The sequence below is a fragment of the Cornus florida genome, unplaced genomic scaffold (genome assembly GCF_030987335.1).
Source record: "Cornus florida cultivar Cherokee Brave unplaced genomic scaffold, ASM3098733v1 CherokeeBrave_3.0.0_Hap2_Chr10, whole genome shotgun sequence".
Taxonomy (NCBI): Eukaryota; Viridiplantae; Streptophyta; class Magnoliopsida; order Cornales; family Cornaceae; genus Cornus; species Cornus florida.
The window spans coordinates 69,612,306-69,684,394 of NW_026775580.1; the positions used below are offsets into that span (position 1 = coordinate 69,612,306).

Here is a 72,089-nt window from a genome sequence, read left to right on the forward strand (position 1 = left end):
TCACCACTTTGATGCATCTAAGTCATCTTGTAATCCCCTCTATTTATATGAACTGATATTTCACTAGTTCGAAATAAACAAGATCTGAGCTGATTTAATTTAGAAATCATATTATCCGCCAGAATGAAGAAAGAACTAAGTGTTGTGAATCTCAGTCCCGTCATCCTCCTCCCAATATGTCTACCAAAAGTACCATTAGTCTGGTACCATTAAATTCCATCTGCACCCAGTACTTAATTTGGAGCATCGTCAATAGCTAACCATGCAGTATAACTTTTTCACGCACACCGTACACCGCTTCCTTATGATAGCTAACCGGTCTCACCATCCTATCTTTGACACACCTTACCTTTGTAATATAAATAGTGTTAATTTGACTCCTTGTCCTGCTTCAAAAGCTTACGAAACTTTTCCCATCCTCCATATAGTCATCAATGTCAAAGCAACAACTAATTGTTGCAAATTAGGACATTAAAACAATTTCCATATTTTATATAGTGCAGAAACTTTGGTTCCTCCTCCAAATACATACTAGCAACTACTCCAAATGATACACTCGAAAAAAAAAAATCATGTCTAAATTTCGAATAGACTGATAAAACTTTAATCAGTCCATTATCCTTTCTCGGCGTCATTCTAACAAATACCTACCAGCCCGAAATCCTCCGTCCAAACCATATTGGCATTACAATGATCTTTACCTTCCACAACCCTACGAATCCCCTGAAACATTCACAACCACCATTTTTATAGTGTTGTAAAAAAACAAATCCCTACCTAGCGTAGAATATATCCAACTAATCATTGTAGATTATTTAACTCTTATTGGTAGTTAAACTATCCCATCCCAAATAACGTACCCTATTGATGCACATCCAAGTCCAATAGATTGGCTAGGAGTTTGTGTTTCTACCCAATCATATGACCATTTATTTATAAATCCTAGCGTACATAGCGCTATTATCCACGTCATTAAAATAATAATTGGTTGATCACATACTTGTGTCCCCAACCACTCCATACTCCCAATCCGGACAAATTAACAAAAATAAAACACGTAACAACAAAATGAAACACATAGTAGTAAAATGCAACACAAAATAACAAAATCAAACACATAGATACACACAATGCAACAAAACAACCAAAATATAATTTCTAATTAAAACATCCTCCATTCCAGAGAAGAAAACCTCATTTGAACTCAAGTTCACAAATTATGTCGCAAAAGTTCATTTCGTAGTTTCGTTAGTAATCATCCAACCTTGAAACCTGTCTGTAACCATAGCTTAAAAGTAACATTCTTTTGCCTAAGCAAATACCAAAGGCTTACCCCTTATCCTCCTTATACGCGGAATGTAAACCGTCTATCGTGGTTTTACAACGTACCATAGAACGTCACAACCTAATCCCTATTCGCTCCAGAATGTGATATAAAATCATGTCTTTGTTATGTAAAGAACTCCATCCGATCCCTAAACTCCTGAAGAGTACTTTTCAATTGACTCTCTGAGAGACGACACGAAAATTCATCCATATGTAGAGTGGTTCACACCAATGCTACCAGTATCATTCACTATACTGCTGGTGAATGAGAGCACCCTCGTGATATCCTTCATCCTCAAGCTTCAATATCCCCTTTCTTGGAGACGTTGTATCTCCTCCCTTAGGATACTCTTCAGAATCCTACTCTTCACTTGTCTCCTTTTTAAGAACATCTGAAGTTATGTTGGCCCCGACATGCGGGGACCTACCACCTACACCCTGATCCATTTTTGGCATTTACCTTCTAAGTAATGCCAACCTTAGGACTAAATCTTCGATCCCCAAGTTCTATTTCTGACCAAGAATTTGACAACATCCTCCTTTACTCTATTGGGTCCGTATCACTTTTGCCCTGAACCCGATCCTCCTCCTAGTATCAACCATTCCATAACTATGGAATATAATTGACATCGGCTCCTCCTACCGAACCGTAACAAAAGTACAACAATTCCTAATATGGCTTTAAGTTTTTAAGAGACGCAACACGGAAGTCCTATAACAAAAACACTCCTAAGGACACTAGAACCTAGAGTGCTCTGATACCAACTGTGATACCCCCGAATTTCCGGATGCGGGTTGGCCAGGCCCATGCCCGATAACCCGAGGATATCAAATCAATTAGCAATAATCGAACACAGAATACAAATAAGAAAAATAATTAACCAAATAAGGAAATACAAATACATAAGTAACAATTTACAAATAATTAAATAAAACAAACAAAATACAAAAAAAAATTACAAAATAAATAGACAAAAATGTACATAGAATGAAACTTAAATCCCAATTTTATCCTTTTTAATTTTAGGGGTATTACACTACTCGAGACTGGAAAGAGAGAGTGGGACTGTCGAAGGATTGCAGAGTTCAGATACCCAGAAATCACCTTAAAAATCGCAGACAAACTTTGTTTGCAACGAATGGAATGATATGGAGATTAATACAGTTAGGGTTTTCGAGATTGATAGAGATATAAGATAAAGGGAGATAAGATGGAGTCTTGGCCTTCGGTTCCTGAGATGAAAAGTGTAAGTTGCAGAGATTACAAAGGAAAGGGTGAGATAGAGATGGAGGTAGAGAGAGGTAGTGACGACAAAAGAAAGATGGGTTTTAGGGTTTGTTTAATCAAATCAATTATAAGGGTAGTTTTGTGATTTCATATTTTATCCATACATGTCAGTAGTGACATCAGCTTGAGTGTTAAATTAAACATAGGTATAACAGTAAATTCAAAATTTTTGTGAAAAAATTGACTGTCGTTAAATCTTGTTGGGGGTGTCATAGCAAAAATGGTTAAGGTTTAATATAGGAGCAATAAATGGAAACCTCGGAGGGTGTCAGAGAATTTAGCCCTAATTTAAAATAGTATTAAAATTTAAAGCTTCTATAATAGTCTTACTATTAATCTCTCTCCTTTCTTCTGCCCATATTTGGAGGGATTAAAATTTGTAAAGGATGAAGGATAATTCATCCCTCATCCTCTCTCCTTGACTACTCTCTATTGAAGAAAGAGATTTGTTCTTTCCTTCTTATCTTCCATTCCTTCTTACCAAATAAAGCATTAATATAAATATAAACTCCAAAATTAAATAAATGTCATGAACCATTTAACTACTAAAGATAATAAAAAAAAAACTAAATTACATTGAACCAAATAACTTATGCATGTTTGGTTCATAGTTCTCAGAAATTTTAAAAATAAAAATAAAAAATGTTTAGAAACTGCATTTTTCGGTTATGAGAATACCGAACCAAAAACACACTCATTCATTTTATGGGAATTTAAACAACGATCTTTTACTTTGAAAAATGAAAAGGTACCGTTATGGTACCACGGTTGGTGAGAACAATAACAAAGCTTTAAGGGAAAATTACACGAGTAGAGCTAGAAAATATTAAATAACAAAATAGTAAATGGTGAGACACATCAATATATGTGTGTGCGCGCGCGCGCATCACCAATTTGTATATTGAGACAAGGGAAGGTCGGCACCATTGGATAAGGAGGCTCGAGTCATTATCTATACTCCCAAGAATCAGCTTCTTATTCATTAGCAGCCCTGTGTTCTTGTTCGTGTGAAAATTACAACTTGGATGCCTCTATATTTAAGATCATTTCTTCTCTCTTTAAGCAAATGTGCTAATATATATTAACGATTCAAATTGCCGCCCAAATCACAAAAAGTGATTCACAAATCTGAAAAAAGGGAACTAAAATTTTCCATTTCGGCGTATAAGGTGAGGTGAGCATATGGTGGCCAACATTGAGGTTGGAATAATTGAAAGAGACTCTCAATTGAGGTCACATATTCCTCCATATATATGTATATAAGAGTTGACATTGCTCAGCAAATTTGGGAATTAAAGCAAGAAATTCTAAGAATCAGGACAGCAATATATATATATATATATATATATATATATATATAGATGGTTTTAAAGAATGATACGTTGTTTTGTCAATTGTCAACTAGTAGCTTAATGATGTGCCAACATTAGATTTAAGGATTTTTTGTGGTACCCATATGTAGGAGTTCCTTATTTTGGGAGAATAAATTGGAAATCTATATATATATTCTGATTTTATTCTTTTTTTTTTTTGTGGTACCCATATGTAGGAGTTCCTTACTTTGGGAGAATAAATTGGAAATATATATATATAGATTCTAGTAGTAACTGTTTCATGAACAAATTGATTAGATGCTTTGGGATCAAACACTCTATTTGCATTTGCCATTACTTAGGAGGCAAGTGTAACAAAGGGTCTTCTGTCACATTCCATGAGGATGAAAATGATCCTTAAAACATATATAAGGAGATGGACAGTAGCACTTAATAATTTAAGTTTTTTCACGTTATAATTAGATTCAGAACTAATCTAATCTCTTAATTAATGTCACGACCTAACTCTCCCCTAAAAAGTGAGGGAGAATGTAACAACGTTCCAACCTCTTTTACTATATATACATATATAGACACACCCTGACTTTCCAAACTAATTGAACATGCTTTTGAAAAGCATTTCCATTAAGAATTAAACAAACTGTTAATTTCTTATTCTTTTCATGTTATTTTCTCCTCTCTTTTTTTTTTTTTTTTCTTGTCCCCATTGGTGGAATTTAAATATGATTAAAAATAACAACAACAAAAAAAGGTATAATAAGAAATAATAGCATTTAGAGAACTACAATAAAGAAAGCAATAGATTCATTGTATCTCACAGAGCCATTTCAATTTGGGTAAATTAAATTGAGATTTGAAAAAATTACACATGAATAGAGTGTTTGACATTTATTACTTTAACATCCATCAAAAGTATAGAATGTTTTTCATACCCTTCTCTAATTTAATAATAGTTTAATAAAAAAATCTATCAAACAAAAAAAACGCTATTACCCTTTTATTTTTTCCTCCATCTTGTAAACACTATATTACCTTAGCTTTTTTTTTTTTTTTTTTTTTTTGAGAAAAAAATGAAACATAATCAAATGTCATTAATGAAAAAAAAAAAATCTATTTTTGTAAAATTTAATAATATAAAATTAGTATGAAAATTGACTTAACATTTCGATGGCATTTCATGTTAAAATATAAAGTTATTGAGATCTTAAAAAAAAAAAAAAAAAAATTAGAAAAAGTAATTTAGTCATTTTTTGAATTTTTATTAACGGCAAGGGGAAGCCCGTGTAATTTACCTTCACCTTTTCAATTTTGCCAAATCTTTATAATTTTTTATTGAGCACATTTATCAAATCTCCCTCAAAATAATAAAGACCAAATACTTTATCAATATGTAATTTACCCTTTCAATTTTGCCACCAAATGGAGAGTGGCAATAATTTAACAATGGTCAAAAGTTGCCTGGAATGGCCGAGACAACCAATTCAACGGTGCGCACACAAAGACACACGTATATAATTATATATGTTTTTGTGCGCCTTAAGAGACTGAATAGAGATTAGATGTGAAGATATATGTATTGGGAAAAATTAATATAAATTGATTGAAATGGACAGGCCTCTCATTTCGCTTCCTTGGTCATGCTTCATAGCTCCATAATTTTTTAAAATTTAACTTTAATGCTCTGTTTTTTTATTAGCAAGTGACTCTAATGCCCTTGCTAATGGGAATTGATGAACATTTCAAACTTTTCCAAGACAAAGCAGAGTACTCGTTGTGAGAGACGACTCATCTTTCATTTCCCAAGATTAAAGGAAAAGTTAGCAAAAAAAAGGCGCTAATTGATTAATAGAAAAATTCATGTCATACGACTGCTGTTTTGTTTTTTTATTTACAATTACAACTGTTAATTGATTCGTCACTAAAGCTTATAGAAAAAGAATTGCAGTGACAAACATGATTGGATTGAAATGGGGAATGATGGAAGTCACACAATTCTCTATGTGCTGCTTTTACATATCGGAATCGATCCAGAAGCTCAAGTATGGGGGACAATACTGAATGTTTTAAATAATTTCAGAACGACAAAGATAATATTTCGTAAGTATATATACCGAACGACAAAATAGTAAGATAAAATAATAAAAAAGATGAAATTCAGAATGGGCAATTACCCCCACCGAAGTGTACATGGCTCCCTCCCTATTTATGCACGCACGCTCTTGCTTTCATTTTTACTATGTATAATTTAGATTTTATCACTTTCACATTCTCGTTCTCACACTCACACTTGCTCCCGCACCAAGAAACGGATGTACTGTGGGCTAAATGGCGGCATCTGCAACCTCTGAAAATTTTTGTTATTGCATTTTATAACCCTAAATTTGTACTTTTTTGCATTTATACCCATAAAATTTTGAATTTGCCCCCACTAAAATTATGAAAATCCATTCTATATATATTTGCCCCATCAAATAAATTTCCATCCCTGCCAGCTCCTACACCCATTTGTGCAACTTAGGTAATGATTAAAGGATTTCTTTTCCTTTTAATTAATCTTCTTTCAATGGGATATTTGATGCAATTACAGCTTTCTTGGGGCATGAAAGTGCAAACTTTTGATATTATAATGAGGGACTAATGAGCCATTGGGCAAACCTAGAAGTCCTATGGTTGAATATTAAGAATCACCAAATGTATTATTAATATATATGACATGGTAGTTGATTGTTGACTGCTTATTTTCAATGAAGACTCAAATTGGGGGATCTACAGATGAATCTTTGACTGAAAAGTAGTTGAATCTTTGTTGTGTTATTCTTTATAATGATATCATACATTCAATCATATATAACATAGACTAATAGTAGCAACTCCAGACCTCTCACTTCTATAATTTGAAAACCCTAGATAGTGTGATAGCACAAGTGGCTACTATAATATGAGAGGCAGCAATTATTGTCCATAATGCGCACATCAAGTTTTTTATTTATTTATTTTAACTATCACAATTGTTTTTTTTAAAGAGAGTTGAACCATTCATTGTTCAATTTGAAAGAAAATAAGATACTACTAAACTGTATGTCTATATCGTAACTCACAAAATTAGTTATAAAGAGAAGCTTGAAGTTCAAATTCCCATAAGAATAAAAGTGGGTGTGTGTTTCTTATCATCGAAAAAAAAAAAATGTTTGAGGTTCATCCTCTCAACTATTTAAATTTTTTTTTTTTTTTAACTGAACTATTTTAATTCTATTATTTGAACTGTATCTTGCATTTTGTGAATTTGGCCCAAAAACCCATTGATGACCAACTAGGATACCAATTAAAGTATTTCCTTTCTGGGTCGGCCTGTACACTTTCAACTTGAATTTCACTGAATGATGGCCCGATGGGGCTTAGGCCCAGAGTATGTCAAATCAGCTGGTGCCCGAGTCCGTAGAAATGGTACAATCTATAAGAAAGTTCAGCCCAGAACATTACAAATTTCTCCGTACTAAAGTGTATATACGAAAGACTAAAATGCCTAAAGTTGTCCCTAGAAATGGTTCAATCTATAAGAAAGTTCAGTCCAGAACATTACAAATTACTAAGGGCTGTTTGGCATGCGGCATGATATTGTTTTTCTGATTTTGGTATTCAAATTTGGACCCATAATCCCATATCATATTTGGGACCGCTGATATTGGTTTAAATGTTTCATATCACATCACATTTTTAGGCTCAAACCCACCCATATCACCAAATTAGTGATATGTATGTTTTGGTATTGTAGCGGATGAATTAAAGCAAATTTCTGTATTTCTAAAACAAATTGGTGATATTGTATGTTTTGGTATTGTAGCGGATGAATTAAAGCAAATTTCTAAAACAAATTTTTGTTACCAAACACAGTTCCGATTTCTACCCAAAACACTCCTACATTAAAACGGTTGTTTTGATATTGACAAAAAACATGAAGCCTAAAACACATCGCATGCCAAACGGACCCTAAGTGTATATACGAAAGACTAGACCGTCTAAACTAGTATTTTTTATTTTTTAGGGTGTGTAAGGGGCATGTGAGCTAAAAATTGTATTTTTCAAGCCCCTTTCTCTCTTTACATCCCGAGTAACACACACCTCCGCTCATTCATGCAAACTTCTTTGCTCACACCCAGATTCGAACCCCTTTCCTCCCTTCTTTGAGGATGGAGAGGTTATATCATTGAGCTAGATGTCAGTTGGTCTCTAACATCCTTAAGTTGCTTCAATAATTTGTTATTAACACTTGAAATGCCATCAATTCTACAAGATTCGGTAAAACAAATTCTTTCAATTGAATTGGCAACTATTTCTATTAGTCCCTAAACTTAAACAAAACACATTTCCTTCTTTCTTGAAGCACACGCATGCAACCTATAACGAAGGCCCCAGCATTCAAACTCTTTATAAAATTTGTTAAGCATAAGTTTGGATGTTGAATTAGATTAAATTACCCGTTCTAATCAATACGAGGACAAAAAAGGAAGGATAATTGTTTTTATGACATGCATGAATCATTTTTTCTGCAAACAAGGTCATTCGGAGCATACAGTGCCTTAGTCATGGCGAGAAAGCCATTACTGTGATACTATGAGTTAATATATTGTACCATTCAGCAATCACAAAGTTTCTATTTGTTGGCCAAACAAGGTTTAAAGCATAAAGCTGCTATACATATGTGAGAAGAAAAAAACCCCACTTCCATCAGTCAGTCAGCAATACATTAAATCAAGTTTTAGAAAGCCACAGGGCTTCCCAAGTCTCTCACCAGTCTACAAATATTTACATAACTATGACTACAAAGTTTGTACCTCTATATATTATATAAATTAAACAGTAAATGGCAACCTAACGAGACATTAACGAGCCAAGGATACATATGCTACGTACAGATATCACCGCAGAGGGAAGAGGTTTAGGTAACCAGCGTCTGTTAGTGTCAACAACCAAATGCAAAGATCTTGCTTTTTTTCGAGGTTATTTGCACACAGTCTTCAGCCTCTTTGCAGCTTGCACAAACCCCGTGATGACCTGCAGCTCGTCCAATTGCTTCAACAAGAAGGAAAAGTGTTAAAAACAACCAAATCCCAAATATGCAACCAGTATAGAGATATATATACACAAACATACAAAAAAAATTCTTTATCCAAGTGTTCATTTGTTTCATAATATTTACTGTTACACTCTGAGAAGTTGCATTTCCAAGCAATGGCTTTTTACCATAATCATAGATTTTTCGGAACATATATTTAAGGCCATAATCTTCATTTGTGTTTGGGGAAAATGTAACAGTATAAAATTAATAACTAACTAACAAATAGTCACTGGACTTCAGTTTGGGATTTCAAAGTTATTGTTTCTTTTGCATATATTTTATGTTCATCATATAGAACATCATTTGCTCAAACTGTACCACATAGTTGAGGGAGGGTCCACGAGTACCTGTGACATGAAATGCCTCTGAACGACATCAATTAGTTGCTCTTTAGATGGGTTAGGGATGGCATCCACCTAGAAAAATCATAATGTTAATACACAATTACCAAAATTGCAAGTGCTATAGTCACTCTGGCATATTTTAACATTAAACAACTTACAAGATTGAAATGTTGCAAATATCTCCATAACGCAGCCATCTCTAGTTTGCTGAGGTCGACCTTCTGTATAAGAAATGTTTTGAATAGAAATTTAACCATACAGTTAAACAAACGATTACAAACAGCAGCAAGATTTCCCCAGAGAACTCAGGTAAGAAACAAACAAATAGAATGTAGACAGAGGGCTACAAAAAATGCACAAGGATTTTTACCGTAGCTCCCCGATAAGTAGAAACAGAGCCCTTAGACTGGGAGTCACAAGAGAGAGTCCTGCTCATAGTCTCATGAAATGACCCGGATGATTTATGCATGCGATGCCTTGATCTGTGAGGCTTTTGAGTATCATCTGATGCTGGAGATTTAAAAACAGCATATTCCAATTATATCGGTGGTGGGGCCAAAAAGAATGAGAATAGAAAAATGACATAATGGAGATGGTAGCAGTAGAAAAGGTACAGTTCAGACTTCAGATATAATGTATCCTATGTAACCATCCCAACAAACTTCTCTTTCATGTTCAAAACCCACTATAGCAGTGGTCCACACTAAATTCCAAGTTAACAAATAAAAGGATGAGGATGATAAAAATACTTCAAGTAACAACAACAAAGGTACACACACCATGCAGACTAGTTGATAAAACTTCTTTCCAATCACAGGTTGGCTATGAAATCAATCTATTTCAGATAGTTATTGATAGGGACAAGTGATCCTTCACCAAACAGTTGATAAATTTATGCAGAAGCCAAAACGATTCAAGATTTGTGAAATTCATTACCTCTTAAGCATTTTAAACATTTGAAACAATTCTTCGGAAAATATTAATTATAGTATTTTACAAAATTAAGTAAACAATATCATAATAATGATGCAAAATTCATTAAACAAACTCACTCATATCTGAGCCATTCCACTGCAGATTCTCAAATTCAAGGTCATCGTCTTCCTCATTTCCTGTAGGAGCTTCAATTACACTAAGTGCATTCCTTTGTAGCTTCACTTCTATTCCATTTGTAAGAACCTGCATTTATAATAAAGACAACTAAATACCACTCCAAAAAACAATCACACAACAAGAGGAAGCAAAAAGATAAGGATACTAGATGCAGGATCTCAGCAAAGAAGTGCAAACAAGGTCAGCAGGGGCACCATTTTGGACGCCCAATCATACATAAGATTTCATACAGAGGAGAGAATTCCTATTCTATTTGAACAAATCTATGAAATTCTGGAGCAGGAATTCAATAAAAACCACCATAGTTTCTGAAAATTTTGAGCTAGCATAATGATAATTGATAAAGGATTGTATTTATAAATCATATGTTTTGGAAAAATTATAACTTTCCGGAGAGCACATTAAACTCGACAAATAGACATGCAAAAAGAATCAAAAATCCAATCAAACACCAGACTCAGTCATTGACTAAAATGTTATGAAAAAATATATTGACATCAAAATCCACAACAATTGGTTAGACGATGACAACAACAACAAAAAAAGGAAAAGAAAGAAAAGAAAATTGAACCTCCTGTAGCAAACCCGGCGAAATATGTGAGAAACCATTAAATGTTAATCTGAAACAGATCTCCCAATAAACCCAATCATGCAAAGCAAAACCCTACTTAAAGACTAAAAATCCTTAATTATTTCCCAGTAAATGACCATCTTGAAATAGCTATAAAACAAAATTGAACCCAGATCATATCAAAATTAGAGAAAACTAAATCAAAACCCCTTTAATATCACACATATCCAAAAATAAGATAAAATATAATAAATTACACACACATAATAATAATAATAATAAATAAAAATAAAAGAAGAAGAAGAAGAAGAAAGAAAGAAGAATAATACAATATTCTAAATAAGAAAAAAGAAAAACAGTAAACAATAACAACAATACACAGTCTCCCTCATTACCACAAAACCATTAAACCCCCAAATTGTAAGATTCAATCAAAAACCCATTTCCGAACACATATAATAGAACTTAACAACCATTAAGAACATCAAATTTCATGCAAATTACACAAGAAACCATAAAATATTAATCAGAAAGAGATCTCCCAATAAACCCAATCATGCAAAGCAAAATCCTACTTAAAGACTAAAAATACTTAATTATTTCCCAGTAAATGACCAGCTCGAAATAGCTATAAAACATAATTAAAGCCAGATCATATCAAAATTTAAATAAATAAAAATAAAAATAAAAATAAAAAGGAGGAGGAGGAGGAGGAGAACAATACAATATATTCAAAATAGGATAAAAGAAAAAAACACAGTAAACAATAACAACGATAATAATTTTAGAAATTCACACCAAATATCTAAGATCAATAGACAGTCCCTCATTACCTCAAAACCATTAAACCCCCAATATCCATTTATCAAAGCAATATGTAAGATGCAATCAGAACCCATTTCTGAACACATATATTAGAAGTTAACAACCATTAAGAACATGAAATTTCATGCAAAATTACACAAGAATCAACTAAAACTGGTCAATTAAACAACAACCCCCCCCCCCCCCCCCCCCCCCCCCCAAAAAAAAAAAAATAAATAAATAAAGGTAACTGAAACAGAACAAAATGAACAATCCATAATAGTTATCAACATGTTAAGAAAACAAATGATAAATTCAGGAACAGAAAATGCTATAATTACATAATATAATTAATCTGACTACAAAGTTGCTAAATTGTCCACAATGCACAGAACATGAACAATCAAAATCTCTTCAAAACCCCAAAAGCAAACTACATTATTCCCCAAAACCAATCTCGATCAAAACCCATTCTCAAAATCCAAAAATTCTTCAAAATAAAATGCAATTACGAAACATAATTACCAGCCAATGCCACCCGCCGAGACCAACAGCCTTCTTGACCACCCCTTGGAGGCCAACGAGCACCGACTTGGTCCGGTTGTTACCGGTCACAACCACTTTGGTGTGGCGAGGCAGAACAGAGAGCTCTTCTTCGCTACTGTCTCCATAGCTCTGTAACTGCGAAAATCCTCCATTAACAGAACTCTCCAGTGCTTCAAGCATTTCTGAGTGAGTATTGAGTCAAAAACTCGGTGAAAACTCGGGTTCTAATTCTCGAATTTGGGTGTAATCGAAAGATCATGCATTGCAGAATTGTTATTCAGAAAGATTGAGAGCATTAGAGTGAGAAATGGTGGAGAAATTTGGGAATTACAGAGGAAGAGAAAACACAAAGCTAGAGAGAGAAAGTGGAGAGAGAGTGACAGAGGTTGGACGATGGGAGTGACTAGTGTTTCTTTTCATTATTGCTTGTTTCTCTCAATCCCGACGACCTGTGAAACACCAATAGAATCATGCCACGTTAGCATTGAGCTTCGCTAATCACGCGATTGAGGCTTGCGTTGCGGCCCATCATTTATAAACCATGAAGTTTGTGGGTTATTTGTAATGACATAAATGCCCTCCATCTTTTTTCATTTCCTTGCTGCCAAAGCAAAAGAAGGTAACTGGTACGTTTGTTTTTTTTTATAAAAAAAAAAAGGGTAACTTTTTTCATTTTTAGGTATTATTTGGTTCAGTTTTTTAAAAATAGTTTAATAATTTAAAAAATAAATTTTTTTTTAGAAGCTATATAAGAATTGTTTAGTACAGTTTTTAAAAAGCAGTTTAAGAAAACTATAAAATATAATTATCTTTAAATAACCGAATTTTATTTTTTTTACTTTTTTTAAATTTTTTATTCTCAAAAAATAAACAAAATTTGAAACAATTAAGTTCTCAATTTTTTTAAAATAGATTTTTCTTTTTACTAAAATTCTGAAAAACAAAATTTAAAAAATGACAACCAAATAATTATTTATACAATTTCTTGGTTTTTAGCTTTCAGAAAATAAAATATTGAAACAAACTGATCCTAAAAGATGTGATAAAATTGGAATTGTAATTCCTTTTTGTTTTGGGTGACAGTTTAGTAATTTTGTAACAAAGATGGGCGGGAAGGGAGCAACCTATGGAATAGAAGTACTAGAAAACAACAAGAAACGCAGAGCACCGTAACGGAAACCGTCATAAATCCAATGGGTGGGACCCACACGAGGAAGGCGCTTCATCGTCGGTGTTGTCTTATCCGACATGGGTTACCCACCTGCATTATCTGTATCTCACCACAATCTATATCCATCACAACACTACATATTTTTATTGGTAATATAATATAGTATAATATTAAAAATATATAAAATAATATCTGGATTTTCCCACTAACTTCGTTTTCCCGCCATAAACGTGCAATACGAACCGTCGATTAGAAAAGCCCATATCTCGACCGTCGGATCATTTTGGAGAGAACGTGGCCGTCGGATTCGGGAGAGTCGAGAGGAAAAGTCGTAGGATTAGGGGACATGTTCATCTACATGTGTAATGATCATAAAGTTGAAAGGGCAGCCCTTTTGTAACGTCTTGTCTTAAAGCAAAAATGATGGCGACAAAAACAGAAAAAGAGGAGATATTGTATGTTGGCGAGCTGCATCAAAATGTTCATGTTCCTTCACTCAATCTGGTCCATTGATTTGTAATAACCCTTTACAAAATGATAAGCCACATTCGCAACTACACAATTTCATCCGTTAGATCCCACGAGTCTTATTGTAGAGCCCACATGCATGATTCAACACAAGTCTTGGATAGATGATGGTGGTCTTGGTTTGAACCGTGACAAACCCAGGAATATTTTTGAGGGGCGCGTGTTAAAGAAAAAAAACACAAATTGAAGAAAAATATTTTTAAAATAAAATAATAAATATAAAATTTTAATTTTTTTGTGGCTTTCCCAACACTTGTAGAAACGTGTTCAACATATGTTAGTGTTAGACTCAGATTTTTTGACCTTTTAATCATGTCCATGCTTCCAAGATTTATATGGATGTGGGGTAATAGGGAGTGAAGAAATAAGTGAGCCAATTTTAACTTTTCTTTTGGATTAAAAACATCTACGAAATTTCAAAAAATATATATATGCGGGTGTGTGTGGATGAAAGAATATATAGTGAGGTATTTTCAAAAATTGGGTGGGAATATGAAGTGTGTAAGAGAGAATTGATTATCCTGAATGTGCCGGCGGTAGAGAGTAGGAAGAAAATAGAAAATATTAAATAGTTCGGAGGTATGGTACTTCGGGGTCATCCCAACCCTTGAATGTGGTGAGGATCATGATCCAACGGCTCCCACTACCTCGGGTACCATATCCCCGAGTATTTAATACTTTCTCGAAAAAGAGAGACGATCATCATTTGGATCCAAAGAAATCAGTGAGGGCAAAATTGTGAAGTGAGATACTTTTACAAATTGAGTGGGGCGTTTCTAAAATTTTAACAAAAAATATAGGTAATAATATAAATTAAAAAAAATTACTGGGGGTGGTTGCCCTTGCCAGGTCTTAACCAGTTCGGTATCTGGTCGTGCATCATTGAAACATGGTGGACCAATTAAATCTAAACTCGCGGATTGAAAAAATAGTAAAGATTGTATTAATATATTAAAAAGAAATTTCAATAGTAATTTTTATTACATTAATCCACCAAGTATCAAATGATTTAAGATCATCAAATCATTTTTCTTTCATAGACAAGATATAGGTGAGCCCAAAATCCACCTTTCATTCGCCATATAATACAAGTTAGTACCGCTATCTAATAACGCTGTTATTCACAAATTGAGTGACGACTTGATAAATCGGAAGTGCCTCCGCCCTCACCCCAATTCCTCAGTCTCATGAAGAATTGAAACCCTCGACGAATTCTATCACTCTCGTGTACGATTGTTTACGCAGATTGCGATTATTTACACATGTGAGTGATGAGATCTGTCCGATGTGATACTTACATCTTATGATGTACCCATCCATGTTCCCTTTTAAGAGATGGAGCCCGAATATGACCATGCAGCACCGTACAAATTCCTTGAGTCAACAACTTTACCAAACAGTACTACACATACAACCAATCGACTTTAGCTCACTTTGAGCATGCATTTTGACTATAGTGCTTCACAATTATATCTTTTTTTAGCTAGTTCGTTACTCCCATTAGTGCCTTTGGAATGAGTTTGGTTGTGAAACATTCAATCAGAAAGCTGACTCCTCCACCATCCTTTTGAATTTATCACCAATTATTTGAGGTGGTCCTATTCTCAATATAGTTTTTTTCTCTTCTCCTCCCAAAATTTTCCTTTCCCACAACCAAATTTACAATAATATCCTTTTTAAAGTTTGGTTGGCTTTGAATTGAAAATTTCTCAATTTGTATTTTTGTATTATGCTTAGGTTGTGGTGTTAACATAAATCATTATCAAACTGTAATTTTGAATTGAATATTATCGCCGTGTTGAACTGAATTGAATGTCGACCTAGTTGTTACAATTGCTTCGACGGATATACGCTGAAGGTGTAGGTTTGTGGCTAGGGTTAGTGTCAGCTCTGAAGGTGTGGGTATGTATGCGACTATGTGTTACAAGGGGTACTTGTCTTACATCGGATCCGGATGGAAAATAAAATAGGTATAAATGGATGGGTATGTTACATTACCTAATAGTTTAAATTTTTTGATAAATAGGTAAACGTATATCCGTTATAGTTAGTATTAGAGTCAAATTCAGTCCTTAATCCGATTTCATGTCAAGCGTTCGGTTCGAAAGGCGTCCAGATTAGTCACTTGAGTAGGTAAGATGGTCAGACTTTAACGAGAATGTTGTAAGTTTGAGTGGCGAAAAAAGTAAATAAATATCTAATAATTTATTCTTTTAAATAAATAAATAAGCGCGGACCAGATTCGCCCTAAAAACTAACTGGTGAATACTTTTAACCACCACCGTTTGGCCTTTATGCTCAGAGTCAAGCCCCAGCTTAACTTTCCAATCAAAAACACAGGCATGTTTATTAAGAGGGTGAGCAGGAGAGCCCCACTAATTAAGTGCCGATAACTAAAGTAGACCAGCACATTGGTTCCACCATATAACCACTTTTTCACTTTCCTTTCATCAACTTCAATACTTTCAATATTCACCAATGATGTACATCAATATTTTTGTATATTATCAATATTTTTGTATATATTAATAGATTTACTCTTGTGTGGTGTAAATGACTACACCAAAGGAATGGCTCTCTTTTCAAAGAGTACATGATAGTCCCAACCATGAAATGAGTTCAATGAAACCAACAATATCAAGCTTTCACTTCTGTTTTTTTTCTATCAGTGGAGTTTAAATACATCTGTTGACTTAGAGAACTGTTCTTCCCTTTCGGTCTCTAAATTTGGAAAGTCAAAGAAGTGATGGATCCCACTTCTATGGACCGATGATCTTAATTACTTCTCTCACGTTTCAAATCCGATTCAAAATATATTACTACTTCTTAGATCTCAAACATTTAAAATTCGGAATACGTATCATTATTTTTTGACTTGATATAGTTCATACATGTAGTTTGACCTTTCCCTCTTGAGGTGGAGTGATTGAGACCTGATAAAAAATTTTAGCAATATATTTACATTCAAAATTTGAAATACGTATCATTATTCTTTGACTTGGTATAGTCTATACAGGTGGTTTGACATCTCCCCCTCAGGAGGGAGGCGGTTGAAACCTTTTAAAGAGTTTTAGTAATATAATGGTGTTGAGGTAGGGTTTGATGTCTCAATTTCCATTAATTGTTATGCGTTTCCCATTCTGAAAGTAGCTCAACCAGATGTTCATTGACTTGTGCAAGCTCTTTTCTTGAGATGGACTAAATTCTTTATCCCAAGTATAGCATTTATAGTTTGTACTAAGTTTTAGCTTTTTTTAGATGAGACAGTGATGACCCATTCTTACCATCTCAATAGAGTACGTTCACCAAGCAAAAGGTTCATAAAATAGGGGAGAAACAATTTTGTGTTCACAAAGTTCATAAATGAATTATGTTGGTGATAAATAATGAAACTGCTGAATTCTCTTCTTTTTTTAAATTTTTTTTAATCTTGACAAATAAAGGGGAGGATGACTCGAAAACCATTCGTCATTCAATTATGTAAATCACAATGGACTACTTGCAATATATTGATCACCTATTAGGATAAATCAGGTCTGCACATGGATTATCAAAACTAGTTGCTTAATTCAATAATTAAAAACGCTTTCCAGGAAGGCAAACAAATTTCAAGAACAAAATATGCACACACAAAATCAGTTGTTACATTCCTTTCCTTTCCTTTCCCTTTCAGTAGCAATATATGATATTACATTCATCATTCAAATGAATATGAAACTACTACTTTTAGGTGGTTGGCAATGAATAGGAAACTTTACATGGAAATGGTCAAACCATGTCATCATCCTATTTTACAATTACAAAGAATATGCCAACAGTTACCTACCCTTTCTTTTCTATGAAATCATCTCCTACTATATTTCACCAGAGCTCAGCTAATAAGAACGTTACAATCAAACTTTCACTCCTTTACTTTTCCTTGAATACACCAAGTGTCTTCTTCTTCCTTGCATTGACATCAGTAGTTAATGGTTACCTATGTCTATCTTCCATCCTTCAATCAGTTGAAGAAAAACATGATTCTCCTAGGATAAGCTGAAGTCATCAACTGCATAAAAGTACTTGCCAATATATTTAATTTACATACCTACGAGTGAAACAAAGATGATCTAGAATGGCAGGAAGCACAGATAGTTCCTCTTAGACTTTTTCTTCTTGGCAACAACAGCCTTCTTTTTCCCTTCCGAGACTGGTTTGTGGCCACTGGATGATGTTGCCACATTACAAGATTTTGAGGTGCCTTCACTCCTGTGGTCTGCCTTATGGCTTTTGGTAGCATGCTTGGGAACCCCTTTGTCCGGGATTTGTTCCTTAATAGCTGAACGAGGAAGAGAAGAATCAGATCTTGGTCTGCCTTCACTCCTGTGGTCTGCCTTCTGGCTTTTGGTAGCATGCTTGGGAACCCCTTTGTTCGGGATTTTTTCCTTAATTGCTGAACAAGGAAGAGAAGAATCAGGTCTTGGGGTTCTTTCAGGTCGGGACTTGTTCCCATTGCCACTAACAAGAGATCCTGTGGACAGAAGTTTAATCAACACAAATTCCAGTAATAAGAAATCCTGCCACTAATAAGACAAGATTATCCATGGAAAGTTAATATTAAGTGAAGGAATACTAGAATAAGCACAAAGAAATACTACTATTGTCAACTTGACGAGATTCCATTCGGCTAGGAAAGACAAGGCACTCAGAAAGACGGTGGTAATTTCAATTACCAGTAGATCGAGCCCAAATTGTTCTAGCAGTCTCTAGGGACAACAAGCTAGCTTTACGTTGCAAGCCTACTCTAAACGGGTACGAACTCACTTGACAGCTTGAAGGTAACAACAGCACCAGAGAGCAATAAAAAATTTTAAAGAAAAAAGGTTTCTAAAATGTTCATTGTATCATCTAGGAGCATCAAGTCCGGTCCAAATTCAGCTGGCATCACTTGGCCACCCAAAGATTAGAGCTGCCAAGTCTGCAATGTATCATTTCAGATTCATCAAATTGCAAGGGGATCGAAAAAGATTGTGCCACTTAACTTGTAGTCTATTGAGGAGCATCAATTGACAAATCAGATAAAAATTTGGACCTCCTTACTCAAACAACTGCAATTCAACTGGGACATTGTACTACTCCAAGCATTTATTGTATTTATCCATCTTTTTTCTTTTTCTTTTTTTTGGTTAAACATGTATTTATCCATCTTCTTTAGCTTTAATTTGAGAATTTTATGTTTAGTTTCCTCCTGTTTTCATATAAACCTAATAATTGCTACAACCTCCAGCCCAATTTAATTGTCCCAATTGTTTCCCTTTATGAAATTTCCAAGTTACCCTCTGAAGAAATATATATATTGTGAAGTAGAGAGAGTTTAAAAAAAAAAAAAACGGATATTTTTGGCTTTGACTTTTCAACTGCAACATGAATTTTGGGACAACAAAAAATGAAAAAGGGACAATTAATTTGGGATGGAGGGAGTTTTAACTGAGTATAATTCTTGTAGTTTCAAAAATAAATTCTTGATAATGGGTGGAAAATTCAGATGACAGCAGAAGATCACAGGAGGGGTTGGGATTGCAATGCACAATAATATGGATTCCCTAAATGAAATCTTGTATCAATGTCACTAACAGGAATAAATCTCTTTCAAGATTGACTCCAGAGGACCAAAAATTATCATGCCATAATTCAGGTAAAAAAAAGTATTATCATGCCATATTTAAAAACCATGAAAAATAAATAAATAAACCCTAAGCTAAGCAATTAACAACCCAATTGGACTAATCCAAGGAAAGTGTTTTTTTAAAAAAAAAAATAATAAAAATAAAAAAATAAAATAAAATAAAATTGAAGAAGAAGAAGAAGACAACAACAGTAAGAAGAAATCCTCCACTCTATTTCTCATCAACATAAGATTGACACGGTTAACTTCCCAATGTGAATCCAACCACTTTCAAAGACCATAGTGATACAAAATGTACCTTCGATTTCCTTAGATTTGGAAGGTTATGCATTTAGAGAGGATGGAAATAAAATGACTAAACAGTACTGAATAGAGGGAAAATTGAACATAAAAAGAGAGAGCACTGGAAGAAATATTATCATACCTAAAGTGGCTGTACGCATAACCACCTCATTTGGCTTGACAGATGCAGAGACACTGAAATTTAAATTTGCATCCCTGCCCCGCAGATCCTGGTTAGTATTACCATCTATGAGTTGCACAACAGCCTCTGGATCAAAGCATTCATCTGATGACAAGGACAGACGACCTGAATTGTCTGAATTAAAGCATTCTGAATCAACAAAATCATCCAATGACAAGTAGTCGCCGCTTGAAATATAATCCTTGTCATGCAGGTTTTCTTCAAGAAAATTCTGAATTGTCTCAGCCACATTGAATGGTCCTCTTTCATTGTCCCAGTTCTTCACCTACAAGTTACTAGTATCAAAACAAGATTTTGATACTACTTTAAGCTGACATAACCAACAGACAAATGGATTGTGGGGGAATCCTATGTTTAGGGGATCCTTCCATGTGTCATATCACTACCATGAGAGACCTTATCACACTGCAAATTTTTCTTGTCACTTAGGGAATGAGAAGTGCCATTGCATGATTCATTGTAGAGGCACAGACTGGAAGTGCAAGAAACTATATTTAAGTTAGCGAACAGCAACTTAGTGCAAATAATGCCAAAGCTTTGGTCTGTATCTAATTCGCTCATTCCAGCACCCACATTAGTGGACAAATAGTTACTGGTAATGGCATTTTTCTCCCATAAAGTTCGACGGCCTAGATTTTAGTTACAGTCACTTGGAATATAATTACACAAATCTAATTGATTAGGTCATCTGGCAAAATTTAGCTATAGGGAACCACAATGATCAGTGCATGAAATGAAATCTCCAAAACCAATCGTAGAATTTTCTACCAGAATCCAACCAGTTGGTGCCTTAGATGTTCTAAAGGAAAACCAAAATTCGAATTCCATAGAGAAGCCAATAACTCTTAAGACATAAATTGAAGAAGCATGCAAAATCAGTTGGACTTAGCTGATGACAACATTATATATGCACATCAAAACTTAGTACAACATTATAGAGATGAAAAATCTATACCAAGCAGCCACATCAAGAAGCAATATGAAAAATAAATGGACCAAACAGCTTGTCAAAGATCATGATGCAAAGATGGCATACCTGGGATTCACTTACAGAACCTTTTCCAGAGGTGTTATCAGCCTGTGGGACAGCTGCTGGCACCGATTGTAGGTGGCTTGCACCGGCAGTATCTGTAACACCCTGTTCAAGGTGTGCTTCATGTTTTGGACTTTGTCCGGCACTAGAAAAAACTCTGCAAATTGAACCAGATTCCTGCATATTTGACAAACCAAACAGAGAATTGACTGACAGGTTGGGTTGATGATGAAATTGAAAGAGAACTGTCAGGAAATGAAACACATTATGTTAGCAGGATGCACTGAACACCTTTGGTTTGCTGCTTTTGCACGGGCTCTTCCTAGTTATTTTGTACTCTTGCATCACCCAATCAGTTTTTCGTCCGGCTTGGCCTTCATAGAATTCAAGTGTTGTTCTCCAACCAGAAATATTAGCATTTGTAAATATCTCACAGGCCTCCCCTCTGGCTTTCCAGAATCCATCTTCCATATCTTTTTTTCCCTCAGAGCATCTATAGAACCAAATGCCATCTGCATATACCGCATACGCATATGAGCTTTCTGACCATTTACTCAAGCTGGCCCCAATATCATAGTTTCTATTGGAGTGACAATTAATAGTTACTATAAGCTGTGCAGGTCTTTTTGACAATCACCAAAAACCCCGATAATGGGAAATTTTAAACACAATTGCCATCACCAATAAAGATATCATTGATATATTGGGTCAAAACATCGGCTCAATATTCACACTTGGGTCAAACTATGATGGTGGTATTCAACTATTAGAATAAGTAATTTTTTCAAGTTTTTCATCAATAATATATTAATCAATCAACCTTAATTTCCATTGGAATGCAGGTGCATTTGACACTAAAATCATGCAGAAAACAGATGCTATGAACATTACCATTTTTGAAATTTTGTATTTAAGAATGAAAAATGTTCTTCTCTTGATATGTAAAAGAGCATTCCCAATTGCCAACAAATTCTCTTACCAAGAAGACACAGCTATATCTACCCCTAATATGTTCCATTTTACAACCTTTCGAGCGCGGGGGAAATTGCAAAACAAACTCAGATTTGCTTGATCAATTATATTTTCTATTGCAATCCCATGGTGAATTTAAGTTATCACCCTCTTAAAATCCATATAAAATGTAAACATACAAATGACTGCACTCATTCCAGTGAAATGAAGGGCTTCATGATGCAAAGAGTTATATGTACTTCCGGGAAGTGAGATTAAAAATTCAGGGCATGATTTTAACACCTTACACTCAGCCTATTGATCACAAAATGAAGTATAATCTTATTTAATCAGGACAACAGAAATTCAAATAGGAAGTCTCATTTTAAATTAGACATTGAGAGAGAACGCAATTATATAGAGAGATTGTGGAAAGACAAATAGTATGAAACCAAGAATGTAATATCAAAATTGATACTAACCAGGTAATTTTGAAGGGTTGTACTGGTAAGGATTTACATCTGTAAGAACGTTGTTTGGGAATGGGTATCCACGCTCTAAATTCATAAAGACATCCTGATCACTCCAATACATGCCAATATCAGGAGGAGGGAAATTCACTGGAGGACACATGACAACCCAATTCAAATGGAAAGGAACTAGCCAGTCACCCCAAACGCCACCAGTCTCTGGATAGAACTAAAGAAAAAGGTCAGGCAAATAATCGAAAGCGGTAGTCAAAATCTTGAGTTCCAAGTTGCCAACAAATTAAATAGATTATGATCCAATATGCACATACACAAAATCACATAAATAATAACCCAACATATATATATATATATATATATATATATATATATATATATATATATATATTGAAGAAGGAAACTGATAAACAGCTTAAATTTAAGAAGGCAACTAGAACTCAAGTTCATGATAGTTCTTATGCAGCATCCCATATCATTTCCTTTTTGGTTATCATGGTAATAACTACAATGATAAAGAACAAACCCGTTTTATTTCTTAACAGCATAACAAATTGGCATGGAAAAAAATAATTTAACCCTTTTCTACTTGACTGGAAATAAAAATATAATCCTAAATTCAAACATCCACTTATATAAACAATTGCTATTTTTGGGAGCACCAAATCGGCAGCTTAGATTTGGAATCGGAGGAAATTTAGTACAAAGGTTGAACTAAATTTCTTTCAATTCCAAATCAAAGCACCCATTCAGTGCTCCCAATCGCAACATATGTGTTTTATCAAAACATCAGACAAGCCCAGAAGTCATAAATGAAACAGAAATGTATGAGATCTAAATAAAAACATAATGATATATATGAATATATATATATACACACACACACGCACCCAACAGCAAAAAAAAAAAAAAAAATTTGAGAGAGGACAAATCTCAATTGAAGCATTCAAATCCAATTCGCAATCCTCATGAATACATGGCAAGATGTGTGTGTGTATTTTTGAACTAGGAACCAATAACTAGTATAATACAAGAAACCCAATACCAGAAACCCCTAAAGACAACAAATTAAGTTCCAATAACTGTAAATTATAACCAGTAACATATAAGCCCATTGACTTCGAGTTGAACTGAAAGATCATTCATCAACAACCACCTAATCACTGAGCACAACATTAACTCATCTTTTAGGCAATTACCCAGATGGTAATACAGCTTTCATTGAATAAAAAGAACTCGAGAACAGAAACAGAAATCAACTAAAAGCATGAAAAATGAAGATATTAACAACTTGATCATGAAGACAATACTAAATTCAATAGAATTTTACAAAAGAACCACGAAGAAACTACAAAGAACATAGGATAATATAAAAGATTATTGAATTGGGGAATTAAAGGGTCAAGAGTTCACACCTTGTTGGACGGACACAGTGAGTCGAGACTCAGTCACTGAGAGCTTCAAACCTTTTTCCTTGGTTTACTTGAGTCAAGTTGAAAGAGAAGGCCAGATGGAGTGTATTTATAGGGCTGCTGCTGGGTTTGTTTTTGCTAACCATACCAAGCTTAGTTATTTACCCGCCATCACAGTTAACAAAACTTTTGTAGTGTGAAAGCTGGTTTGCCTATTGAAGGGTGATACGTGGCGGTGAGACGTGCGTTAAAGTCCAACGGTGATCTGAACGAGTGGGCGTCCTTCTCATAGAAGGTTCTAGTCTTCTACACACAGCCTGCGTCATGTGGAGACTACATCATGGTGTTGCAGCTCAAATTTTGTGGGTGAGGACTCACCCTTGTCAAATGAAAGAAATTTTATCCCTTCATTGCAATCTTCTCTCCAGTCCTTTGTTTGCCTTCCTGCCAAACAAATTAATACTAATTATGGAGTACAGTAGAACATGATTTGGGGTCACCTTGTTGCGCAGTGGTAGGTTGGCCCTCAATTTTAGTGAAATTATTATATGATTTTGGGACCAAGTTTTAGACTAATCACAAAGTATCACATGACTAAATAATTTCTGGGTCATCTTTATGTTATTATTTTTTTGTGATCATGTAATAATTTTTCCCTTTTCTTTGTGAGACAAAAAAAAGACACACATGAATTTTACAAAAAATTAAAATTAAAATTAAAATGTTAGCCACAATGGTGTCGACTTTGGACATTGCATCTCTAAATAAATTCCACATAATATCAATTAATTGGAGAGTCACTAGTCATAAACGCCCCTATGATATATATTTTAAAAAGTCTTTAACATTCAATTTTAGAACAAACAAGGACTTAACTGCTGAAAAGACTAAAGTGTCCTTCTGGCTGAATAAAAAAATAAGTAAAATCTAATTAAATGTGAAATGACTGTTTTTTTTTTTGGGGGGGGTTCTTCTTCGTCATCATTATCACAGGTAATGGAACAGTGGCAATGACTTGATATGTTCGGCTTCGGTTCTCTGTGTGTGTGTGTGTGTGAGGGCGTTATTGGAAGAGATAATGATGTTTTTGAAATTTTATATCTTAACAGTGATTTCAAGCCATTTTTTACTCATTTTTTCAAGCTTAACGGATTTATATACACAACATTAAGGATAGGTGTTACAAGGGGGGACTTGTCCCACATCAAATCCAGATGAAAAAGTGAAATGGGTATAAATGAGTTGAATATTAGCTTTACCTAATAACTAAAGTTTTTTGGTAAATGGGTAAGCGCTCACTCGTTACCGTTAGTATCAAAGTCAGACCCAATTCTTGATTCGGTGTCACGCCAAGTGCCCGGCCCAGAGGGCATTCGAGTCTGCATGCCTGATAGGCAAGGTGGCCCAAGCCGCAACGAGGGCGTTGCGAGTTCAGATGGAGGAAAATGTTACAAGGGAAGACTTGTCTCGTATCGAATCCGGATGAGAAATGAAATGTGTATAAATGGTTTGGGTGTTAGCCTCACATAATTACTTAAGCTTTTGGGTTAGATCGCGAAGTGTCTATCCGTTACAATAGGAATGTTATTTGCCCAAAATATAAATATTAAAGGTGTTTATTTCACTTTACCCATTAATTGAATGCCCCTTGCAAAGTTATAATATCAAAATAGGATAACTAATTCTAAAGATTGATAGTGTTTCACATTAGACCATTTTCTTCTTGTTTACAACAACTATATATATATATATATAACACAATTTCCAAAGGGATGGGATAGTAATTTCAAATGAAAAATGGTATCAATCAATATTTTTTTAATTGATTCAAGTAATTAGAACAAAATTATGTTGAGTGGGATGGAGTTAGTCATGATTAGAATGGCTGTGGAAGGGAATCAGTTATAAGCTTCACAAATATCCTAGTTAAATTACAGTACTAATTTATTGAGAAAACACGTTACATTTTCACCACGAATATTTGTCATGCAAGCAATTTAGTACTTGCTTAGTTGCTTACTTGATGTACTAAATGGACAGATTAAAAGTATTTATAATTTGGAAATTCAATTTTAATTCTGTTTAATATATATCCCAATCGGATACTACTTCCATTTTATTGTGAGTTACTACTTCTAGAAATAGAATCTTCTGTTTAAATTAACAACATAATTAAATTTTGACAAAAAATTGTAAGATTCTATTTCTAGAAGTAGTAAGTCACAATAAAATGGAAGTAGAATCCGATTGGGTCTCCTTCGTTTATTATATTACTATTTCTTTGTGTACTGGAATTATCAGAAGACTGGACAATGCTGTAAGTTTTTGGACCAGTCTTATAGAAACTTCTAGAAGGATTTTGTCTTCATGAGATTTTTCACGCAATTTAAATTGATACAGTATTTGTTGATAGTGAATTACGGGTTAAAATTATTTTTTGATAGCTTGATTTTGCAGAGGATTAATTTAATTTTTTTTAGGAAGTGATTGATTGTTATAGTAATGAAACAACGCAATGAAAGGGAAATTCACATTAGATAATTACTTAGGACCACTAGTCGTAGACGTGGCATAGTCAATTGGTCAGTGGGATTGGGGTCCATCAATTATTATTTGGGTAATACCTATAATAACCCAAGTCACCTAAGCCGGGAGTAAAAACGAATTCAACAGCGAGAATGTGAGAATGATAAAATATAAGTTGTACATAATAGATATAAGAGTGAGAGCAAGAGCATGTGCGGGATTGTAAGAATCGAAGTATGTTAGGAGCATAAGAGCAATATGAGAATAATTGTGTGACTTAGATTGATATAGTAATAATTAGATTAAAGTAAAGAGTTTCCTCATCCTTTTTGAGATGATATTATTTCGCGAAAAATGTAGGTGCTATTTCATGTTTCACTTTTCATTTGAAACGTGACAACATTTTTGTTGTAAGTATGTTCAAATATATTTAGTAACGTAAAATGTTACAGGATTTTTTTTAAAACAAAAACATGAAACACAAGTTAGATAAAGAATAAAAAAGTAGAGTTGCAAGATTGAGAAACAAAATAACTGGTTAAAAAAGAAACCTAGAATGTTTTTTTTATTAATTATTATTATTTTTTATTGTTTACCGCTTCAATGTTTTTTTTTTGCTACATTGCAAAAAATTAGAAAACACCAACTCTTCATTTCCTATTTAGGCCTTTTTTATGCACAACTATTCAAATGACAACAAAAATTACGTATTGCTTAGTGCTTTGCTTTGCTACTGGGTTGAATTAAGTCTGAACTTAAGGCTCCGTTTGTTTCGACGTAAAATATTCTTTTTGAAAAACATATTCAGGTAAAATAATATTCTTTTAATTTTATTTTGTTGATATTTGGCAAAGTTCTACGTCGATATTAAGGTCAAGTCCATCAAGGTTAAGGTTGAGTTCATCAGGCAGTGGACATGTAAAATAATTTGCCGAAAATTGGTGGATAAGTTAATTTTGTTAAATTTTAATATTTTTTTTACGACAACCAAACACCATAATTCAATTTTACATCTAAACAAATGGATCCTAAATGTCAATTTTAATTTAAAAGAGGTGAAAAAAAAATAATGGGACCAAAATTCACAATCATGTCTCATGGCGAAAATTTGACAACATCCATGAGGTTCTAACAGTGATTCCCTCCTATTTAAGAGATTCTATGCAGTCATTTTGTGCACGCTTGCAAAACAGCTGTATAGACAATATAACATAATCAAATCGATGCAAGTATCATTACTCTATCAGAATATACAACCACACTTAGATAATAATTAAAAAAATATAAATATATACAATACATTTATATCAAAGTTATACACACCTCTCACATATTTCATTGTGTTATAACTTCATAACACAGTTACATTCTCCTGTATCTAATTTTAGAGAGCACTAAACACTTTTATAAGGGCTCGCTTGCAAACGTGTTTTATTTATTTATTTATTTATTTTTTATCCTGCTTTAAATTGTGTTCAATACTATTTTGAAATTTTTTTTAGTAACGTAAATTTGTTACAAGATTTTTGGAAATAAAAATATGTAAACGTGTTTGATAAAAATTGTGTAAGTTTACAAAATTAAATGGCTAGTTAAAAATGTCACTTTATAATTTTTTTTTTTACTGTAATATTTTTGAACAGTATTTTATTATAGTGTGAAAGCAACCAAAAATATGATTTTTATGCTTTTAATTTTGTCCTCAATTTCAAAAGTTATTCAATAATATTCAAATCACAATAAATATTACAAACTTAGTGTTTTTTATTCCATAATAAACTAACAAAAGCAAAAGCATTAACCGAACTTGCCTAACAAGTTTTCTTATTGTTTTGAACTTTGAAGCTTGAAGAGCTTATCGTAACTATATAAGAAAGCAGCCCCCACATTAGTCCAATTCGCTTCCGAAACCTGAAGTGGTCACCAATCATTGGCCCACCGCAAAGACCCACTGAGCTGATCCAAGTCCAAAATTCACACACACACACACACACACACACACACACACACACACAAATTATGGTAGTAAAAAGGTAGACTTGGTTTCAGCGTCATTTCTAAGATTCTCTCTCATCTCTACCAAAACATATCTATCTGCTGGTCCATCTGCGTTCTGAAACCTATTGCTTCTCTGCGCCTTTTCATCAAACAGGTTCGCTTCAATCATCTCCTCTCTAATATATATATATATATATATATATGCGCACACACCTATAGTTGTATGTATTGCTATATGTATAATTTTTAGATAAACAGATGTACATATGTAGATTTATATGGATGTTGTTGATTCTTGATCAGATCGTGCAATTTAAAGCTTGTTTCTTGTATCTGTGCTTCGGAAACCTTCCTTTTTCGGTTTAAATACTTTGTTTACTCTTTGCAGTTCTTTATTTCTTCTTTGATGTTTCTAATCTTTAATTAAATGGGGTTTTCAATTAAATAGGATGTTCTACAACTAATCTGGTTTCTATGATTGTATCTATGTAATATTGTGATGGTATTTACTGAATTGCTTGTTGATATGTTGTTTTTGAAAGTAATAGCTTGGAATCTGGTTACTGAATTCAGAACCCTTGTTCATGACCTAGGCTATGCTTGTTATTTTGTGATTTTTGTTCTTTTTATCGGTTTCTCCTTTTATGCTGTTGAGGGTAGCTATTGTTTGTCTAATCAATAGAGCTAAAAGTGAGTTGAATCACTGAAATTGATATAACTAGTAGACTAAGGAACACAATCGAAGGATGTTGAAATATTTACGACATATACTAAACTGTCTCTAATTGTGAACTTGCTTCTTTGAAGCTGAAAGCAATCCTCTGATGAAAGAGAATTAATTGTTTCAAAGGAATGCTTGCAAATTTGTGTGTGTTCCTGTGATTAGATTTGAATATATTTTCTTCTTGCTTGGGTTGTGAATCTGAGGATAGTTAATGTTGGCAAAGGTCAGAACTTTTTACTGCAATTTCTCTAGGATCATTCTCAATTTGTCTTGGGGTGTTTTGCCTTGAATAAAGGATAAATTAATTTTTTTGAGCTTGAGATGAGTCAAACAGTTTATATAAAGCAATAGATTCTCTTAAACCTGTTAACGAAGCCTAGTGCTTGCTCAGAAGAGCTGCATGTACAGGTGAAGATAAAGTAGGATTGTTACATGGGTGTGTTGAATGTTCTCTAATACTTATAAAAATAAAAAAAAGTGAAAAATGAATGTTCTCTAATGATGCGATGGACCCAAGATTTTTCCTTGTGTTTGCTTTTTAAACAATTTATTTCACAAATACTTGGGAAAGAAGTTTATTGAATGCTGCTTGATTTGTTTATTTTTTATTTATTGTTCATTTTTGTTATAATTCTTGTAGGAGCAATGATCAAACTATTTAAAGTAAAGGAGAAGCAGAGAGAACTTGGTGAAAATGCAAATGGGAAGCCACCAGTCAAGAAGCAAAGTGCTGGGGAATTACGTCTCCACAAAGGTTCCTCTTATAAATAGTGATAATTTCTCATCAGTTATTTATTTATTGTTCTTGTAATAAACATGTGTTCTTTTATATAGATTTATTAATTCCAAGTTTTTTGAACATTTAGTAGCAGTTAATTTTGTATGGTATTTAAGCAGGTGTAGTGGAAGTGTTGTATTCGATGAGGAGTTCAATTTCTTGATTTGCATTACAATTTAGATAGCATTCAATTAATTTTAAAACTATACTAACCAAATAAGTTTTCTAGTCCATTTTTCAGTGATTCCATGTGAGGTGTCTTTTATCTGTTTAAACAAACGATATCTAAAGAAGTCATATTGCTATTTAAGATTGTGTTTTACTTAGAAAACAGGCAGTGGGAATTAGGCGAATGGATTTTCTTTCCCAAAGAGGAGGGATTGAACTTTGCAATTTTGTTGGATATTGTTGGGAATATTGTGTTTGTTACCTTTAAGATTGGGAATTGTCATTTTAAGTATAAGTGAGAGGTAGGATTAAAGGATTTGGAAATTGTAGATTACATGCTCTCAAAGGGGTCTTTCAAGGACATGTTGGAGCATTAATAAGGTTCACATGTACATGGAAGTGTATTGGGATGGTCTTACTGAACAAATCTTGAAATAACTGGAATATAATTCTATTACCATCTTATTTTCCACTGCATGGCCTGAATAAAACATAAACCTAATCAAAATTTCCTTTTGTTGTCTACTTATCAAAAAAAAAAAAAGTTCCTTTTGTTGTCTTTTGCTGGGAAATTTTCATTTGCTGTCATAATTCCTGGATGAGGATTCATCTTGCTTTCTCATTTTAAATGCTCATATTATCAGATGTAATTGTATTTTTTTTTGGAATTTTTTACCTTGTAGATATAAGTGAACTCAACCTACACAAAACATGTACCATATCATTCCCTAATGGGAAGGATGACTTGATGAACTTTGAGGTTACAATTCGTCCGGATGAAGGATATTATTTGTAAGTAATGCTTTCCAAGTATCTTTATAGTTTGTTATGAATTAGACAACTATGCACCACTGATATATATGTTTCTCTTCACTCTTCTAATAGTGGTTCATTGTGTCTTGTGCAGCAAGATATTAGTTTTGATACAATTTTTCTTTTTGTCTTTTTATTTTATACACACACACATGCACACACACATAAAATATTGTGGAATGCTCTATGGCCCATGGGTTTTCTAATTCATTTAACTGGACACTCATTCTCTAGAGGTGGCATATTTGTATTCTCATTCCAAGTTTCTCCTATCTATCCCCACGAGGCACCAAAAGTCAAGTGCAAGACAAAGGTTTGCAAAAACTTGTATTTCAATTTTTCTTTACTAATTTGTTGAGATTTCAGTAAATCAGTTTATATGGGTAGGCTATCACTAATTTAACATCATATTTACAGGTTTACCATCCTAATATCGATTTGGAAGGAAATGTATGTCTTAACATTCTTCGAGAAGACTGGAAACCTGTCCTAAATATAAATACCATTATTTATGGCCTGTATCATCTATTCACGGTATTTCTTCTTCTGGTGCAAAGCCATTGTAGATCAGTGGATTTATGATATTATCTAATTGTGGCTTTTTGTTTAGGAACCCAATCATGAGGATCCCCTCAATCCAGATGCAGCTGCGGTGTTGAGGGATAACCCCAAGATGTTTGAATCCAACGTGAGGAGAGCAATGGCTGGTGGGTATGTGGGACAGACTTTCTTCGCTCGATGCATATAGCATCTGAAGGCAGCATCAAGTGTTCACTTAGTTAAAACTGGTGATGCTTAAGGTCAGAGTTTGTACATTTGGATGCAAGATCATCTTGTCTATCTGCAGTACAGATGATTGGGTTACAAATATCTTTGAATTTATGTAACTGGCAAGTGCCTGAAAATGTTTGTATGCTGTTATAACCTTATGTTTGTTTGTTTTGATGAAATAATTATGTCAAACTGAATTTTAGGCATCTGCTTTGAGGAAGTCTATGATCTTTGCTGTTGATTCAAGTTGTGTAATTGCATTTGGTTCTTCTGAGTGATAGGTTTTTACTATTCAACAAACACTTCTATTATTTAGTCTAAATTGATTAGATGCCCACCTATGCTTACACTGTCCAGAGTTTGTGTAATTGCATTCAAGTTGTGTAATTGCATTTGGTTCTTCTGTACGGATGTTTTGTTCTTTTGGGACCATAACCTATTTTCATTTTGTGCCGGGGATGGTTATGGAATCCTATTCCTAAGATCAAAAGTCAACTCTAAGCTCTGTTAATGGATTGATTTCCTTGAAGTGCCAGAAAAGTACCTTGTTTGGCGTGGAGAAACACACTTTATGGGTTGGATCTTACCTTTGAAAGTTTCAGAAGCTGAGTGATAGGTAAATCACATTTGGTATACCTTCTCCTAAATTGCCATGGCCATGTGACTCTGTGTACTCACACTTGTACTGATAGAAAGATGTTGTAGGTGAAGGAAGTGCCGCATCAGGTTGTGCTACTGATTGTTCGAGGTTAATCTCCAACTGATTCAGCTGTCATGGTATTAAAGGGTCTTCTTAATGTTGCATATTTGAAGAGCTACATGTACAGGTCCACTTAAAGTATCCAAATCGCTCTCCCCTACCTCCCTTCTATGGTTCTACCCAAGTTTATGTTTGTTCTAATTATTCTGGAAAAAAGAAAAAAGAATTGGATGTTCTCGATAATGCCTTGTGAGCAAAATGACTTTTAGTTGTTTCTTAAGCTGATATTTTGTTTGGTTCCTAGTTTATTCTGCCTGGTGAACCTAGCATTTGCAGTTTCACGGAGATATCATCAACTCCTTTGGTTTCAAAGGTAAAGGAAAAAAATTGCACAAATGCAGGTATGCAATCAAATTTACTTCTTTGGATAGGATTGTATTCTCATGCTCTATTTGCTCTTAGTTTTCAGCATTCTTCATTTAGGTGATTACTACTGTACTTAAGTATAAATTGTTTAGGTGTTTTCACAAGTATTTGAAGGAGCTATATTGCAATAATGGACTCTATGGAATAGACTACATAAAGTCCTGACCTAATTCACAACATTATATCTAGTTATGGATGCATATTCTTCGTGTGACAACTCTTTTCTCTTTCTTTTCAACCGGTCCTTGTACTGAAATCTTCGTGCAACATTCTCTCTCCTATGATAGCCATTGTAGCTCCCAACCGAGCGATTACTGTATCATGTCATTGCTGGATATGTAGCTGATTTAGGCAGGCGAGCGCGAGCAATGCACTGAGTGCCGCTCTCCACAGCTCTGGTTGGTACCTGTCTCCCCCCTATACCGGCCTCCCTTTTGACATAACCATTGCATTCTTGGCATCTGAAGCATGTTACATGGTGCTTTTTAATAATCCTGTTCAATTGTATGAATGAATAAACAACAATGTGCCTTAGGCAGTGCAAGCCTCTCTGCATCAATGATTCAAAACTGATCCATTGCTGCAGCTAAGCAAAGGAGAAGACTTTTGCAAATTAAACGCCCAGCACAAACAAGCAGCTAGACTCGTGCATTCTTTGGGATCTTCTGACATTTCCCATTGCTTAAGTACTATGAAGCACCAACATTTCTACGAAGGAGCCGTACCCGTGTCGTGTCTATGTTGGATACCAACACACATCAAATACTCTTTGGATACGTGTCCGAAACTTCGTATACGTGGTTGTAAATAAAAATAAATTTTTATTTTTTATTTTTTTATTTTGGATAGTGTCCGCCAACATTTAGGCTGACGCTTTCAAATATTTCTAAAACAAGTCCATCTAGTAATCTTGAAAATAATATGAACATATTAAACTTTTTTCTTTAAGAAAAAATTTATATTATACACACATGATCACAAGCAAAACATTGAACGAGTGATATTTGTTCATTTAAAATAAATACACATTATGACAAAGTAGTGGAATAAATACTGTAGATATGATATAAAAATCATTACAACTCTCAGAATAAAATTAATAATGAATTAAAGTTTTATAATATTATTAATCAATATATATATATATATATATATATATATATATAAATATATAAATAAATATTTATATTTATAAATCATACACGTGGGCTTCGTCCTACTTTTTTAAAATTTAGCGTGCCAATGTATCCATACTCCTTAAGTAACATAAGCCATCTGCACTGCCAAGACGTTAGAATAATAGTCATGGACACCCCCTAGACATGAGTTCAATTCATGGTCATGTCCAAAATTTAAAAATAAGTTTTTTAATTTCAAATACTTGTCCCGGCGACCGAAGCCCCGGTGAACGGCGGCCGTAACTATAATGGTCCTAAGGTAGCGAAATTTCTTGTCGGGTAAGTTCCAACCCGCACAAAAGACGTATTTTGAACATTTGGTCAACACATTCAATTACATGGCAGCGTGGAGACTGAAGACAAACATATACCAAAGCGTTAAAACCTTTTTTTTAAAAAAAAAAAAAAAAAATACCCAAAAACAAAAGAGAATGACATTAAACCGATGTCACCTATATAATAAACTAAAGCATGACAACATAGGATGGTAATATGATATACAATATTTTTTATATTCAAATATCTCTATAATGACAACGTAGGAAAGTAATATGATATTTTATATTTTATATTTTTTTAATATTCGAATAGCTTCATCGGGTAGTACTTACATTGCTTACAATTTTTTAAATCACAAATAGTAATAAATGAATTGTGACACTGAAAGTTAACACATTCAGATTATATTTATATAAATAGAAATGACATGTCATCAATTATAATGATAACATTATTTTCCACTCTCATAAAAAAATTCTTTGTATTTGACTCTCAAATTATATATCCGCTCATTTTCCTAAATAAAGACTTCTTATTTGTCTTTTTAATTTTATTTTAGATCTCTCACTTTTGAGACAATTTCACATGGTACGGTCAACTTTTTTTTTTTTTTTTTTTGACTTGGGCCACTTCCATATGCTAGTCAAGTTATGTGATGTTCGTAGAATGGCCCGCCAAAAATGATGGTGTAATGGGCTTCGACTTTAGAAAAATTACAATGTTCATTACTAAGGGCCTGTTTGAGAGGTGTTCTATTGTGTTTTGTAATGTTCCAGATCCGCTACAGTAACTCACTTTGAGAACAAAATATATTTAGGCCGGCCTGTGTTGGTTTCAACAATGCTAGAACATTTTCTAAAAATGAGCCAAAAGTTGGAACATCAATTTGGTGTTCTGGATTGTTCCAAATATCTAGCCGGCCCAAAAATCACTGGGTGCAACAAATGCACCCACTATTTGAGAACATGTATAAAGAGAAATTGGGTACATGTTGCAGGGCTAGGGTTCTCGCGCAGTTGAGGCGATTAGGCGACTCCAGTACGGCTGATGTCTTCTACAAATCGACGACCCTATTTCATGGTGAGCTCATCTGGATCTTCGTATTTCATGTGTAACATACCTAATCCTTCTTCTCTCTCTAAAATTTCGACGGTGTGTGAAGATTGGGCTTGAAATCGACGACTGTGTCTGAAGATCTGAAGAGCTCTCCCTTCATCGCGTCTCTCTCTACTCTCGGATTATCTTCTCTCTTCTCCGGCTGATTTACCCCAACGAGAAACGCTTGCAGCCGTCTGCAACTTCCAGCTAGCTCCAGTCTTCTTCTTCGGCGATGGATTGACAAGAAAATTTCCAGAATCTCCCCAAGCTCTCTACCTCTATTTCCTCATCTCTCTCATCTCGGGTATGTTTTAGTTTTTCTAGGTTTGCTTTATGCTTTCAAATCATACTTAATAACAATAATGTTGAAGCATTTTATCAATCAACGAAGATGATTCCTCATCTTAACAAATAGGCATGAAAATGAGATTCACATTGAAGAAGGTAATAGATTTAGGAAATATAACAGAGAAACAAACTTCAGTTTTCTAAAATTTTTAAGAACTATTACAAATAATATATCTCTGACTGAATAGGATATCCGTAATTTGTTTGTACGCATTACCTTGATTGGCTCTTTGATTTCTATCTGTAGAATACTAGCCTACTCTCTGATCAACTAGAGTTATTTTATAATTTTGTTTTTAATTTTTTTGAGAGAATTTTTAATCAATATATGCATGTTTGAAATCGGTATTTGCAATCAATTCAATAAAAAGAGTTTTGCAAAAATCTGCGTATGTGAAGTTATAGGCTGTGGATATGAAGTTTTTTTTTAATGGACTGAGTAGAATATTGCTCTATTAGTTAATGTCTATGATTTTTTTTCTTTTTCCCTTCCTCCATACTTTACATATGTATGTTAATACTATATATATCATACACACAAATTCAAATTTTTTTTTTTTTTGTTTCTGTGTTTGTCTTCATTTAGTTGATAGAAACCAAGAAGGGATCTTTCCCATGTAGCTAAAATGAATACTTTCAAAGGAAAGGATTAAGGTTCAGTGGGAAGAATCCATATGTTGGTCAATTAGAATGTTATTTGAATTGGTTTCTTTTGATGAACTTACATAGTTACATGGTTATTAGTTGCTTAGAGTTATAATGAAATGATTGCTTTTTGAATCCTTAAAACTTTACCTCTGATTATTGTGAAAAGAAAAGCACCTTAATAAAATAGAATTTACCTTATTGTTTTAAAACATCTTACATAAATCATTGGCTTGCACTCTATTTTTAATGCATGAATTATTGAAACTACTGATCAGAAAATCTTACATATGAATTGGTAAAGTTGTGACTTCCAATAATTTTCTACATTTGTGCTTTTATGATATTATTCAATTCTGATTGAAAATAAGGTTTGGAGAGTATGTTTTAGTTAAGCTTTTGTTCTTATGCAAACAAGTAATTACAAACAAAAATTTAGTCATGGTATGTAGATTTATTAGAAAACTGGTTCAGCTGATGTGTAGTAATCTAGTAGATGGGATAAGTTCCTATTTTCCTTTCTATTTTGGGTCTGCAGTGTGGTTCTTGTGTGACCCTACTTGTTGCTATTAGTACTTGTTGCTCTTAGTATAAATTTTTTTTGTTTTATATCTTAGTTGCGGAATATATTCATGTTTAATTTGAATTAGAAAATGTGGAATCTGAAAAAATCTTTGTATTTTAGTGTTAACATAATGAAAAATATTGCCAGATCGATTAGTAACATAGGACAAAGACAAAATATTTTTATTTTACTTTGTTTTTTAGTGTTAACATAAGACCATGTTGCAATTACCACATATGATAGTTTAAAAAAGAAAGATAGAAGAATGTCACTGAACATGCATAATTTATGGGACAGCTGTTGTTAATGACCCTTTTAAAACTATGTAATTAGATGGATATGAATGGTGAGAATGTGGTTGGAGAAGAAATAGAGGACCTTACAGACAATACCGATGATGGAAAACTAGTATGGGATGATTCTCAGCTCGAAGCTTTCATCATCTGTATGGAGGAAGAAGTGAAAGTTGGTAATCAGAGTAGCGAAACTTTTTGCCCTGCTAGTTGGAAGAATATAGTAAAAGGCATAAGGGTCCGTACAGGGAAGAAGTATGAACTGAAACAACTTAGGAGCAAATTCAACCACGTGAGGGTATAGTACAAAGCCTTTGTGAGTTTGTTAACAGAAACAGGCGTATGATACAATGCTGAGACGAGCATAGTTATAGTTGAAATAGAAAGATGGCCTAGATTGATGAAGGTTAGTTATTCAAATAAATGTATATTTATTTGAGAAATGTATACTTAACCTAATATTAATAGTACTTTAATAATTTGTAGGTGAATGCCTATGATGGTAAGGTTCGAAAGAAGGGATGGAAGCATTTTGACAAGCTCACCACCATATTTGGAGGCACACACGCTTCAGGTGCACATGTCCATGCTTCGACTAATCCACCCATTATCAACTAAGCCCGCGCACACCATGCAGCCATACATAGCTCATTTGAAATTGATGATTTACCTCAGTTAGGAGGTCATGAGATCAGTCCCTCTCCTTAACCTCGTGGTAAGAAACCAAAGAAAGAGAGTTTTGCCTCCACAATGAGCGATGTCATGCGTGAAATGAAAGATATTGAACGAGAGAAATGTGATCGAATTGAAAGGGCCTAAAAGAAGCTTCATCATCTAATATGAAAATAGTCCATGAAGAATGTCAGGTTGAAGTAAATTATCCGGACAAGACAAAATGTGATTTTAAGTTATGTTGTAGTATTTTGAATAAGTTGGAGGGCGTTGATATGAAACAATATGCTAAGGTCACCCAGATGTTACGTAATGATGAAGTTTGGAGGAAGTTCTTTCTAAATGGCTTTCCTGATGATAAGAGGGTTGGTTGGATTATGAATCTTTGATTTGGTGTGTTGCTTTTATTATGACTTTGGATGATTGTACTATTAAGTATACTTTATTTGGTTTGTTACTTTTATTTCTTATTTGGTTTTGTTATGACTTTGGATGATTGTAATATTAAGTACACTAGTATTTATGTTATTGGGATGATTATAATGACAATATCAGTATTTGGCTTGAGATGATTTTATTTGCTATCTTGCTTTTATTTCTTATTTAGTATATGGCTTGGGATGATTGTAATTTATGTCGTTTATTACATTTTGTATTATACAGATGGATATTTGGACAATAATTAAGTTGTATGATGATGATAGCGACAATGAATGTGTCATCATAATGGCATGTATGCTGGATTATTATATGAAACATTATCATAAACAATCTTGTAGGGATTCACTTTTAATTGGGGAAACATATATAATGGAGATCTTGTATGGGCATGGAAGTAGATGTTTTGAAAACTTCAGGATGTCCACCCCTGTATTTTTTAAGTTGTGTGGGGAGCTTAGGGCTAGTTTGGTGTGGTGGAATGAAATACAAAGAAAATGGAATGGAATGGTTTTTATTCCATTATTGTGTTTGGTGCCTAATTTTAAATTTGGAATCGTCATTCTCCACCATTCTTGGAGAATGGTCATTTCATCAAAGTTATTCCACCTTCAAACAAAAGGAATGACCATTCCATTCCCTCTTTCAACTCTCTTTCTCTTTCTCCCAACATTTCTCTCTCTAGACTACCCCCATCAGAAACCATGGCGCCCAATCTAAAACCCCATCTAGGTCTCCTCCTATTCTTTCTCTACATCATCTCCATCCCCGCAATTTCCCCTTCCTCCGATCCCCCAACAGTCTACGAAATTCTCCCCCAATTTGGCCTCCCGAGCGGTCTTTTGTCAGACTCCATCAAATCGTACTCTCTTTCCGATGACGGAAGCTTCGTCGTCAAGCTCGGAAAGCTATGCTATATATAGTTCAAGTACTTGGTCTATTACGAGACGAAAATTACAGGGAAGCTCAAATATGGGTCAATCACGAATTTGGATGGCATTTAGGTCTAACGATTCTTTTTGTCCCCTCTGTCGGTGACGATCTAGCAGAACAAAAGCATGTTTTTTCTCTATTAGTCGATTCCTCTCTCACAGTTGTTTTTGGTATTTTTGGTGGATTTCATCTATTAGTCGATTCCTCTATTTTTGGTAGATTTCATCTGTTTTTTAGAGTTGTTTTTGGGATTTTTGGTGGATTTCAGAATTCATTTATCGAAATGAATAGTGGTGATGGTCGTGGTTATGGCAGTAGGAATATTGATAGCTATGGAGACTTTGCGTTTATCTCTCTATTTTCTCTCTATCATCTCTTCACCTTTTTGCTTTTGTTAATTTTTTTACAATAAAGGGTATTTAAAATAATATAAATCCATTTCATTCCAACTTTACACATTCCATGTTTGCAACCAAACGGTAGAATGTGAATCAACATTCCCATTCCATTCTCTTCTCATTCTATTCCCACCTCCATTCTCATTTCATTCCAATTCGTTCCTGCACACCAAACTAGCCCTTAGGTCATTAGGGTTGAAAGACTCTACATGTGTTAAGTATTTATGAACAAGTTGACATATTCTTGCTTACTTTAGCTCATAATGAAAGGAATCGTGTGGTAGTAGAAAGATTTCAACACTCTACTTATACAATTTCAAAACACTTCCATTCGGTTTTACAAAAAGTGTGTAATTTAGAGAAAAAAATTATTGTCCCACAGATTTAACCAAAGTTCCTAACCATATAAGGAAGTCAAAAAAGTACCATCCTTTTTTTAAGAATTGCATATGGGCAATTGATGAAACTCATATCCATGCGAACGTGCATGTGGACAGCAAATACCATTACGTGGTAGGAAGGGGGATACCACACAAAATGTAATGGTTGTTTGTGATTTTGATATGATGTTCACGTACGTTGTAGCGGGATGGGAGAGGTCTGCTAATTATTCTAAGATATTGAACGAGACCATTAATAATGAGGATATGCATTTCCTAAAGCATCCAGACGGTAAATGTCATACTTCCTACAATTTTGCAATAGTTATTTTAAATATCATGGTATAATTATTTATAGTTTGTAAAATGGAAGGAAAATATTATTTGGTGGACTCCGGGTATGCCAATCAACTGGGTTTCTTGGCTCCCTATAGGGGTTAACGGTACCACTTCCAAGAGTACCGTAAAGCTTCTCGGTAACCCCAAGGTAGAGAGGAAATATATAATCACAGGCACTCGTCTTTGCGAAATATCATTGAGAGCTGTTTTGAGATGTTTAAGATGAGATTCCCCATCTTGAAGCAAATGCCCCCGTAGAAGTTTGAAGCTCAGGTTGCTATTGTTCTAGCCAGCTGTACACTTCACAACTTTATAAGAAAGGAGGCGCATGTAGATACAATATTTGATGATGCAATTATGGAGGTGATGATAGATGAAATATTTGAAGATGATAATGATGATATTCAGGCTAATGTGTCACAATCTCGCTCGCGACCAATGAATATTTTACGTGATCATATTGCTAATAATATATGGAATGCAAATCAGCACCCTTGAAATTGTATTTAGATGTTTATCATGTTTGGATAACTATAATAACTACTTTATTATAATTATTTGTTAGTATTTTGTTAGACCAGGAGGGGGAGGGGGGGTGAATTAGTCAAAACCTTCTTTCAAAAGTAACTTAAAAACAGTCAAAACAGTAATCAATGAACATTGCAATAGAAATTACAAGGAAATCCTCTTAATCAAGGAAAACTTTAGTTCTTGGCCAATGCCAATTCAATCATCCACTAGCTGCAAGTAAGCTGTTACACACTCAGCTGTCTCACTCTCTGCACACACCCTTGTCACAGAAGTAGACACTAGTTTTCACACACTCTACTCACACACTAGCTTAACAAGTGTATACACACACTCCCCCTGTCCTAGGCAACCCTGCCAGGACCAAACAAGCTTTCTAAGCTCACCAAATACATTATAGCAAATGTAAAACAACAAACACAAATTCTTTCTTCAATTGAAATAAGGTTGACAACTCAGAATGCCAAATTACCACTTCATAACATCAGTTTTTAGCATTTAGATCTTGAGGGGTAAAATGAGAATTTCTTCTCGAGATTCATTCAATAGTATCATACTCAGTCTTCATTCACTGTGGTACTCATGTTAATGACTTTTGGTCACTGAAGTGTAGCATGAGTTAAGCATATAGAACCAAGATAACCCTTGTTTCAGCAAAAACACAGTCTATGACTAAGGGTTGAAAACTGAAAATTGCAGCAGACCAATTTTCTATCACAAAACCAACTTCAAAATACAAGATTCATTAAAATACACTTGCTAGAGGATTAAAATCTTATAATATAGCAAGGCACAACCAATCAGTGCTTGAGTCCAAGAATATCTCAGAAAATTAAGTAAAACAAATGAGCTCACTGTCCATTTTTTATTTCAGCATGATTTCAACAATAATTCAGTACTTAGCAAGTGTATAAAGGTGATTAATACTTGTGTCAACTCTCTGAAAAGACCTCAGCACCTTGGAACTAAAATCCAATACTCAGTTTAGCCTTTGCAGCAGTGAAAAACAACAGCAAGAACATCTTCTCTGTTATAACAATCACATAGCTCGAATCAGTGAGTTTTTCTGGCTTGAATCATCACCAAAAACTTCAGAAAAACTAGTTCAATCAAGGCTCTCGAGATAATTCAGGCTGCAGCTCAATGTCACTTCTCACAGACAAGGCTTGAACCCTAAAAATGACTATAACAACATATATATATGAAATCACAAAGTGCACAGAACTTCATACATTCACAGAATACACCTGTCACCTCAAGCCAATCATTGGTAAGGTATAATGCAGATATTTTCAAAAGCAAGAACCAATAACAGAAGGCCACCTCAGCAATTTTGTTTCTATGCACACTGAAATACACACAACACTGCAAAATACCATTCAGCTCCAGACTTGACCTCCAAGAAAAGCAATATTCTTACATATTCATTTACTTTAGGACCATTGAAACGTGTCACACTAATGAGCATAGTAAGAAATGACTAGAATATCCTTGCAACAGATTTTTAGCTTCTTAGCTAAGAAAAATCTTGAAACTATATCAATGACAATGCTGATTCACTCAGGTCAATCCAGTTCAATGCAGCATCCAAAACATACGTGTATATGTTGAATACAACTAAGAAATGACAATGTTACCCCTGGAACCCTTTGTGACAATTTACATGAACTGAATCCACACAATACTTAGCAAATTAAGTAGGAACAGATAGATATACTGTGATAAATACATTAAGACAGTTATGAAGTATAAGTTACTGATTAGAAAATGACCACACTATCCTTGAGACTTATTTCAAGCAACTTTGATAATGAAGAAGCCCTTTGAAGCCACTGCCACACAGATTTTTCACATTAAAGAGGCAAACAATGCTTGAGGGACTTCAGGACCAACACTCTCCCCCTTTTGCCTTTAATGACAAAAACTTCAATCATGAAATAAAACCTTAATAAAGTAGACTCAACCAAAGTAATACGAAGCATAGTAACAATAGCAGCAAGTAAGAGAAGGGATAGCTGAAAAACTACCCTTATTTCAGTCCATTCTTCCCTTTTTTGACATTGAAGGACAAAAGGTGAGAAGGACCAACAATGAGATGCTTAGAAAAGGGGTGGAACAACCCTGAGAAGAGCTCTAAGGGTTGAAAATCAGTGAGGGAGAAGAGGTTTGGTCATGATATCTGCCAGTTGATTTTCAGTTGGTAAATAAGTGATGTCAATGAGGCTTTTCTGGACTTTATCTCTAAGAAAGTGATACTTGATGTCAATATGTTTGCTTTTCCAGTGAAGTATGGGATTCTTGCTTATTGCAATGGCACTTTGATTATCACAGTAGAGTTTAGGAGGACTTGAGAATTGAAGACCAAGATCAGCAAAAGCAGTGTGCATCCAGAGAAGTTGGGAACCAGCCTGAGAAACAGCTATGTATTTAGCTTCTGAAGTGGACAGAGAGACAGTATCCTACTTCTTACTTAACCAAGAAACTAAGTTGGAACCAAGAAGATAGGAACAACCTAATGTACTTTTTCTGTCAGGTAATGATCCACCCCAATCAGCATCTGAAAAGGCTGTGATAGGCAATGTGGATGAGAAGATATAATGTAGACCATAGGAAATAGTACCCTTGACATATCTCAGAATCCTTTTAGCAGCCTGAAGATGAGAGAGTCTAGGATTGCTTTGAAACCTTACTACCAACCCCACATAATACATGATATCAGGTTTTGAAGCTGTGAGATACAATAGACTGCCAATGATAGACCTATAAGAGTATAGGGAACTGATTCTGTGGTACACTCAAGAGACAGCTTGGAATTAGGGCACAAGGGGGTTGAAACAGATTTGCACTCGGTCATATTGAATTTTGTAAGCAACTCAGAGGCATATTTTTGTTGAGAGATGAAAATTCCTTTGGAGGTTTGATGAATTTGAAGACCTAAGAAGTATCCAAGAGTTCCCAAAAGAGACATTTCAAATCTGGTTTTCATTAAATTGGCAAACTCTGAGGCTAAAGATGTATTTGAGCCACAAAACATAATATCATCAACATAAACTTGAAGAATAAGGAACTGATCTTTATGAAGCTTGACATAAAGAGTACTGTCCACTTTTTCTCTATGAAAACCTTGTTCGATCAAGAACTGATGCTGTTTTTCATACCAAGCCTTGGGAGCCTGTTTGAGACCATACAAGGCCTTGTTTAACTTGAAAACATAGGAGGGAGACTTGGGATCTTCAAAACCTTCAAGTTGTTCCAGGTATACTTTTTCATTTAACTCTCCATTAAAAAAGGCAGACTTAACATCCATTTGGTACACTTTGACTTGTTTGTGACAAGCAAAGGACAAGAGCATTCTAATGGATTCCATCCTAGCAACTGGGGCAAAAGTTTCATCATAGTCAATACCAGCTTGTTGAGAGTATCCTTTGCACACCAATCTAGCCTTGTTTCTAAGAACTGTCCCTTTTTCATCAAGTTTGTTTCTGTAAATCCATTTGGAACCAATAACATTCTTAGCTGCAGGTCTAAGAACCAGTGTCCAAGTGTCATTTTTGTGAATTTGATTAAGTTCTTCTTTCATAGCAACCATCCAATCTTCACTTTTCTGTGCTTCAGAATAGGACTTTGGTTCAATAGAGGATAACATTGCAAAATGACTATATTCTTCACCATTATCAGCTTCTAATTCAGTGAGTTTCTTCTTGTTTCTGGTTTGAACACCAGCCTGAGGAGAACCAATGATGTTTTCAGCTTGAACCTGTTTTTGTAATCCTAGATAAGTAACTTCTCTATGATCATCAAGTTCTGAAGTAGTTTTAACAGATTTATCTAACCCTTGAACAGAATGAGATGGACTGGCTTCAGTTGATCCTAGTGTAGAACTAATGTCATCATTGATGCTGAACTGAGGAGTTTCATCAAATTTAACATGAATTGATTTAATAACCTTGGAGGATCTTAGATTGTAGCATTTGTAAGCCTTGCTTTTTGTTGAGTACCCCAAGAATATCCCTTCATCAGCCTTGGAATCAAATTTTCCTAAGTTCTCTATATGATTGAGAATGAAACACCTGCTACCAAACACTTTAAATTAATGAACTGTTGCAGGTCTTTCATACCTTAGTTCAAAAGGAGTTTTACATGAATTAGGTCTAAGAAGTACCCTGTTGATAATATACACAGCTGTATTAACAGCTTTAGCCCAAAATCCCTTTGCAAGACCTTTTTCAACTAGCATAGTTCTTCCCATTTCCTGAACAGTTCTATTCTTCCTTTCCACAACCCCATTTTGTTGAGGAGTAGCTACAGCTGAGAACTCTTTCTTGATACCTTTTACATCACAATAACTTTCAAATTCCCTCATTGTAAACTCAGAACCAAAATTAGATCTAAGCTTCTTCACAGTACAGCCTCTTTCATTTTCAACAAGATTTACAAACTTAATGAAGTGTGTTATAGCCTCAAACTTTTCTTTCAGAAAGTAAACCCACACCATTCTACTGAAATCTTTAATGAGTAGCATAAAGTACTTACTTCCACCAATGCTTGTAGTTCTGGTAGGACCACAGAGATCTATATGTATTAAATCAAGAGCTCTGGATGTGTTGATTTCTTTGGAAGGGAATGACACTTTAGTTTGTTTGCCTTGCTGACATGTTTTGCATAGATGATTGTCACTGAATTTTAAATCAGGTAAACCTTTCACAACTTTCAATTTCAGGATTTTGATTAGATTTTAGAGTGAAGATGGCCTAGTCTCTTGTGCCACAGTATAGCTTCATCTAGAGACGTTAGATTGCAGTAAGTAGCTTTTTCTGAGACTGTGTACACATTTCCAGAGGATCTGCAAGCTGAGAATAGGACTTTTTCTGATTCAATATCAACCACATTACGTCTTTCTTTATCAAAACAGACTTTTTTCCCATTGTCACATAGTTGGCTTACACTTAGGAGATTATGTTGGAGGCCTTTAACAAGTAATACCTCTTTGATCTCAGGTAATTCATCAGACTTACTCACATTGCCAATACCAATAATCTTGGCCTTTTGATTGTTTCCAAAGATGACATTTCCTCTATCAAAGTGTTTTAGAGATACAAACTTGGAACCATCACCAGTCATGTGTCTCGAGCAGTCACTGTCAACATACCATTTGTCATTTGTGTTACCAACTTTGAAAGTAGTATACAACAACATACTCACAACATTCATTCTCTTTGGTATCCACATCATCTTAGACTTCACAAGAGATTTGCTATCCTTAACTTTCTGAATTGGAGTTATGTCAGACTTCTTTACATACATTTTGGTAACTTTGTAATTCCTCAAGGATGATGTGATAAAATCACTTTCATTTAACCTTGACTTGCTGTAGAAGTTGTCAAATGAATCATGCTTTGTTCTTGAGGGTTATATGATTGGAAATCTTGCATACACTTCTCCTGAAGATGCCTTAACAAACACAGTATGGTTTTGTTTTACTTTGGTTGCAGTGTCACAAATGTAACCAATTCCAGTCTTCCCAATTTGCTTTGTGGATTGCTTCCAAATCTTTAGCCATTTTCAAAGACCTTTCTTCAAGAATTAGTGAGAGTTCTTCTCTGCATCTTTTGGTTGACCATTTAGTGTTGGATTGAGACTTCTTTAGACTTGAGAAGATAAGAGAAATTGAACATAAGGTAGACAGCTTAAGTTTGAAATGTTTAACAAGAAGTTGTTTGGATTTTTGCAACTCAGAGCTAAGGGCTTTCAGCTGAGACTTTTGTTGATTGCACTTCATAGCAAGTGTCTCACATTCTTTAAGTATTTCTTCAATCTCTGAGTCACTGTCTTCACAATCTTCTTCAACTTCAGTTGCTTTCTGTGGTGTTTCAAGAGTAGCCATAAACAAACACTCATCTTCTTTTAATTCTTCAGGTTTGTCTTCTTCAGAAACTGAATCCCAATTTGAAAAGAGAGCCTTTATTCCAAATCTTCCCTTGAAGTTTCCCCCTTCTTTCTTCCTCTGGTTTTGCCCTTTGAAGTTGGACAACTTGAGATATAATGGCCAGGCTTGCCACACCCATAACAAGTTAGATTTTGAGATTGAATTCTCTTCTTAAATCTGAATTTCTTGAACTTCTTTGACAGATAGGCCACTTCATCCTCTTCAAGATCATCTTCCTCAGACTTTGGTTCAGATTCTTCAGTAACTTCTTTGACTTTAAGTGCAACTTCTCTTTTTTGAATAGTTGGAGTTCCAATTCTCATTTCATAGGCTGCAAGAGAAGCTTGTAGATCATCAATCTTCATTTGAGATAAGTCTTTATCCTTAAGAATTGTAACCTTTGCATTGAATCTAGGTTTAAGAGACCTGAGTATTTTCTTGCAAACATCTGAGTCTTTAATGTCTTCACCAAGGGATTTCATATTGTTGACAATATCATTGATCCTAAACAAATACTCAGCTACAGTTTCCCTTTCCTCCATCTTACAAGTTTCATATTGAACTTTGTAGAGCTGAATCTTATTTTCTTTAATGACAGTACTTCCTTCATGGGCAGCCTGAAGAGAGACCCACATTTTTTTAGCTGTCTTGCAATTCTTGACTCTAGGGAACTCTTGTTGCTTTAAAGCACAGTAAAGGACATGTTTGGCTTTACCATCATTAGCCACAACAATTTTATCAGCTTCAGAGAGATTTTCAGGACTAAGAACCACAATTCCATTCACAGCAGCATGCCAGACATCACAAGAGTGAGACATTAAGAATGCTTCCATTATGATTTTCCATGAATCGTAGTTCACACCACTGAACCTTGGAGCTTTGTTTGTAGCTTGGCCTTCATCCATTTCAAAGATCAACTGCAGCTTGCTAGAACCCTACACAGCAGACCAAAGCTCTGATACCAATTATTGGACCAAGAGAGGGGGTGAATTGGTCAAAACCTTCTTTCAAAAACAACTTAAAAACAGTCAAAACAGTAATCAATGAACACTGCAATAGAAATTACAAGGAAACCCTCTTAATTAGGGAAAACCTTGGTTCTTGGCCAATGCCAATTCAATCATCCACTAGCTGCAAGTAAGCTATTACACACTCAGCTGTCTCACTCTCTACACACACCCTTGTCACAGAAGTAGACACTAGTTTTCAGACACTCTACTCACACACTAGCTTAACAAACATATACACACACTCCCCCTGTCCTAAGCAACCCTACCAGGACCAAACAAGCTATTTAAGCTTACTAAATACATTATAGCAAATGTAAAACATCAAACACAAGTTCTTTCTTCAATTGAAATAAGGTTGACAACTCAAAATGCCAAATTCCCACTTCATAACATTAGTTTTCAGCATTTAGATCTTGAGGGTAAAATGGGAATTTCTTTTGAGATTCATTCAATAGTATCATACTTAGTCTTCATTCACTGTGGTACTCATGGTCATGACTTTTAATCACTGAAGTGTAGCATGAGTTAAGCATATAGAACCAAGATAACCCTTGTTTCAGCAAAAAAAACACAGTCTATGACTAAGGGTTGAAAACTGAAAATTGCAGCAGACCAACTTTCTATCACAAAACCAACTTCAACATACAAGATTCATCAAAATACACTTGCTAAAGGATTAAAATCTTATAATATAGCAAGGCACAACCAATCAGTGCTTGAATCTAAGAATATCTCAGAAAATTAAGTAAAACAGATGAGCTCACTGTCCATATTTCAGCATGATTTCAACAATAATTCAGTACTGAGCAAATGTATAAAGGTGATTGATACCCGTGTCAACTCTCTGAAAAGACCTCAGCACCTTGGAACTAAAATCCAATACTCAGTTCAGCCCTTGCAGCAGTGAAAAACAACAGCAACAACATCACATAGCTCGAATCAGTGGGTTTTTCTGGCTTGAATCATCACCAAAAACTTCAGATTTATATTCCCTGGCATAACAAATTCCTATTTAGATTATAGTGACATATGTTCCTGATATATCTGAAATATTTATGATTTATATAATTGGTGAATTCAATGTATTATGTTTCGATTCATTATGGAATTGATAGTGTCTATTTGATTACAAGAAATATTTATATATGTATGTGATGGCGATTAATACATGAATATAAATAGTAATCATAAATTGTTCATAGTCGATAATTATAGATGGACTCATTATTATTTAAGACTTGAACTGGATCCGCGTTAGGTTGACATATATTGCGAGAGCCGTCGTATACAATTGCTCCTTATCATTGTCATGGCGTTTGATTTTTAAGCATGAGAGAAGTATAGACTCTTTTACTAATTAATAATTAGTTTGATTTGTTCGGCGGAATTTTCGGAATCCATAGACCGGCACTTTGGGTAATTATGTAATTAATAGTTAGATGGTTATATTTTCAATATTTATATCTTTGTTACTTGTATTTATTTTGTATTAATTATGGTTGATCACAAAGTAAATTCTTAGGCCTTCGTATATTTTAGACAAAATAATTTATTATATATTTATTTATTTAAATTATTATTTTTGTCAAACAAATGTTTTATTGTGATCAAGTTAGAAATAATCAAAGATACCAAAATAAATATATTAATTAAGTAGTCGGATTGAAGGCTTTATTTATCCGATAACTAATTATGCATAGAGAGGTCAAAGTGCAACATTGACATAGATGAATTAATTAAATTGGGTCCATGGATCGGGCCAATTATTAATTCGTTGTACCCAAGAAAATAATAAGCCCAAAGGATTCTCACTCATAGCCCAACTTGATATTGGAATCCTATTAGATTTGAGATATGGTAATTGGAGATTGAGAAGGATTTATTATTTTCTTTCCTTATCTTTATGTTGCCTATATATACATGGTCTATGTATATTTTAGGAAAGACTTGGAGAAGGAAAAATGAATATATTTTTTCTCTTTCTAAAAATTTAGGGTTAGTGTTCTCATCTAATGGAGGCTCCTACAAGCCTAGTTTGCCAAGGTCATTCATAGAGACTTATGGGTGATACCTAAAGGCAAAACCATTACCAAGAAGATGGAGATCCAAGGAGAAGGCATCTAGTAAAATGATCTACAATAAGTGAGAACATTTACTTTAGAGGAGAAATCTAAGGTTTAATCAAACTTTGATGTAAGTTTTTAATTTATTAATTGAATGATATATCATATTTTATTTTGCATAAAACTTGTCTCTATGTGATGAATCAAGATCTATATATGAAAATCCCTCAAAAAGTTTTTAAAACTTACCCGTTTCCTAACACCTCAAAACACTTCGGTCCATCCTTACCCAACTGGACCAGCCCAAAGCTATCATCATCGACCCCTTCACCATCGAGGCTTTTGACGTCTGCAGAGACCTCTCCATCCCCGCCTATTCCTTCTTCACCACCTCCACTTCTTCGCTTGCTTTCTCATTGTACCTCCCCACGCTGGACCGGGAAGTCGAGGGCTAGTTCGTTGACATGCCCGAACCGGTTCAGGTCCCCCGTTGTACACCGATACGAACCGAGGACCTTCTCGACTAGGTTCACAACCGCAAGATTGATGAGTACAAATGTTTCTTGTACCATATCAGTAGGTTGAAATTGGCTACAGGGATTTTCACAAACTTGGAAGATCTTGAACCGATCTCCTTACGATCTCTGAAATAAACCCGGTTCTTTCTAGACATGCCCATTCCACCGGTTCACTCCGTCGGACTGCTGATCAAAGAAACTGAATCGTTGACAGAATTGGACAAAAAGATCATGACGTGGCTAGACAAGCAACCGTGCGAGTTTGTTATCTTCGTGGCGCTCGGAAGCGGCAGGACCTTCTCAACTGACCAACTCACTGAGTTGGTGTGGGGTCTAGAAATAAGTCAGTAGCGGTCGTACTGGTGGTGTGTAAACCCACGGACGCGAGTGCTTCGGCGGTGTTCTTCAACGTGGACAGTGATGTGAACGACCAGGCGGCGTACTTGCCAGAAAGGTTTACCAAGAGGACGGAGGGAGTGGGACTGGTGGTGCCGTCTTGGGCGGCGCAGGTGGCGGTGCTCCGCCACGGTTCGACCGGCTGGTTCCTATCGCATTGCGGGTGGAACTCGTTGTTGGAGAGCAGGGGTGGAGCCAGGATTGCAAAATAGGGAGGGCTGAAAACAATTAAACCCATGATTGCTTAGTGTGTCATCCATGCTCTAAATATATAATTATCATGCATCAGTTATTCAATTAATCCAATAATTTACAACCTTTTAACACATTTACACTTCCAAACTCTAACGTATTTTCACAGTCAAGAATCCATTGAAGTTTGCTTCATACAAGTATTAAAACAAAAAACTACAAGAATGCAAGATATATATGTTCCTTATCAATAAATTCACATTAGAAAGTAAGACCTATGTACTCCACCCCTGACTAGTTATTAATCCATTATATAGTAAATTACCCAATTTAACAAGAAATTATCAAGTAATGAACAAAGTCTTCTTTTTTTTTTCTTTTTTTTTTTTTTTTTCACAAAAAATAAAATTCAATATTTCATTAGATTAACAATAATAATTCATGATATCCATCCACCTATGCCTTAGTGCCTTACATACGAAGAGTTTAGGTCTTGTTCCATAAACTAACAATGTGTTTGATTTATTGGGTTGTGCCATATTATATTTTATTATGGTTTATTTTGTGATTAGGCATGTCTATTGTTCGTGGGCGTACTCATATTTAAGGTTTGACCTTTATAAATTTTATTACTCTTTTTATTTATAGAAATACTATGAATTGGGCTGGGCTGATAGGAAGAGGAAGAGTAGTACATAGGCTTATAGGAACAATAGTACTAAATTTTTTTTTTTCAATTGGACCTTGGCTATAGCCTAGGTTAGCCCATGACTAATTCTTCCCTTGTTGGAGAGCATCGTTTATGGGGTGCCGATGATCGCGTGGCTGCTCTATGCGGAGCAGAGGATGAATGCGATGATGCTAGTGAAGGAGGTGGGGGTGGCAGTGAAGCCGGTGGCGAGGGGAGGAGAGAGAGTTATCGGAAAGGAAGAGGTTGGTGATGGAAGGTGAAAAAGGCAACGCCATGAGATGTAGGGTTAAAGAGCTTCAAGAGAGTGCACAGAATGTGCTGAACCACGGTGGGTCATATGATTCACTGTCTCTTGTTGCAGAGAGTTGGAAAGATGAGCATGCATGAGAATAAGAGCTAGCTCATGAAGTTCTTGAAATGTAAACCCACGCTCCGTCATGGCGCGTGAATTTGTGAGTGATGTTTGTGCACCACGTGCCGCGTGTGTTATTGTTGTCCTAATAAGTAATTGGAGAGGTGTTTGATTTTCAATTTTAATATTTCTTAGGTTTTTGGTGAAAAAAAAAAAAGAAAAAGAAAAAGAAAAGAAGGAGTGTTGCTTCACAATATAAATAGATTATCATCTTTCTTATTGAATATGGTTGCCAAATGGATCTCTCATGTGTCTTATATTATTATATTTCATTACGTGTAGACTAATCATGTAATATCTATGTACCTAATATATTATAGTGTGTTATAATATTACTATATCATTAAATTAAAAATTTAATAAATTTATGTAATAGTTGTATTTTTTATTTAAAATTATTATATATTCATATGTAAATTGTTGTGTTGTCATTAAATGGACAGTACAACAGATTAAAAAGAATTAACTAAAAAATTATTCCGAACTTAATTTAAAGATCAATCAACTAAAGAAAAGCTTAAGCAAGGCTTATATAAGAAATTAATTTTTGAAAATTAGTGTCACTCTGACTCTTTGAGTAATGGAAATATATTAAGCATTATATACTGAATCTCTGCAATAGAATGATGCGACTATAACACGCAGTACATTCCACGTGTAATAATCAGCTTAACAAGTACTCGTGGTAGAAATAAATAAAAATATTTTGACCGAATAAGTTTGCTAACTTTGTTTCTATCTCATTCAAAAGTTTATTGTTAGTCTAAAATCATATCAGACAGTAAATTTTTTTTATTTATTTTAATGGTTAAGCAGATAGACAACTTTGCTCAAGCTCTAATTCCTATCCCCCTTCAACAATGGAGAGATTACACGACCTTCCACTGTCACCGACTTTCATATTACCACCTTTCATCATCGCCGCTACCTCCACCTCTACCACTAACGCCACCTTCACCGCCACCGCCATCGCCACCAACTTTTAGCACCACCACCATTGTCGTCGTTACCTCCACCAGTACCACTAACTTCCACCACCGCCACATCCACTGTGGTCTTCTACCACCACTACCATCACCGTCACCTCCATTGTCTTCTACCACTGTCACCTTCTACGTACCACCATCTACACTACTGTCGTCTTCCACTGCCACCTTCTACGTACCACCATGCCACTGCTTCCACCATTATCACCTACACCACTGACGCCTTCCACCATTACCACCGCCTACTACTGCTTTCCACCACCACCACCACCATTAACCAACGCCACAATTTCTTAATCTTATTTTGTCAATTAAATTTTTTTGACACTTACAGGAGTATTTTAGAGAATTTAATTTTAAATTCATTATTTTTTAAATTTTACATTAGCTCATTTATGTAAATTTTATATTTACAACCAAATAATAAAATGAGAATGATCATTCTATTCCATTTTCATTCTCATTCCTATTTTTACTTATATTCTATTTCATTTCTTCACAATAAAAAGAACATAGCATTTAGTTTTACATGGTGCGGCCAAATTTTTTTTTTTTTTTTTTTATTATTTTTTGGGGGGGACTTGGGCCACTGAAACATTACACTGTCCATTACTGACTTTGGTAACACGTGACATTGTCAAATGTCTAAAGTCGGAGCCCATCGCAGGTCCGTGCCTACGCCATTGTGATTCAAACTGAAACCCTCTTTCCGTACTTGTTTTGAGAGAGAGTACGTTTTGCATGTGTGTGTATCATACTGTATTTGTGAAATACTGGCAGCTTTATTTGAAGTGTAAAAACACCTTGTTGTTTAATGGGCAAACAAGTTGAAGTCATAAGTACCAGTGATGGAGATAGCGCTTGCCAACTTTTTTGACTTCAAATAAATGAAGATGCAGTGAGATTTTCGGACATATCTGGAAGACACAGCCTAGAAAGTCATTATTATTATTATATTATATTATGATTATTGAATTTCACGTGAACGATGTATGGGCATTGCAAAAAGTGGCCTTTTATGATTACCAATAAGAATTCTCCATTGATAACGAATAAGATGGGCATTTCCTGTAAATTGATCAGCCCCCCTCCCCCCTCCTCTCTTCCTGTCTCTCTCTCTCTCTCTCTCAATAATTTGGATATGCACCAAATTACAATACTATGTGTGTTTTTGGAATCTAAATATTATGTTAAATTTTGACATACAAATCTGGTGATTTGAAAGAACAAATTAATATGAGATTATACAGTCAAAAATTCGTATAAGAAAATCATTCATTTTTTAACTACGCCCTTCACTCAAACTTTCAATTCTTTTACCAAACTGAAGCTATATATATATATATATATATATATATATATATATATATATATATATTAATTTTAGAGTATTTTGAGATACTTTTTATTATATCATGGAATAATGTCATTACGCGTTATGTGATTATTTATTTATTTAATTTTTTTAAGGCTCAACATGTACTAATTACCCAAAAGAAAAAGTACTCATTACAACTATTAGAGCAACCCCAGTGCAAGACACTCTTTCCATTCTACACTTTATGTAAAATGTATAGCCACATCAGCAACTTTATGTAAAATGTACAGCCACATCAACAATTGGTTGTGCACTTATTTTGGAGACTCCAAATTCTTGTTACGTACTTATTTTTTCATTTTAGACTTTATTATATTATTATTTTTTAAAAAATAAAATTAATTTTTTTTAATTTTTTTTTCCAACAGTTTTATTCTCAACAACTATAATACTAACGGCTATAATTGTTTGCTCTGATTATATATTTAGATACAAGATTTAAAATATATATATATTAAAAAACAATAATATATATATATATATATATATATTTAAAATATATATATATATTAAAAAACAATAATATATATATATATATATATATATATATATATATATATATATATATATATAAAGTGCATTACACAACGTCCTACAAATAAAACAAAACAATACAACTTAGAAAAAAAAATATACATTAATACTTCCACACATGAAAAAAAATATAGTAAACATTACAATTAATTGCCCCTTTTTTGCATAACGCTCCATAAATAAATAAATTAAATTGATAAGTCAAAAAGTTCAATTATTTTTTAAAAAATAATTAATTAAATTCTTATGCAAATTAAATTACTCTTTTTATTTATTTTAAAAACATAACTCTTTTTTAATTAATTAAATTATGACTCTTTTACATTAATTATTTAATACAATACACATAGAAAAATATACACAATATGTGATACCCCTCAATTCTAGAGCCACGGGTGATCAAGTCTGAGTGCATATCCGAGGGATACCAAACAATTAATATGTAAACAAGCAGAAAATAAAAACTGAATTAAGAATAAATTAATAATATGCTGAAAGAAATCTAAAATAAGAATCCTCAAACTTGAAATAATAAATTAAGTATAATTTAAAACCGTACAACTCGGGAATCCACCTAGTGGACCCCTAATCTCAAAACCTTGTATAAATTTACAGAATTAAAATTCAAAATTAAAATAGAAAGGAAATCCTATGTAATCGGAAGAGTGAGTGTCTGTATCTGCATCAACACGATCAAGCTCTAAGCTTGGTACTGTCAAACACCTGAAAAAATAATAGAGTGGGTCAGGCCCACATGCAAGTCCTGATCTACTACGATCCAAATAAGAATCCGATACGCAGATACATTTTAGATAGACTCAACAATATCTAGTGTATTCCATATATGTATATATTATACATGTATATATTATAATTTAAAACCGTACAACTCGGGAATCCACCTAGTGGACCCCTAATCCCAAAACCTTGTATAAATTTACAGAATTAAAATTCAAAATTAAAATAGAAAGGAAATCCTATGTAATCGGAAGAGTGAGTGTCTGTATCTGCATCAACACGATCAAGCTCTAAGCTTGGTACTGTCGAACACCTGAAAAAATAATAGAGTGGGTCAGGCCCACATGCAAGTCCTGATCTACTACGATCCAAATAAGAATCCGATACGCAGATACATTTTAGATAGACTCAACAATATCTAGTGTATTCCATATATGTATATATTATACACTATAGGACGCTCACTAGTCCAATAGGTATGTCTCAGCCTGAGTAGAGATACCATACAAATCGCACGTAATGTGGTCATATGTATCTAGACCTACTAGGGAACAAAACCACTGTTCAGTTATCCATCCTAGGCGATATACGTACCCTAACCATGGTTCTGAGACTCAAGCTCATACCATGGCACCATAACATAATTATATAAAGTCCGTTCAAGGTGTGTCATTCAAATAGTTTATTGACCTGACACATAGTTATAAGTAGGACTTAACTTTTGTAGTTAATTCATCTTATTTCAATATTGGTAGGACTTAGTGTTTGAACTAATCCATTCCCAATATAGGTAGGTTTCAGTGTTTTGAACTGAGCCGTCCATAATATGCCATACCTGTGCATAAATATTCACATAAGTAGGACTTAACTTTTTATAGTTAATCCAACTCATTCCAAAATAGGTAGGATTTAGTGTTTTACTAATCCTTCCCTAGTATGCCACCGTCCCATAACGATGCACACAATCCTCCAAACAACATAATTGTAAAGACAATAATTGTTATCTATCAACCATTATCCAGAATATGCATAAATACAGTTTAGTATATATAACATGACATTAGGCATTCATTATAGAACCTAATCATCACATTCCAACCATTTAAATTGCTAATATGAGTCATAGCATTTAAATCCTCCATTTACCATAGTTGCCCAAAAACAGTATAAATGGTTATCAACTATATTCCAAAATAAGTACAGATATAATTTCACATGTATAAAACTAAATCATGCATCCACTAACAGAGTTAGAATCCAAATCCCAGTCCTTTAAATTTGTAAAATAAGATCACACAATCTACCTCTCCAAACAGTGTCATATTGATGCAATGTATAACAGATTTAAGCACCAGTTAATTCCATTTAAGCATACACATATTTAAATTACTATATGCTTACAACACAGCTGAAAATATGATTCTCAATTTAAGATTTTTCAGAGACATCAAAACTTCAAAAAAACAATAAGTAACAGAAGCATTCACATCCTCCAACTAGTCCCTAAACTGCTCCAGTTGATTAATAAGATGACTATTAATTAGTCCAACACAAGCATGGCTAAATTAAAGTAATCCATGTTACTTATAAGCCTATTTAAACATGATTAATCAAAATTAAATCACATATAAATAATCCTCCAAGTTCCAGAGTTTGAACTGGTCAACATACAAGGTGCAACCTGTAAATTCTTTCCCTAACTATACACTGCCTCCTCCTTAATCCCTTTATGAATTCTTGTTTAAACATGTTCTTACAGGTCTAACACAATAATATACCTCATTTGAAACACTTTAAACAAAGTACACAAATTCTGTATAGCCCAAACAGTCCCTAAACCACCCAAACAGTCCCTAAAACCAACCTCGGTGAAGCCTAAGGAGAGAGAAGGCTCTCCCAAAATTGGGAGCCTGCTCCATTTTGCCTAGAGCCGGCTCTAGTACCGTTAGAGCCGGCTCCCCCCTTTGGGAGCCGGCTCTAAGGCCTTTGGGAGCCTTCTCTCCATCCCTTAGCAGCCGTTGTCCCTTCTAGTTTTCTTCCTCACCTCCGACACCACTTACAGTCTCTGTAATAAGTTTAATTACATGTTTTAAGGTCCCATCATAGTCCTAGATTAATTTTAAAGCAATATAATCTAACCATGACAGGAGCTGTAACCCAAGTTTTAAGCATCGACAGTAAGAACACGGGTTTAAGTTTTAAAACAACAGAGACCAGATTAATTCCATAAAATCACATAATGATTACACATGCATAAAAGATATATTTAAGCTTTAGTTTAATCCATAGAGTCTAACTAAGTATGCACAGAACACAGATTCATGGGAAAGAGAAGAACAGAGACTTGCTTTTGAAACTCAGATTTGAAATTCTAATTCACCATCTCTGTATGATATGCTTGTGTCCTAAACTGCAAGTCTGTTCCTCCAATGCCTTGGTTCAACCCAGAAACACCTCTCCTTCCTCCTTCTTGGTCCAACCTTGGTCTAGACCAAAACGTAGACCTCCTCTCTTTATCTTCCTCTCCATGTGTCTCTCAATACCTCACTGTATCTCTGTTCTACAGAAAACCTACGTTTTGTTTTATGATGTTTTAAACCCTAATCCACCGTAATATACATATATATAGGTTTAGATATTAAACCCTAATCCAAATATAACTCAGCCCATAGGTAAACCTAGGTGATAATTAATGACGGCTACCTTTGAAAAGCTATATAACAATCACGTTGAAAACTAAATCCATGTAACCTAAGCCAGTCATTTAAAACAATTAAAGTATTAAATCCCACAAAATTCATTCAATTAAAATAATTAAATTAAAACAATTAAGACAACTAATTAAAATAGAACAATTAATTAACAATGAATGCAATTAAAATCAATTACACAAATATTAATTAAATCAATTAAACAAACACAACTTAAAAACAAAACAACTAAGTCACATAACTAAATCAATTAATCAATGAAAAATAAAATTTAATTTCCAATTATATCCTTTTGAAAATTAGGGGTATTACACAATACTATCAGGCAATATCATTTTTATTCTACACACCATCTTTTTTACATATTATATTATTATTCAGGCACAAAGCTGTGCTTTGTCGGGCACTACTCAAGCCTCCAAAAGTGTAGCATGGAGTGTACAATATGCAATGGGCCCCGCAAGTGTGTAAGCTGCACAACATGCAATTTGCTTCTACACAGTCATAGATATTGTACAAACCTATGAAGTATAGACATGGACACGGATACGGGACATGGGTATGCTACGATACGACAAATTTCAAAAAAACAGAACAATTTATTATTATATAAAAGAAATTATTCTTTTCTCAATTTTTGATTTATATTCATAAATATAATCTATTTAAATTAGTCCTACCATACATCTCATATTTCTTTACTTTTTTTTTTTTTTTGAAAGATTAATCAATTATATATAACAATGTAGATAATTAGGTGGGCTTTAAGCCTAGGCTAAAAATACATGCAACTAAACAAGCTTTAGTAAGTTGTAGTCAATAGGCCCAAAAAGAAATGATCAAAAAACGTATGGCCATAGTAGGCCCAGAGAGACGGCCCATAAGGCAAACTTCTAGGTCATTCTACCGCATCTAAGACCTTCTAGGTCATTCTGCAGCATCTAAGAGAGAGAAAGTGTTGTGCCGCATCAGAGAGAGAGAGAAAGTGTTGTGCCGCATCAGAGAGAGAGAGAGAGAGTTGTGTTCGTTCTGCTATCTCTTCACTAGTTCACCTTCTTTTTCAATCGCCTGTTCTTGTCTTCCTTTTCCTTTATGTCTCATGATTTGCTCCATGTCTTTCTCTGCCCTTTACGTTCTCTGTTCCCAAGTTAATTGTTATAGAGAATTGACACACACACACACACACATATATATCATCTTCTTCTTTCTCTTTAATTTTTTTTTTTTTTTTTTTTTTTTAAAGCTTGATCGGCGACCGGAGTGTCCATGAGGTGTTGCTGGCCATGTTTGATCCAAAAAAAAAATAATGGGGATATGTTTTTCACGTGTCCAGAGCTCTGACACGTGTGTCCATATTGAACACGTGTCCGACACTGATACAGTGTTACATATTGACGTGTCGGTGTTTCATAGGTTAAAAGGTAAGCTTGTGTATAGAATAGGATGACATGGCCCCCAATAAGAGGGGAAACAAAAGAGGACCAAACAGACTACACACTTATACATAGAAAAAGTATGTAGCTGCAAACCAAACAAAAGAAAAACTTAATATGACAACACTAAGTCTTCAATGCCTTTATTGAGAACACATTGGCCAAGGAACTTTAATTTGCTTAGAAGCTCAAGACCAAACTGTAATTTTGAATTAAAGTGGGAATCAAAATTGTCTCCTCCGGTGGCATAGTCCATCTTCCAACATTGGCATGGTGCTCATCTTCAATGATCATGTTGTGAAAGATGATGCATGTTTTCATTATAAGGCACAAGTCTCCTTTATCCCAAAAATACACTGGTTCTTGCGTTATTGCCCACTTAATCTATAAGACCCCAAAAGCTCGTTCCATATCTTTCCTATAGGCCTCTTGTCTTTGAGCAAAAAGTTTTTCTTTTGCTATAGTTGGGTAGGGGATGGTCTACATCAAAGTTGCTCATTTAGGGTATAAACCATCAGATTGGTAATACTCCATTCTGTGGTAATGGTCATTCACAACGAAATTAACCGGAGGAATTTGACAGTAACGATACTGTCGAACACCGGAGAATGATCCAACACATTAATATCATTGTGTGAACTTGGCATTCCAAATAATGCATGCCAGATCCACAAATCTTTTGAGGCAACCGCCTCCAATATGAGCGTAGGCGTATGAAAGCGTCCTTTGTGCGTGCCATGCCACGCTACCGGACAATTCCTCCACTCCCGGTGCATACAGTCAATAGAACCAAGCATACTCGAGAATCCTCTCTTTCCCCCTTCTCGAAGTAGTCGTGCTATGTCGGCTTCGTTCGGTGAGCGCATGTACTCTTCCCCATACATACCAACAACAGCCTTACAAAATGTCATCAGGGTTTCAATGGCAGTGCTCTCGCTGATTTTAATATACTCGTCTCAATGATCGGCTGAACAACCATATGCGAGTATACGTATTGCAGTTGTCATCTTTTGTATAGAAGACAACCCCAAACGACCTATTGCATCCTTTTTTCCGATGAAGAGTCGTCATAAACTTTAACATCATTCAGGATACGAAGAAATAGTTTTCATCGCATCCTGAATCGTCTGTGAAAGTACTCTGGTAAATATGTGCAATTCTTGCCAAAGTAGTCTTTCATTAGTTGACGGTGGCTTCCCTCTCGATCACGATGAATGTACTGCCTTTTACGCGGTTTAAAGACTTGTTCTACTATCTTTGGGTTCACTGAATTCAAAATCGAACGAAAGGCGTCTTGATTATGTTGTATCAACACGTTAATAGGGTTATCTAATGAAAATGATGATGAAAAAGATGAAGAATTAGAGCCTGACAAAGGAAAAAATCGTGATGAGGAAGTCATTAGAATTTTGAAATTAATGGAGATGTGAATTGATATTTTGCTAAAATAAATTGAGGTGAATATAATGATGATGAGATGAACAAATAATTGTTTATATAAGATGGAAAATATAGTTGTTAAGAAAAACTTAAAAAATAAAATTTATTAAAAATTTAAAAATAATAAAATATATATTAATATTTTTGAAGAGTGAAAATACACCATTGAAGTACATAAGATAGCTAAATTTGCAGACTCTAAAATGCTGATATGGGTATGAGAAATGCTTACGCGACTATTGAAAAATGCTGATGTGTGCAAATTCGGAGAGTCTAATTCTAGAGAGTCCATTGAAGATGTTGTTAGTACATAAATAGATAGAGTTTGAGAAACCTTTTAGATGTTCCATCCAATTCTAGAAATTCTATCTTGTAGTGTCACGAGCTATGAAGCACGGACACGCGTGGTAGGGGTGATGTACCAGTGTCGGACACGTGTCCGACACCTTTATACCGGTGTCCTATTTTTTTTATTCATTTTTTCAAATCGGACACGCCATAAGATACGGTCGGGACACTCCGAAGGACATGGCTGGTACACCGAAGGAGACTGTAGTTAACCAAAAGCAACTCTAGATAAAAAAAATGGAGGGGATGAGAGAGAAATTGGAAGATAGAAGGGAAATCAACAAAGAGATGATATAGAACCTCATGATCATGCTCTGGTTGGTGTGGATCAATCGAAGACAGAATGAAAGAAGAAATCAATAGATGGAGGAGAAGGAAGATAGAGAGTTAAGAGACGGAGGAGATGATGTCTGGCTAAGAATTCCGGTTCTGCTTGGGTCTCTCTCGTCTCGGTGCGAAAAGATCTCAACCAAAGACTTGATCGCCTTTTTCTTCTTCGATCTGTCAGTGGTCAATAAAAGAGGAAATTTCATCTTGAGAGAGAATATGGTCAGTCAAAGATGGGAAGACCGAGGAGATAAGATTGTAATCTTATATCTTATATCTTATCTCTTTTCTCCTTTTCAATTTGTTTGGCTACAAAGTTTAATCTATTCTAGTATTGATACAAATTCTAGTATTGGATATAAAGATATATTACATATTTATTGTTTGAATTTTAATAGAATTTGGATTAGACTTAATTTAAATGGATCATGTCTATTAATGTAAATTAAAAATTAAGAAAAATTAAAATTTTATATATAATAAAATATATATATTATTATTTTATTACTATATCCTTGCCTTGTTCCTGTTCTATTTTTTTGAAATTTGTCGTATCGCTCTATCCGTATCATATCGTACCCGTGTCCCGTGTCGGTGTCCGTGCTTTATAGCTTTTAACAAAAAAAAAAAAAAAAAAAAAACTATGGATTCACGTACGTAATAATGTTTTACATTTAATTATTTTTATAAAAAAAGTAAATTAAAAATGTTACTTGTATAAAATTTATTACATTAACTTTTGAATTTAAACAATTATTTTGAAATAGTTAAATATGAAAAAGTGAAAACTTATTTTGAACCAACATGCAAGTGAAGAAATTAGTGCAACTGAGCTATAAAATCTAAATATGGTCAGCGTTTAGGTGAACCATTTATCTAAAACGCCGCTATAAACGATAATGACGATGATTAAAGCAGTTTTGTTTGCTGGGCCAAATTTTCATGAAAAATAGAAAAAAGAAAAGGACACAATGGAAACTTCTAGGGGACGATCTATCTGATATTTTCGGATCATGACTTTTTGAACATCTTTTTCTCTCTAGTGGATGTCCCAAATATCTCCTTATATATATATATAGAGAGAGAGAGAGAGAGAGATGTGATGTTCTTGTCCTTGAAATACTGGCGCAATTTCATTTTCGCAAGAACGAGCATGAATTAATAGGACTATCGGATTCTTTAATTCTCTTCCACTTTCCTAATAACTCTCTCTCCTAGCTGCAAGCTTGGATTGATATAAGCAGAGCAGTATCATGTGCCCATAATATATCTATATAAATATGTATTTTCAGTAGGTTATGGGCTCATAAAGTAATATATATCCGGACCACATTGTGCGGATAGCGTGAAAACGATTGCTTTCCTGCGCAAAAGTGACATTCACGTCTATACAACATACCCCAATCTAACCAATTATATATATATATATAATATCATTGATATATAGTATGATAAGTGTGATAATGTTAATTGATTAGATTGGGGTATGTTGTATAGACGTGAATGTCACTTTTGTGCAGGAAAGCAATCGTTTTCACGCTATCCGGCCTCGTGAATTAGAGACGCAAATACAGAAGATTATCCAATCTAATCTCATCATCATATAATTAATTAATTGTACTAGCTACTCTAAAATATAGTACGTAGTACCTTTTTCTCACGGTATTAATTAATTATAATCTCCGTCCCACTTTAATTATCGTCTTCGGAATCGTGACTCTCTGAATGCGACAATTAAAATGGGACAAAGAGAGTATTCAATAATATTTTTTTTTTCTTTTATCAGGTAAATAATTGTCTTTGTGAGTTACGGTTGTCTTTCTAAATTACGGTTTGGCAATTAAGTTACGGTATTCAACAACTCTTTTTTCTTTTAGTGGGTAAATAATTGTCTCGCCATGCTTTGCATGTCTCCAAGCATAATATCATATATATATATATATATATATATATATAAAAGCTGCAAAAATTGGCATGATATTTCAATGACTGATTAATAATTTAACTCAGCAGCAGATTCTAGCGTTTAATAATTTAAGTTTATGTTTTCTTTCTTTTTAAAGGTAAACCATAAGAGCAACCCAGCGCAATGTCACGCCCCGCCTATGGAGGTTGTACCACGCAGGTGACACGCAGACGCTAAGGAGGACGCTGCATGGCAACTGCATGGCAAGTGGAGTTTCTAGAGTCTTCCGGAGTAGTCTAGAGTTGTGTGGAAGATTCTAGATATGTGTAGTATATTCTAGAAGTGTGTGGAAGGTTCTAGAATGTTGTAGATATGTATGGAGATGTGTAGAAGGTGGAAGAAGATTCTAGATAATCAATCTCCACCGTTGGTTAGAATGCATCCTAACCATCCATTAGGGATGGGGATGCCTATAAATAGGAGTAGGACTTCATTTTGCAAACAACAAGTCCTGGAGTGAGTCTTGAGAGCCTTGTAGAGAGCTTGAGTGTTAGCCTTGTACAAAGCATTCTTTGAAGTAATAGAAGTGTTATTTCCTTGCCAACTTAAGTGCCTTAGTGTGTGTGAGTGTGCAAGCCAAGTGAGGAGAGGGCGAGGGCAACTACAACACTAGTAAGCGCACGAGGGGAGTGTGTTGGCTAAGGTGTGCACGGGAGTTAGGCTGACCAAGTACTTGCGAGAGTGAAAGCAACGTCTTGGTGCCGCACGGGAGCAGGTAGAGTGGTGCTGAAACTCTAAGCCCGTGACAGCAAGCTGAGTTTGTTGACTCACGAGTGTTCTCCTGCTACTTGCTTTCCCAAGTGTGAAGTGCCTATATAAACAATGCCATGTATATATTATAGATATCAACTGCACTCAAACATATAGCAACTTAATTGTTCTTCTGTTATCTTCACTAGTCTGAAACCATGGTGGTATCAGATCAGTACTCCAAGAAACCCCACCTAGCAGTCCTTCCAAGCCCAGGCATGGGCCACATCATCCCCCTCCTCGAGCTCTCTAAGCGCCTCGTCATCCACCACGGCTTCCATGTCAGCTTCCTCGTCATCACCACCGAAGCCTCCGCCGCCCAGAACCAACTCCTCCGCTCACCAACCCTCCCTCCCGACCTCCACGTCATCGACCTCCCACCTGCTGACGTGTCCCACCTCATCACCGACGATACCCTAGTCCTCACCCACCTATGTCTCATCGTCCGCGAGTCCCTCAAACCACTCCGGTCCATCCTCACCCAGCTGGACCGGCCCAAAGCTCTCATCATCGACCCCTTCACCACCGAGGCTTTCGACGTCTGCAGAGACCTCTCCATTCCCGTCTATTCCTTCTTCACCCCCTCCACTTCTCTGCTTGCTTTCTCATTGTACCTCCCCACGCTGGACCGGGAAGTCGAGGGCGAGTTCGTCGACATGCCAGAACCGGTTCAGGTCCCGGGTTGCACACCGATGCGAACCGAGGACCTTCTCGACCAGGTTCGCAACCGCAAGAACGAGGAGTACAAATGGTTCTTGTACCATGTCAGTAGGTTGAAAATGGCTACTGGGATTTTCGCAAACTCGTGGGAGGATCTCGAACCAGTCTCGTTACGAGCTCTGAAACAAACCCGTTTCTTTCAAGACATGCCCATTCCACCCGTTCACTCCGTCGGACCGCTGATCAAAGAAACCGAACCGTTGACAGAATCGGACAAAGAGATCATGACGTGGCTACACAAGCAACCGTGCGAGTCCGTTCTCTTCGTTTCGCTCGGAAGCGGCGGGACCTTGTCAACTGAGCAACTCACTGAGTTGGCGTCGGGTCTGGAAATGAGTCAGCAGAGGTTCGTACTGGTGGCGCGTAGACCCACGGACGCGAGTGCTTCGGCGGCGTTCTTCAACGTGGGCAGCGACGTGAACGACCCGGCGGCGTACTTGCCGGAAGGGTTTACCAAGAGGACGGAGGGAGTGGGGCTGGTGGTGCCGTCATGGGCGGCTCAAGTGGCGGTGCTCCGCCACCGTTCCACTGGCGGGTTCCTGTCGCATTGCGGGTGGAACTCGTCGTTGGAGAGCATCGTCCATGGGGTGCCGATGATCGCGTGGCCACTCTACACGGAGCAGAGGATGAATGCGACGATGCTAGCAGAGGAGGTGGGGGTGGCGATGAAGCCGGTGGCGAGGGGAGGAGAGAGAGTGATTGGAAAGGAAGAGATAGAGAGGGTGGTGAGGTTGGTGATGGAAGGTGAAAAAGGTAAGGTCATGAGACGTAGGGTTAAAGAGCTTCAAGAGAGCGCACGGAATGCGCTGAACCACGGTGGATCATCATATGATTCACTGTCTCTTGTTGCAGAGAGTTGGAAAGATGAGCTAGCTCATGAAGTTCTTGAAATGTAATACCACGCTCTGTCATGGCGAGTGGATTTGTGACTGATGTTTGTGCGCCACGTGCCGCGTGTGTTGTTGCTGTCCTAATATCAATTGGAGAGGGTTTGATTTTTAATTTTAATATTTCTTAGGTTTTGTGGTGGTGAAAAAAAAAAAAATAAAAAAAAAAAAAAAAAAAGTGTGTTGCTTCACAATATAAATAGATTATCATCTTTCTTATTGGAAATGGTTGCCATTCAGTACATTATATGGTAACAGCAATGGATCCTCTCATGTAATATCTATATGCCTAATATATTATAGTGTGTTGTAATATTACCATATCATAAGTTTATGTAATATTTGTATTGTTGATTTAAAGTTATTATATACTTGATGTAAAGTGTTAAGTTGTTATTAAATGGACTGTACAGCAGATTAAAAAGACAATCAACTAAAAAATTATTCAGAACTTAATTTAAAGATCAATCAAATAAAGAAAAGCTCAAGCAAGGCTTATGTAAGAAATTAATTTTTGAAAATTATTCTGTCACTCTGAGCTCTTTGAGTAATGGAAATATATTAAGCATCATATACTGAATATCTGCAATAGAATGATGCGACTGATCGTTTATAACATGCCAATATCTGCAATAGAATGATGCGACTGATCGTTTATAACACGCCAGTACTTTCCCTGTGTGATAGTCAGAGTCAGCTTAGCAAGTACTCTTGGTACTTTCCATGTGTGATAGTCAGCTTAGCAAGTAATTAGCTAACCTTCGTTTTTTCTTTTTCTATTTATTTATATATTTTTTTTTCAGATTAGAACTTCCCCACGCAAGGCCCTTTAAGGACCCATCGTGAGGTACAAACCTGGGGAGTGGAGTCCTGCCCAAAGATACTTCCGGGTGAGTTCGGGAACGTAGAGGTTAGGAGTCGAACCCGGACCTCGGATATGAAAGCCCAAGCTCTAACTATCACTACTACGCCCCGGGGCAGTAATTTGCTAACTTTGTTACTATCTCATTCAAAAGTTTATTGTTAAGTCTAAAATCATTTTTTATTCAAAAGTTTATTGTTAAGTCTAAAATTATTTTTTATTTTATTTGAATGGTTAAGCAGATAGACAACTTTTGCTCACGCTCAATTTCTAATTCCTATGCTTCTTTGAAAATAAAGAGATTATTCGTACCAATGGCCAGTGGCCAAGTGTTATTAGTCTCTTACTTCTTAAAGGGAAGTCAAGAATTGAAGACTCAAAAGAGATAAGTGCGTGTAAATAGCAACTAAAAAAAAGAAAGGTTATACGTATAATTTGAATAAAGACATTTTGATATTAGACTCTTAAGTGAAGACTTGAACAAATACATAAGGGAAGATTCTATGTGATGGGCTTTAGGTTCAAGTCTTCAGTTACGTATTTGTTCTCTAATTTGGTGAGAAAACACGCTTGCCTACATGTGCAAAATTGGCATGTTAGGAAACTGGGTATTTGGAGTTTTTCCCGAATAAATTCTAAGGATACTGTATAAAGCAGTCACTCCACATGGATCACGTAAAATTCAACCTTTCATTCATGAGCAATGATTTATGAGGCACCATGGCCAAGTGATTTATCATTAGAGCCAACCCCTTGGGATTTTTTTATATGTCCACGTGTTATAGTTTAATATATGAAAAACAATAAATTTATTGACAGAGTTTAAAAACTTACATATGTGCTAATTAATAATTGAGATAAACACTTAAGATATAGATTTTATTCTTTTTAAATATTGACAAAAGTTCTTGTTAGACTCTATCTATTGGAATAGCTACATAAATCAAATAGTTTTTTTTGTAGTGTGTGTATATATACATATTGTCATCGGCAAGAAACTAGCACACACCAACTACTTTACTCTTAATATATATACGGTTGAGCCTATTTTCTAATAAATTATGCTTTTGAAGAAATTGATTGTTTAAAAAAAATGTGCTATCATAAATTAAGGATAGAGGATGCAAGTGTCTCAATGATTCATGTTATACACTTGGTGAGAGTGCACCTTAACTAGGGGTGTCGTGACAACTTTTATAACTGGCTACTTATATTATGACACGATATTGTTCCGATAACACGAATTGCCATGCATCAACATTTTGCTCATTCAATTATAACTTTTACCACTGTGGACAACTATCTAACCATTTGTTGAATTGTGTACGATTACTCGACCAACACAATGGCAGTCCCCTATTTTCTCCAGAACTTGATATAATCTCTAGTAATGGTTCTAACCCACTCCTTCTAACCCATGAAGTTATAGTTCTAACCCACTCCTTAATCTACTGTTTAATATGTTTTGTTCATTCATTATTGGATCTGATTTGTACACTATTTAATTTGTTAATTTTATCTCCGAAAAAAACATTCACAACCTCCATCATCTCGGTAAAAGGCTTACTTTTCAACTAGTTGAACTTCAAGGAAGATTAATTCTATTAGAAATATTCAAAATGTGTATCGAATTGAATTAATGAACCGTACATAAGATTCAATGAGATATATATAAGACAATTGAGTAGGTGAGTGTTATATAAAATGTAGTAATGTAGTAATGTAGTAATGTAGTGTGGCCAAAAAAAAAAAAAAAATCTCTAAATAATAAATAAGGAGTATAATAGTATATGTTGGATTAGCCTTCAATTTATCTTATTTTTATTGTTAAGCGGATGCTAATATTTTTGGCTAGCTGAATACAATTGAATATACTTAATTTCTATCATTTTCATTTATTTTGTCCTTGTTATTTTGGTATATAAGTTTTGTTTTTACTTTTTCAATTGCTGTCACATTCGTCACATTGGTAAAAGTCTCATTTTTTAACTAATGTATTGTAGTAATTTGTGGCTAGACGTTCAGAAAATTTTCATTTCCATTTTTTTTTTTTTTTTCTATTTTCATCAAGCCTAAAAATTAGAATTTTTAAAGAAATTGTTCTAATAGATTAAAAATAGAGGAATGGTAATAACTGACTTTTAATCAACAATTCCTTCAAATAACCATAATAGTTTAATCGAAAAATTATTGGCTTTTAATAAGTCAAGTACACAAATTGCAGTCCTCTTGATTTGTTCGAAAAAAATAAAATGAATAATAATAATAATGAATGTGACTAGCTATATCGATAAGTCTCTTTCTCCATTCATCGTACAAAGCTTTGCTTGTTTGGGACCCTTTGTTGCATTTTATTATTTTTATTTATTTATTTATTTGATAAATCCACTTGTTTTTTTTATTTTTTACTTTAACTTAAGAGAATAATATTAGAATAAAGAGGAAATACAATATAGAGAAAGAGCATTTAACAATTACGGGTCCCATATTTCACTCAAAATCATCACATCTAGTGTCGAAAGCTTTGCTTGTTTGTTTCATTATAATTATTATTTTCCTTTCTTCATTTACTGTTGTATTTTATTTTTTTGTTATACGAATTGTATCTCCTGAAATAGCATTCACAATCTCCATCATGAGAAGGTCTTTGCTCTCCAATTCAACTCATGAAAGATTAATGTTAAGAATCAAATCCCTTTCGTTTAGCAAAGCTAAAGCAAATCCGGTGAACAACAATCATGCATGAAATTTCAATTACACAACAATGGAACAATCATCTAGCAACACATAATATATTACATGGTTCACCCTATAACTATAGGGCTAGGTCCACATAAAGAAAATTATTTTCCTTTCTTCATTTACTGTTGTATTTGATTTTTTTGTTATACGAATTGTATCTCCTGAAATGGCATTCACAATCTCCATCATGTGAATGTCTTTGCTCTCCAATTCAACTCATGAAAGATTAATGTTAAGAATCAAATTCCTTTTGTTTAGCAAAGCTAAAACAAATCTTGTGAACAACAATCATGCATGAAATTTCAATTACACAACAATCAGACAATCATCTCACAACACATAATATATTGCATGGTTCACCCTGTACCTATAGGGCTACTCCACATAAAGAAAATATTCCACTATAAAGATAATTGTAGAAAACATACACTTACACGGACAGTTATTCACTCACTTATTCCTTGGTTCACCCTATACTTCTAGGAGTAGGTCCACAGAAAGAAAATATTCCACTATTACAATAATTGTAGAGGACGTATACTGATACATACAATTATTCACTCACTCAGTCCTTCACCCCATTCATTCACTCAATCTCTAACTCATAGTATTAACAATTTCTATTTCTTACCCTCCCCAAAAAAAAATTAAAAAATAAAAAAATCTCTAACTCAATAGGAAATCTATCAACCAATCTCTTTAGCTCTTTTTGGGCTCACAACAAACCCACTCTTTGATTCCGGGTTAAGAGCAAACTCACGAGATTACATCTTTATGCACGTTTTTTATCTACTCACTCACTCAAATACTTATTCTTCTCTACCTTTCCCTCACTCTTGATTTTGGGTTAAGAGCAAACCCATGAAATGTAATACCACTAATTTTTTAAAGGATTATTTGGAGAATTTATTTATTTATTTTATTGCATTTTATTTAATTATGTGGCTATGTAAATTATGTGCTAATTTGATCTAATTGTTTATGTGATTTAATAGTATACATGTAATTAATTGATTGTGTGAAATTGCTTGATTAATTGTGTGTATTTATTTGTAATTATTTATTAGGAATTAAATATTTATTTATTTATTTTTATTTATTTAAAGGAAATGGATTTAGATGTAGTAATGGATCAACCAAATGGGTTTCATGGACTACTTGGATAGGAGCCTAGATGGGTAAGGATTATGACATATGTGTATGAGTTTTATATATATATATATATATATATATATATATATATGAAATTTTAAGTTTCATATATTTTAAATTTCAATTTATTTTGTGCATATATATATATATATATATATGATATATATAAAATTGATATATATATGTTACTCTGTGTATATATATGTATATACGTATAATTATATAGTTAGTATTATTATTACCTTATTTATTTTATTTTTCCTTTTTAATTTTCTTTTCCATTAAGTCAGAAACATGAGAGTTGGGGTAGGATTAGGAGTAGGGTTATATTATAACATATATATACATATATTATAGGTCTGTTATAGGGATTTACGTGAGTAAAATAGAGACAGAAAACAGAGAGCAGACAGAGGGAGAAAATGAGAGAACGCAGAGAGAGAGAGAAAGAGAAAGAGAGATCTGGCTAAGGAAGAAAACCGAACCAAGGAAGAAGGAATGAGAGGTTGTTCGTTGGGTTAGGACCAGACCTACAGAGGAGGACGACAGCAACCAGAGGCAGCTGACGTTGAGGATTTGGCCGGAGAAGAAGGGAGTTCAAGGTTTTCAATATGAAACCTGTGATTACCCTGGGGGGGTGGATTGTGATAACCTTGTGGACGGGTGTGCCGTGGGCGGGTGCGAGAGACACTGTCAGGCTACTACACTGGCGAGTTACGGGTGCACAATCCCACATCG

General features: G+C 34.7%; 5 protein-coding genes, 1 long non-coding RNA gene and 1 pseudogene across 10 annotated transcripts; 4 read left to right on the top strand and 3 right to left on the bottom strand.

Annotated features, from left to right (window-relative positions):
- Positions 1 to 8,648: 8,648 nt before the first annotated feature.
- Positions 8,649 to 12,923, bottom strand: LOC132278865 (uncharacterized). Its single transcript, XM_059780762.1, has 6 exons — positions 12,422 to 12,923; positions 10,461 to 10,587; positions 9,779 to 9,918; positions 9,567 to 9,629; positions 9,412 to 9,480; positions 8,649 to 9,018 (listed from the first exon to the last, which is right to left on the bottom strand). Exons 1-6 carry the CDS (start codon positions 12,620 to 12,622, stop codon positions 8,947 to 8,949), a joined length of 672 nt encoding a protein of 223 aa, XP_059636745.1. The 5' UTR covers positions 12,623 to 12,923; the 3' UTR covers positions 8,649 to 8,946.
- Positions 12,924 to 17,763: 4,840 nt separating this feature from the next.
- On the bottom strand, positions 17,764 to 24,309 carry LOC132280095 (NAC domain-containing protein 96-like). Of its 4 annotated transcripts, XM_059782219.1 has the most exons (7): positions 24,175 to 24,290; positions 22,757 to 22,963; positions 21,615 to 21,835; positions 21,327 to 21,500; positions 20,231 to 20,555; positions 18,229 to 18,651; positions 17,764 to 18,135 (listed from the first exon to the last, which is right to left on the bottom strand). In XM_059782219.1, the coding sequence occupies exons 2-6, from the start codon at positions 22,905 to 22,907 to the stop codon at positions 18,251 to 18,253; spliced, it is 1,272 nt and encodes a 423-aa protein (XP_059638202.1). In that variant the 5' UTR covers positions 22,908 to 22,963; positions 24,175 to 24,290; the 3' UTR covers positions 17,764 to 18,135; positions 18,229 to 18,250. The 4 variants fall into 4 exon arrangements, with proteins under 4 accessions (XP_059638202.1, XP_059638201.1, XP_059638203.1 ...); XM_059782218.1 differs by having other exon boundaries at positions 17,764 to 18,651; positions 22,757 to 22,973; positions 24,175 to 24,309; XM_059782220.1 differs by having other exon boundaries at positions 17,764 to 18,651; positions 20,231 to 20,549; positions 24,175 to 24,293.
- A 4,384-nt stretch (positions 24,310 to 28,693) lies between these two features.
- On the top strand, positions 28,694 to 32,195 carry LOC132279080 (NEDD8-conjugating enzyme Ubc12-like). 2 transcript variants are annotated; one of them, XM_059781012.1, is made up of 6 exons: positions 28,694 to 28,849; positions 30,060 to 30,173; positions 31,049 to 31,157; positions 31,413 to 31,491; positions 31,596 to 31,712; positions 31,789 to 32,195. In XM_059781012.1, exons 2-6 carry the CDS (start codon positions 30,065 to 30,067, stop codon positions 31,924 to 31,926), a joined length of 552 nt encoding a protein of 183 aa, XP_059636995.1. In that variant the 5' UTR covers positions 28,694 to 28,849; positions 30,060 to 30,064; the 3' UTR covers positions 31,927 to 32,195. The 2 variants fall into 2 exon arrangements, with proteins under 2 accessions (XP_059636995.1, XP_059636996.1); XM_059781013.1 differs by lacking the exon at positions 28,694 to 28,849 and adding an exon at positions 29,031 to 29,055.
- Positions 32,196 to 32,571: 376 nt separating this feature from the next.
- Positions 32,572 to 38,737, top strand: LOC132279082 (uncharacterized). The gene is made up of 2 exons (XR_009471208.1): positions 32,572 to 35,612; positions 35,695 to 38,737. It is a non-coding gene; the product is annotated as an uncharacterized LOC132279082 (long non-coding RNA).
- Positions 38,738 to 46,663: 7,926 nt separating this feature from the next.
- Positions 46,664 to 48,000, bottom strand: LOC132277807 (uncharacterized). The gene is made up of 2 exons (XM_059779651.1): positions 47,202 to 48,000; positions 46,664 to 47,103 (listed from the first exon to the last, which is right to left on the bottom strand). Exons 1-2 carry the CDS (start codon positions 47,998 to 48,000, stop codon positions 46,664 to 46,666), a joined length of 1,239 nt encoding a protein of 412 aa, XP_059635634.1.
- Positions 48,001 to 50,437: 2,437 nt separating this feature from the next.
- LOC132279759 (hydroquinone glucosyltransferase-like) lies at positions 50,438 to 52,674 on the top strand (annotated as a pseudogene).
- Positions 52,675 to 65,134: 12,460 nt separating this feature from the next.
- LOC132279428 (anthocyanidin 3-O-glucosyltransferase 5-like) lies at positions 65,135 to 66,710 on the top strand. Its single transcript, XM_059781404.1, has one exon. The coding sequence runs from the start codon at positions 65,147 to 65,149 to the stop codon at positions 66,602 to 66,604; it is 1,458 nt and encodes a 485-aa protein (XP_059637387.1). The 5' UTR covers positions 65,135 to 65,146; the 3' UTR covers positions 66,605 to 66,710.
- The last annotated feature ends 5,379 nt before the right edge of the window (positions 66,711 to 72,089 follow it).

Coding starts and splice junctions, on each gene's coding strand:
- LOC132278865 (XM_059780762.1), bottom strand. CDS start 12,622: ATGCTTGAAGCACTGGAGAGTTCTGTTAATGGAGGATTTTCGCAGTTA. Junction 10,588..12,421: donor TCGGCGGGTGGCATTGGCTG/GTAATTATGTTT, acceptor TTATAAATGCAG/GTTCTTACAAATGGAATAGA. Junction 9,481..9,566: donor ATTTGCAACATTTCAATCTT/GTAAGTTGTTTA, acceptor TGATTTTTCTAG/GTGGATGCCATCCCTAACCC.
- LOC132280095 (XM_059782218.1), bottom strand. CDS start 22,907: ATGTGTCCTCCAGTGAATTTCCCTCCTCCTGATATTGGCATGTATTGG. Junction 21,836..22,756: donor CAACCCTTCAAAATTACCTG/GTTAGTATCAAT, acceptor CGGTATATGCAG/ATGGCATTTGGTTCTATAGA. Junction 18,652..20,230: donor TATGCGTACAGCCACTTTAG/GTATGATAATAT, acceptor TTCTGTCCACAG/GATCTCTTGTTAGTGGCAAT.
- LOC132279080 (XM_059781012.1), top strand. CDS start 30,065: ATGATCAAACTATTTAAAGTAAAGGAGAAGCAGAGAGAACTTGGTGAA. Junction 31,492..31,595: donor AAGTCAAGTGCAAGACAAAG/GTTTGCAAAAAC, acceptor TCATATTTACAG/GTTTACCATCCTAATATCGA. Junction 31,713..31,788: donor GCCTGTATCATCTATTCACG/GTATTTCTTCTT, acceptor CTTTTTGTTTAG/GAACCCAATCATGAGGATCC.
- LOC132277807 (XM_059779651.1), bottom strand. CDS start 48,000: ATGGATGAAGGCCAAGCTACAAACAAAGCTCCAAGGTTCAGTGGTGTG. Junction 47,104..47,201: donor GCCTGGCCATTATATCTCAA/GTTGTCCAACTT, acceptor ATTGGGATTCAG/TTTCTGAAGAAGACAAACCT.
- LOC132279428 (XM_059781404.1), top strand. CDS start 65,147: ATGGTGGTATCAGATCAGTACTCCAAGAAACCCCACCTAGCAGTCCTT.